Raw genomic sequence first — 67,795 nt, 5'->3', positions numbered from 1 at the left:
TCTAAAATATAACCGTTGCCATGTTGTATTTTGGTTTTGAGTAAATCGGTCTAATTTTTAAAAAAGGGTTTTCGGACATGCTATAGTTTTGAGCTAGTTCGCATAATATGCCGACTCATATTTGTGATACCGATGTTGCCAATACTCTTTTCTATCGGGCGAATCTTGTGAATTTGTTATTCAGATCCATTCTCAATTAACATACTGAGTATTTCTGACGTAATAATAATAAAAAATGTTCCCTTACGACCTCTCATTTCTGAGTTATAGACATCTAAAGTTGCGAAATTAGAACCTATGTTTAAGTGTATCTTCTAAATTATACATTCTAACATTTCTAATTGAACTGAATACTGCTGTACATCGTATTACTTACACGAGGAAAGAATCTAAATGTGAAAAAAGTTGTTGGTCAATGTGCGGGCAAGAATAGTGGGTAATAATTTAATAGGTCTTAATTTTTTTGATAATAACCTGGTCAGCGATACTTGGCATTTCTCCAGAACGATTTCCCACCCATGTTATGTGATATTCCCCTAAATATTCGCAGAGACATGCTGTTAATGCACGATGGAGTCCCTCTCAACTTCCTAAGTGATATGAAAGAAACATCAGGGTCGATAAGGTGCGCTCCATTTTAGAAAAAATTGGCTGAAAAGCCTAATAACGTGCGAGCGCGAAACTTTTTGTTACGTGGGGTTTAAACCTCAAATAAGAGCGACGTTATAGCGCAAGAAGTTTTCAAGGCCGGAAAACCCTCGTAAGAAGTGATCGAAAGTGCCGGAAAACTCATCTGAAAAACCTTCGCGCGCGCGAAATTAGGTTTTAGAGGTCTCAACTAAGAGCAGTGTGATAGCGCGATAAAAATGATTATATTTCAGCGAGTTTTCATCGTATCCTGATGATTTTTTTTTATTTCGGGTAGTTAAAACAGATATTTTGATTGGAGACATCAAAAATAATTTTTCATTAATCCGAATAAGAAACATTTTCGTTTCAAATATACGCCGATTTTCTTCAATTTTTACATTACCACCACGTTCGCCTGAATTAAACCCAATGGATTAATTTTTTTGGATGATATCCTAAAAGCTTGGAAGTGCGTAGATGTACAAGGTGTCCACTTGATGAGCTGTAAAACTAAAATTTTTCTACATTTTAACTTTTTCCTTATGTAAGTAACACGATGTTCGACATTATTCAGTTCAATTAGAAATTTTTGATTGTGTTTTAATACCTCCTGTAAGTATTTTCGATAAATAATTACAATTTATGATAATTTTCTTCAGAATGTCTCTTTATGGCGGATATATACAACGATCTAAAAATCTATATATCTCCTAAACCATAAATTTAATCGAGTTAAACAAAGAGTACCTTTTTGTTGAAAAATCGATTGAAAAATCTATTTTTGCTATCTTTAGATTGTACAGGTTGTCCTTGGAAGAGTTACGGATGTATTTAAATTTAAGCTTTTATTCCGGGACTTTGAGGGCCTATAACTCAGAAAAGAGGGGCTGTATTATGAAATTTCACGTAATCTATTCACCGAATTTTTCGCGTCAATTTCCGGAACACCCGTATATTTAAAAATCAGACGTAAAATAATTTTGCGTTGCATTTCGTAACGATGATAGTATAATTCATTGAAAATTACAATGTATCAAAAATTATGTCTGTTTATGGGTCACAGACTGGTGACAAATAAAGAAACGCAACTGCAGACGAATGTTTTGCATTACTTTGTGCAACGTTAATGGGTGGGTTGGTCAGCAATCGCAATATTTTTCTGTTTGTGACCGGAAGTGCATCAGATAAGGAATTCTCTGAACTCGAGCCGCACTTCGCTTTATTTAGATACGCAGATCGCACTTTTTCAGTGCTCGATTTAACTTTTAATTATCAAGTAATTGGAGACGAGCCCCGGACGGACGGACGGTTTTTATTTTCTTATTAGGACAAATTGAAATCCTCTTATATAAGTAACGTTTCTATTCTATTCAACGATTAATACTTATATTACAACGCACCACCATTTATTTCAAAACCTAAAACGTTATAATCTTTTGGGTTTCTTGTTATTTTCTATCACGAAAAGTTAAAATTTCTTATCGGCAAACAAAAAATATAGTTAAACAAAAAATGAAAAAAGTTAGGTTAGTTGAAATCCCGCCAAATAACAATAACAATGAACCCAAAATAACGATGGAGGAAGTTTTGGAAACAACAAAAAAACTGAAGAACCGGAAGACGCATGACACTGATAATATAAACAATGAACTTATTAAGTACGGAAAAACAAAGTTACAAAAACAACTCACGCGACTATTCCGGAAAAACTTTGCTCTGTTCGGTTCTTAAACTTTTTACCAAGATATTGGCAAATAGAATGAGGAATAAGGTACCAAAAACAACCCCTAGGATTCAGATCTAATAGATCAACAGTGGACGCAACTTTCATAGTTCGTCAGTTGGTGGAAAAGTCGATAGAATGTTTTTGTGTTGTGTTGACCTGGGAGTGGATATATCTAGTGAAAGAGGAGGCACGAACACAAGCGATGAAAGCATCAAAATCAGCGGCTGTTTGAGAGCTGCACAGAGCAAGACCAGAATCTATAAAACGTGTGTGAGACCAGAGCCAAGACATCAACAATAAAAAGAATATTGAGAACCACAGAGATGAAAATACTGCTAACCATCAAGGGACCGAATAAGGAGTGATAACATAAGAGAAGAATTGGGCGTACAGGATGTGGTGAGATGGGTCAGGGCACGAAAAACATTCTGGAAGGATCACGTAGAAAGAATGCCAGAAGACAGACCGAACACACGCAGACCTGTAGGCAGACCACCAAAGAGGTGGTACTAGAGCTGGAGCTCAGCTTCTCAGGAAGATCCAAGAAGAGAGTCAAACGTACAGGATTGAACAGGACCTGATCCTATTGAAAGACGCGACAACTACAGTGGACAGTGGACGCCATGTTTAAACTAAACTAAAAGACACTTAATAAATTATTTTTTTAGTTGAAAATACTATAGAGACCTTGAAAAGTTCTTGATTGAGTATTTGAGAATATAAATTACGATTTTATGAGCGTTATTATGAAAAGAAATTATTTCTAAATCAGCCGAGCTTAAGTTAAATATGGCGACCAATTTCACGTGGCCTCACTGTCTATATGAAGACGCCGTACCGTTTTCTGACTGTCAGTATCTCTGGTGGTTAATTCAACGAGTTAATCCAGTACCTAGGTACTGAAAAGAGGTTTCACTGTCGATATCTCCTGACCAATCGGCATTAATGTTCCATTTATTGCTGATTTCGAAAAAAATCAAATCAAACTTTAGCCCAAAAAACGAAAATTTTGTCGTGAAGTCATTTTTAATGGTGTGTAACCCTCACCAAAACCTTGAATTTTACTTTTTAATTGTATAAGATTTAAATACTAAAAGCTTTGAAAAAATATTTATAAGAGTCTCACGTCAAAATATGAATTTATTATTAAACGTTTGCTCAATATGGCCAACGAATATGACTTCATGGGAGGTATAAAAAGTGTACAAGTGCTCTATTAAAAAAACACTCGACTACCGTTTAACTTATTTTAATGTGCTTTATCGAAAGTAGTATAAACACAGTTAAGGTAATCATTCATCAAATTTTATTGACAATAAAAGCGAAACTTTAATCTGTCTTGAAAAAAAAAAAAAAAAATAATTTTCAAACGGCCTAATAAAGTTGAGTACCTAGGATTGTAGAACATTATAGTAGAAAGCTACAAAAAAATTGTGGGTGAAAAAGCACATGTTAAGACCACATGTGTATGTTAATGTTACCAAATAATCGTAAATTATTTTATAGGTTCGCAATCATAGGTATATTAATATCATGTTTACGAGGGTTTTCAGATAGATAAACTTGAACAAATATTTATAATTTAATTGTTTTTCGAAAAAAATTCTTCATTGAGATCGAAAAACTTGTGCATGCATCGTCGGAACATTCCAAAACTTGACATTTTGTTGTTTACCACGCAATTTATTTTTGATCTGTCCGAATAAAAGGAACCAAACAAGGCACGAGTACGATTTGACTATGCCATTTTGTAAATAGATCCAAAATAAGTCGAAAATGAAGAAAAAAATTTTTCGATATCTCACTTCGTTTTCGAGATATCTTTACTTGAAGTTGGGAAAATCTATTTTTATTCAATATTTGTATATATCAAACTAACCTATCCTAGCCTAACCTAACCTAACCTAACCTAACCTAACCTAACGTTCTCGTGGTGAACTTTGAGTGTAAAAAGTGATTTTTTTACAGCCAAAATTATCTAAAAAAAATTTTCTTCGCGTAAGGGTTATTTTAGTTTAATTATTTTTTTTTCTTATGGGGGGCTTCGCCCCTGGACCCCGGACTCTGGTCTGCCCAAAAGCCAAAGGCTGCGAAGAATGGGTGAGTTTGTAGAGTGGAGATTGGGGGCAGATAAATTCGGAGAGAGGGAATTTACAACGTTTTTTCACAGTCATTTTTCTTATTCGGTTGATTTTGTCGTTAAAAATAGGATAATTGATGCAAAAATAATTTCTAGAGAACTTTTCCAGGAGAATTTTTAAATACTTCAGTAGTCTGGCTTCTCAATTATAAAAAAAAACGAAAATAAACTTTTGAAAGCATTCAGAACGTACTTTTTGCTCGAAACAGAATATTTTTACATTAAATTACTAATTAAATCTTCAAACTATCATTAAATATTTGTTTTTATTTTATAAATAATGGAAAACGCTCGACAATTCTTTATGAAAAACATCAAATTATTCATGTATTTATCGCACGTTAAGTTATATCAAAAATGGCTCAAAATCTGATTTTTTCGATATAATTTCCTAGTATCAGGGTAAATAATATAAAAATGAAATAAAAAATCTTTTGTTTATTGAATTACAACATTCATATTGAATTTGTAGTGTTGAAATATTCATTTGAAACGAAGTATCTGTTCAATACCGCGAATTTTGAACTAACGTTTGATTATCGAACTGTAAGTATCGATATCTCGAAAACGAAGCGAGATATCGAAAAATTTCATTCTTCATTTTCGATTTATTTTGGCCAAATCCGCGCAAAGGTAATCGTACTCTTCCCCCAAACAAGGACTATACGGTGGTGAGACCTCGCATTTTCATGGTGGAGAATGAATTGGTCTTTTCATTTTTTCCAACTCTTCTGGTAAATAAATCCTGGAGTACCATTCACAATTTACCGTTCTACGTTGCTCTAATGGTCTAATTATTCCGACCATGATTTAAGTTATATAAAATCATTGTACGAAAAATGTTGACATTCAATTCCATTTTATGTCCAAGACGAATGTTTCGAGTATCTGTAATCAATTCAAATATCACTCGTACATCAACACGTTCTGAGTATTTTATGATGTCAACGTCAGATTTGACATATTCACATCAGTGTTGCCATATTTCAAAACTCGTACAAGGTAATACAGAATTACAGCTGATAATACGTCGAGAAATAAGAATAGACACTTTTTTGAATTAATCAATAATAAGTAGATACAGCCTTTTAAAAGTGTGGATTAAAATATACTAGTCGAGATTTGACGCTAAAGTGATGGAGAGGGCTGTCAACCAAGCGATATTCTGCAGATAGGTCAGTTGAAGTGGAAAAAATTGATTGAATTTTCACGTCAACTAAATAATCTGCAAAATATTTATGTAATCTGCAGACTAACGGCTATGTATACGGTAAATTAAGAAAAAAATCGATGGAATCCGAAGTCAGATTTCTCCAGATTCGTCCTTTTGTGATTACCGTGAGCCTTAAGCAGAGCGCTCCTGTGAAAAGGATCTGGCTCCAATGAGAAGTGATTACTAAGTGTATTTTGAAAGCAAAAAGAAGTTAGAGGATCGTTGGGGTATACTCTTGATGGATAAAATAGTTTTTACTAACTAGAAACGTGTAATCGTATTTATTTTCTGCGAGGAAATATTTACAAGTAAGAAAGAGTGAATGTTTCCACTTTCGTAACCGTTTGAAAATTTATTTCTATATGAAGAAGGTGCAAGATGTAACACAGACGTATTACGGATATCGATACATTTTGCGTTAAGCTTAAAATTTTAGCTATATGACAGTTTGATGTAAATGATTGACACTTTAAAACTACCCTCTTCTGTTTATTGAAACTATCCAGGATCATTAAGAATTTGATACGAACAAGACGAAAGAAGCTATTAAACATGTGTTCAGAATTAAAAACACGTTATGTCTACTTATAAGGGTAGTTAACGCCGGAACACGATTAGTCCAAAATTATATACAGCGCGGTCCTAAATTAAAATCATGCTCTTATTAGATTCCCTAATTTCATTTTTCGCACACTTTACAACATGCGATTAATTTGAAATTTTGTTTGACATTACGAGGGTTGTCTCACAACTCTTTTTTCCTTTTAAACTTATTCATTATTATGAATTTTTAAGGTTAGAAAACAGGAAAAAGGTTTGCTTGACTTTATCGGTTACCAAAATTGGTTTTTCTTAATTTTTTTCTGAAAAAGAATGAAATTTTCTATCAAATACACTTAGGAAAACCATTTCATACCGTGGGAGAGAAAAACGAACGCATTTATTTGATAATAAACTTTCTTAAATATTTTTTCGGTTTTGCAAATCCACACAAACTTCACGTTTTATATTCCGATCATTTTGAACTATCAACTGTCCATTGACGTCGTGGAATCTGTAAAATTCTCAGAGCTCGTTGTGGACAACTCCCTGAAATGCCGCCTTATCTAAAAAAGTTTTTTCCTGTTTTGCTATGATATCAGTTTCCAAAGAACTGAACTTATCGACCTATCAACTCACAAAAGGTTTGCTTGACTTTATCGGTTACCAAAATTGGTTTTTCTTAATTTTTTTCTGAAAAAGAATGAAATTTTCTATCAAATACACTTAGGAAAACCATTTTATACCGTGGGAGAGAAAAACGAACGCATTTATTTGATAATAAACTTTCTTAAATATTTTTTCGGTTTTGCAAATCCACACAAACTTCACGTTTTATATTCCGATCATTTTGAACTATCAACTGTCCATTGACGTCGAAGAATCTGTAAAATTTTCAGGACTCGTTATGGACAACTCCCTGAAATGCCGCCTTATCTAAAAAAGTTTTTTCCTGTTTTGCTATGATATCAGTTTCCAAAGAACTGAACTTATCGACCTATCAACTCACAAAAGGTTTGCTTGACTTTATCGGTTACCAAAATTGGTTTTTCTTAATTTTTTTCTGAAAAAGAATGAAATTTTCTATCAAATACACTTAGGAAAACCATTTCATACCGTGGGAGAGAAAAACGAACGCATTTATTTGATAATAAACTTTCTTAAATATTTTTTCGGTTTTGCAAATCCACACAAACTTCACGTTTTATATTCCGATCATTTTGAACTATCAACTGTCCATTGACGTCGTGGAATCTGTAAAATTCTCAGAGCTCGTTGTGGATAACTCCCTGAAATGCCGCCTTATCTAAAAAATTTCCTCCTGTTTTGCTATGAGATCAGTTTCCAAAGACTATTAACTCACAAAAGGTTTGCCTGACTCTATCGGTAACTAAAATTGGTTCGCGTAATTTTTTTCTCAAATAGAATGATTTTTTTTTAATAATAAACTTCTTCAGGCATTTTTTTGGTTTTGAAAATCCACGCAAACCACACGTTTTCATTTCCTACCTTGACTCAGATCTTACTGATTTTTCCTTCATCATACCTAGTTAAACAAGGTTTCAAGATAGTAACAAAATTTTGACAAAATAAAAGAAATATTTGAAAATTAAACGAACGCACAGTTACGCAACTTATAAACAGCTTTGTAGAAACTTACCTGATTTCTCCATCATATAAAATAACTTTTATTTCCTGGTTTTGTAATTATCATGTTTTTTCTTTAAATAATAATTATCTAAGTACTCAAGTATTTTGTTTTAACATAATTTGTAATCAATGAATTTTATGTCAACTTTTGATGCAACTTTACCCACTTAATCAAAGTTTATTTGTAACTCAAAATCTGCTTCCGGGAAAGTCCATTAAATTTCAACATTGATATAATGTGGTCGTAGATAAAATATTGTACGATACTCGTGAGTGAATTGTATTTGCGCTTTTTATCGTTGCGCAAACTAGGCTCGTTTCTTTATTTTCGTAAAAGTATTTGTACTATAAATAACTATTATTGATTATTGGAAATATATCGAAAAAATTTTTTCGAGTGAAAAATATTCCTCGTTTATATCGCGTATGGTGTATTTCACACCATGCTAACGAATAGCTTAACAGGCATTTAAACGATTTCCTTAAAAAAGCCCATAACTATCGCATATCGCCAAAAGGAAATTGACTAATAAATCTTTCAAATAAAAAGTGTCGAGAAAGACATAAATCAGCGACAGTAGTTTGTATATAACTTACGCAGTGGTGGCAAAAGCAGTTTACAAATCAACGCATGGCAATTAGCTTTTAGTAAAGTTATCTTCAAAGAAGTGCAATTTGTACAGAACATTGGTCTAAAACAAGTGGGCTTTGTCGAAAGCGGACGGACGCTGATGCGGACGCTTGCCAATGGTTTATGCCAGTTTCTACTTTTTTTTTTGTTGGTTGCATTTTCTTTTTTAACTATTTGGCTCGATTCGAGGAATGCGTGTGTTCGAAGAGACGTCAATTATATTTCGAATTAGCTTCAAATCAATAATTACATTGTACTTTACACAGATACATAGATTTTTATACTTTTAACCAAAACATCGATAATTTAGACGATTCAAATTCAGCCAGAAAAACGTTTTTTTTTTCTTCAAATTACCAGCAAATACCAAATTAACAAATTCGGTAGTATTGCTAAGAGAATTGCAGTTTTTTTTTGAAATTAGAAAACCCCACGCAGGTCACTGCTTCAGAGGTTCTTCGGCAACAATTTTACTAAATGCAGGAGGGGACAAGCGCCATGGAGGATGGCAATCCAGTATCGTGGCTGAAGGATACGTCGAAGAGTCTATTGGAAATAAAATTGACACAGAAAATACTGACACATAACAGAAAATTTAATAAGAAGAAATGACGTTTCGGGTTTAAATATACAAAAATCGTAAAAATTTCACAATCGACTACAATTTTAAATAATAGAGGTCTAAGTCCTAAGCCGGACCAATTCTCCTAAAGTGGATACATGTTTCAAGAACTTGTTACTTTTTGAGTTACAGGCGTTTCACGAACACAAAGTTACAAGTCTTGTAGTACGCAGATTCACCAGTCGATTTTCACAATAGTGAAAATTGTAGTTTTCAAAAGTTACATATTTACACTTGTAACATTGTTATTTATTCTTAAACTATGCCAAGACGTGGGTAACTTTGATAAGTCTCATTATTATTTCAATTTCTCTCCCTTTTTTGCATTACTGATTCTTTTATTCAAAATTTCGGAATCTTCTGATGAGGAATTTGGTGAATTTTATGGAAGACGTCAAATATCCCGAGGAAGAAGACGTAGAACAATCAGAGTAAGAACAAATGTGGATTTAGTTAGTAATTAAATCAAAATTAAATTAAAAAAAAAACATACTTTCAAAAATAAATAAAAAATAATTCTTTCAAAATGATGTTTAAAAAAATCTTATATATTAAAAAAATTGATGATTTCCATTCCGAGTCCGTTCAGGCGTTCTATCCAACCGATTTGCTTAATTTTTTTTTTTTTCAATGAAAGGTATTGATGCACAGATCAGCCATCAACCATCGAATTTCCTCTAATTTTCACCATTTTCAAGTTATACTCAAATGCGATTTCCCCCTCTACATTACTTATGGGAGTTTTTCACATACACATGTTCTATCCTCAATATCTCAGGTTCTATTCAAGATAGAGACTTCGTTTTGGTTTAAGAACACTCGCTGAAACACCTTCTTTCTTTTGAGTATTTGAACACTTAAATCGGTTGGGTTGGAGAGAAGCTAGGCGCGGACATTCAATGTGGAGTTATGGATTTTTTTAGGTTTTTGGCAATTTTTCTACATTCAAAGATCTATATCTCAGGTTTTAATATAGCTACAGAGTTAGTTTTGATTTAAAAACACTCGTTAAAACACCTTCTTTCTTTTGAGTATTTGAACACTTAAATCGGTTAAGTTGGAGAGGAACTAGGCGCGGACATTCAATGTGGAGTTATGGATTTTTTTTAGGTTTTTGGCAATTTTTCTACATTCAAAGATCTATATCTCAGGTTCTAATATAGCTACAGAGTTCGTTTTGATTTAAGAACACTCGCTGAAACACCCTCTTTCTTTTGAGTATTTGAACACTTAAATCGGTTGGGTTGGAGAGAAGCTAGGCGCGGACATTCAATGTGGAGTTATGGATTTTTTTAGGTTTTTGGCAATTTTTCTACATTCAAAGATCTATATCTCAGGTTTTAATATAGCTACAGAGTTAGTTTTGATTTAAAAACACTCGTTAAAACACCTTCTTTCTTTTGAGTATTTGAACACTTAAATCGGTTAAGTTGGAGAGGAACTAGGCGCGGACATTCAATGTGGAGTTATGGATTTTTTTTAGGTTTTTGGCAATTTTTCTACATTCAAAGATCTATATCTCAGGTTCTAATATAGCTACAGAGTTCGTTTTGATTTGAGAACACTCGCCGAAACAACTTCTTTCTTTTGAGTTTTTGAACACTTAAATCGGTTGGGTTGGAGAGAAGCTAGGCGCGGACATTCAATGTGGAGTTATGGATTTTTTTTAGGTTTTTGGCAATTTTTCTACATTCAAAGATCTATATCTCAGGTTCTAATATAGCTACAGAGTTCGTTTTGATTTGAGAACACTCGCCGAAACAACTTCTTTCTTTTGAGTTTTTGAACACTTAAATCGGTTGAGTTGGAGAGGAGCTAGGCGCGGACATTCAATGTGGAGTTATGGATTTTTGGCAATTTTTCTACATTCAAAGATCTATATCTCAGGTTCTAATATAGCTACAGAGTTCGTTTTGATTTAAGAACACTCGCTGAAACACCCTCTTTCTTTTGAGTATTTGAACACTTAAATCGGTTGGGTTGGAGAGAAGCTAGGCGCGGACATTCAATGTGGAGTTATGGATTTTTTTAGGTTTTTGGCAATTTTTCTACATTCAAAGATCTATATCTCAGGTTTTAATATAGCTACAGAGTTAGTTTTGATTTAAAAACACTCGTTAAAACACCTTCTTTCTTTTGAGTATTTGAACACTTAAATCGGTTAAGTTGGAGAGGAACTAGGCGCGGACATTCAATGTGGAGTTATGGATTTTTTTTAGGTTTTTGGCAATTTTTCTACATTCAAAGATCTATATCTCAGGTTCTAATATAGCTACAGAGTTCGTTTTGATTTGAGAACACTCGCCGAAACAACTTCTTTCTTTTGAGTTTTTGAACACTTAAATCGGTTGAGTTGGAGAGGAGCTAGGTGCGGACATTCAATGTGGAGTTATGGATTTTTGTAGGTTTTTGGCAATTTTTCTAAATTCAAAGATCTATATCTCAGGTTCTAATATAGCTAAAAAATTCGTTTTGGTTTGAGAACACTCGCCGAAACACCTTCTTTCTTTTGAGTTTTTGAACACTTAAATCGGTTAAGTTGGAGAGGAACTAGGCGCGGACATTCAATGTGGAGTTATGGATTTTTTTTAGGTTTTTGGCAATTTTTCTACATTCAAAGATCTATATCTCAGGTTCTAATATAGCTACAGAGTTCGTTTTGATTTAAGAACACTCGCTGAAACACCCTCTTTCTTTTGAGTATTTGAACACTTAAATCGGTTGGGTTGGAGAGAAGCTAGGCGCGGACATTCAATGTGGAGTTATGGATTTTTGGCAATTTTTCTACATTCAAAGATCTATATCTCAGGTTCTAATATAGCTAAAAAATTCGTTTTGGTTTGAGAACACTCGCCGAAACACCTTCTTTCTTTTGAGTTTTTGAACACTTAAATCGGTTGAGTTGGAGAGGAGCTAGGTGCGGACATTCAATGTGGAGTTATGGATTTTTGTAGGTTTTTGGCAATTTTTCTAAATTCAAAGATCTATATCTCAGGTTCTAATATAGCTACAGAGCTCGTTCTTTTCTATTATAATGATTTCTGATACTTATTTAATGGATTCGATGCGAGCGAAGCCGCGGGTAAAAGCTAGTAATACTTAGAATTAAATTTAAAAAAAAAACTTTCAAATTTAACTTTAAAAATAAGGCACATTCTTCCAGAATTATCACTTCCGTTGGGAAGTGTTTTGTGTACTCCGAGGGTTGTAAAATTTCTAAACTTTTCTTGTAGGACTCTTTTTCCATAATTTCAATCGATAGCTTTAATTTTTTGTCTAATAGGTCGTCGGTTGCTTTTTTTCTCTTCGATTGCTGATCTCCATCCACGTCTCTGAACAAGTTAGCCCAGTAATGGCGGGGTTGTTCCGCCCAATAATGTCAATCCCAAGATTGTCACAGTCTCGGTAAACTTACAGTCCGACCCACCCGCACTCCTTGTCATTAATTGCATTAATTGAAATAAAATAAAGTACAAAACGTTTCGCTTGAGTGAATTTGTGAATTTTTTTCGGTCTAATCCCACCGTTTTTTACAGTTTTTTAAACCGTTTTCGACCTTATTTTCATTGTGTTGTAGAATAAAAAAATAATAATTTTGCATAGTAAAAAAATTGTACCTGCCGTGGTGTACTTCCTCAGGTTTTGCCAGTAAGTGTCCCGAGTGTAGGTTAAATCTTTATCGGCTGGTACCAAACCTAAGGCCAAAGCCTTTTCATGGATTTCTTTCCATTCCCGCACTTTATCTTCTTTCGTCAATTTATCTGAGAAAGCCTCAAATAAAATGTGTTTGGAATCGTAAATTTTCTTTAAAACTTTCCTTATTTTCTAAACGACATTTTAAATATTTTTCAACATTTGTACCTGTTTATGATGGCTTTATTCACAAAACCTGAGGAGTGGAAACCTTTGTATCTTGAGAGTCATCAATTAATTTACACTTTTACGCAACTTTTTTTCACACTTGTAACTTTAGAAGTGACTTACTTGAAAACTTACTAACTACTCACTTTCAAAAACTGCATTTAAGCCGAGTTTACACGTGTGAATCAAGTTACTAAATCAAGTAGCTAAATTTAGTTACTTGTATGGTGGAAACAACTTGATTTAGTACTTGCTCAAGTACCTAATTTAATAAACTGTTGAGTCAATTGCATAAAAACAATTTCTTTTCATTTGAGCAAGTATTTTCTCTCACCATTAAATTCCGGTGATCGTAGAGATGTATCGGCAAATATTAGTTGTGAAGAATCAATTTGCTAGCATTTAATATGCTTCGATAACTTTTTCGAAATAAAATTTTTCGAAAAATACTTACCTTTATATATTCTTCAAGATTTTCATAAATGACATCACACACTTCGTGTCCGAAATTGGAGATTGCAGCTTTCGACACACGAAATAACCTCTCTGTGACCATAGAAGAATTTGAGGAGCAATTTGAAGTATTTCAAACCGTCCTTTACTCATCCTCAACCAATTTCTATATTCTGGTGCATCTTCAGCTGCTAATTCTCTTAACAAAGTAGAAGAATTTTGATTATTGACTTTAGTAACTTGCTTTAGCTACTTGACGCGTGTAAACTCGGCTTCAGTAAAGTCTAAAAAGTTCTAAAAAATACGCAAGTGACTTGTCTTTTCATGCTTATTGTTCCAGTAAATTAACAAAAACATCATAATATACTTATAGTCCATACGGTCCTGTGGATATCAGCTTCTTGTTAGAAAATGTAATCCGATATCTATCATAGCCGTTGTGATCAGCTGGTATTCCTAATTATGACGAACCAATAAAAAACTTTTCTAAAATATCAAATTTCTCACTATTACTTAGAACTCGTGCTCGTAAAAATTTGGTTTTCATTATCATTGACACACTTTTGTTAATTTGAAGGACAATGAAGAGACTTTTAACTTAATGGAGTGATACGGTTGATGATTTTTTTCAATTCTGGTAGTTTGGAGAATTGATTAATATTATAAATTTGGTAGAATTCTGCTTAATCTATTATTAGAATTTCATTTTCGAAGAAAAAACAAATTTTTTGTTTGTTGAAGTTTTGAAATAAAACGAAGCACTACTAAATAGCCACGGTCAATAATAAACTGGAGATGCCGTGATGAATGATGATCAAAAATTTGATGAAAACCGATGGAACAAACATCCTATAATAACTGTAGACCGGTGACCATCAAACTGTGAGTCTACGAACCACCATTGAGTATATGAATCTTCTAATGAGCTACTGAGGAATAGTAAAAATATATAAAAACTGTATTATCAAAAAGTTGTATACCACAAATAACTAAATGCATTATATTATATGTATAGATTGTTAAAACAAAACAAATTCAATAATATGAATATGTCGTCTGACTAAGTAAGAGAAACACAAACTCCTCCATCGCTTCTCTAACTTATCGATACCGTACTTGTAAAAAGATTCATCTTTTGCCTTAATATAGTCTGTAGTTTCAGCAGTTGCTTCTTCATTTTTCGGAATTTCTTACCGGCGAGCATTTTTTTGAGATCAGAAAATAGTCAGTAGTCACTGAGGGCCAGATCTGGACTATGTAATGGATGAGGGAGTAATAGTATAGTCCAGACCACGATTTTTTCTTTCACGTTTCTTGAGGAGAATAGTGATGAGTGTCAAACGCTCGATTCGTTACCTGATGATTCCCGACTACACGTGAAAACTGTTAAGAGGAGGCTGGAAGAAAAAAGAAAAGTATGACGTATTTTGAAATGTCTGTATCTTCGGAATTATACGGTCAAAAAAGTAATGTTACTAGTGAAATTTGAAGGGAATTTAATGCTCATTCCGGCAACAGAATAAATCAAACCCTTACGACTTAGTTTTTGAGATATAGGCCAAAAACCGAAATATACCCCGATCGAGCACAGGCTTTTTCGTAAAATAAACTCGGATTGAGGATCCCTTGGCATCCCCGAATAATATTCCAACATTTAGTTCTAATCGATAACTTCGCAATTTTGTATAGGATAAGTGCTATACCGTTGAGAGTTCCATTTCTTGAGAAATCGGATTTTGTTAATGTTTCGATTTTTCCTTATAACTTACAAACTATTCGTTCTACAGCGTTGCGGTTATGCTTAAATTGAAGCTAAATAACTGTTCTACAACTTCATTAGTCATGACTTTCTCGTGGAATCAATAGCTTAGCCAATATTTCGTGCAAAAGATGGCCAAAACATAAATTTTCAAATTTTTGGAAAAAGAGCTGTATCTTGGGACCCATTAGACCTACAAAACTATGGTTGATCTTAAACGATAGCGATTCTCATTTACTTTAAAATGGTGTACAGTATTGTTTTCGTGGTTTTTTCGACCACCCCCAATCGAGCACAGTATCTCTTCAACACCCAATGAAAGTTTATGAATTCGTTAATTTTCTCCTTAAGTTTGATCAAATTTTGAGATAAATCATTTATTTTTGAAGCAACAGTGTTTCTTGAGAGAGAAATATTTTGAATTATTGATTTTTGAGATGGAACTTTCAACTTGGAGTCTTTAATAAAATCACCATCAGTGAGAGGTTTCGATTTTTTCGCGATTTCTAATGCAACAATAAATCTTGATTTCAGGACATCTTCGTTCTCTGCATTAGCTTTAGTAAACATCGATTGTTGACCTTGAAGTTTCGATTTTAAAGATGACAATGTGTCGATTATTATTTTTTCAGTGTAAAAATCGAATTTTCATTCCTATCATAGCATATCTTCAAATTAAACTCCTCACAAACAGCAACTGTTCGATTACGAATCGACATTTTTTTATGACATTACGCCACAATCGTAACAATTATGGAACTCGACACAACAATTATGGATATCTCAAGCGCACTACACAAACAAATTCACAATCACTACTTCGCAGTACAATTAAAATCCTTCTCCAACCGTATAGCTTCGATTAATCGACTCAACTGACTCACGTCGCGCCGACGCATCCGTTTTGTATGGTTAAGGAAGGTTCTAGTCTAGACTCGAGGCGCGTGGAAGATTCTATCGTTCGCGACTAAAATAATAGGATATTTGCGCTTGTCTAGACACGCGCTGCCCTTGAAATTACTTATATACTTGAGTGTAAGATTATTTAAAACATCCGTAGAGGAATTTAATGAAGTATAAAAGGTCTAAAAAACATGATTCTTCTTTCTGTGACACATTGCGATCGCGGGCCTTATTCATACGGCCCACGGGCCGGAAGAGGCCCTCGGGACGTATCTTTGACATGACTAAACTACAGATTCAATATAGAACTTCCACATATAGAAATTAACGTGTTTCTGGATCTTTTCTATTTATGAAGAAGTCCAGTTTTGTATTTTAACAATTCCAATAATCTAGAGTGTTAATTATTTGTTGGCTGAGTATATTTATAAATATATTTCGATTTAATGGAATTACATAATTTCTAAAGCTTTAGGTGCGGTCTTTCAACTATTTTAGAACGTTAAGTTGGCCACCCCAATCAGTGCAGTCGATGATTGAGTATTCAGCATTTTTAAGCTAAAGAATGATTTGAGATTTGATGAAGTGACATGAATATGGAGGGTCAAGTGTGTGGGTTAAAATTCTACACCTTCAACTTTTCTGGATTGTTTACACGGCGGTATTTTGAATGAAGCAACGCCATAAGTTCGTCGCAATGACTTTCATATTTTTAATTTTAGTTCTACTTGAGAGCTCTTTTCGATTGACAGACATTATATAGCCTCTAATCAGTGGCGTAGGATGCATCTTTAGAAAATAATTTTTGTAAATCAACTTGACGTACGCAAATAAATAATTAAAAATTCGATTCTCATATATAGGGTGTATAAAATTAAGACAATACGTGGAGACGATATACGCCATTCAATACAAGTTCGATTCTCTTGTAAATTGAGGTTATGTAATTGTGAAAAGTGGATTTACCACTTAAACATTCAATAAAAACCTACAGTATGTGAAATTAGTAAGAAACCACCAAGTTGCTATAATTAAATAACTCTAAATTCAAAAACTTTCTAATTAAAAACAATTTATTTAGCAAACTGAGGATTTAATAATTACAATTAGTTACACTAATCTGACTGGCGTACTAAACGAATATCAAATTGAATAAACGAAGTATTGAAGACGACACCTTAAAGGAGTTGAAGTGGAATCTATAAAACTGATAGAAAGACCAAACACACACAATTTATAGTAACGATAATATTAAGTAAGTAATTGAGGTTGATGCCCGATTTGATTTGGATTACTTAAACTCTATCAAAGCATCGAGCTTCTTAGTTATTGATTTGAAACTAATTGGGAGAGGTTATGGGTAACTAGGCGATAAGACAATTTTGGTTTCGGTCCTAGTTCTAGCTAGAATCAGTAGAAACAAGGTCAATATATATCAACGTAGAGAAAAGGGGTACAAAATACTTTACTGACATGGGAAGAACTTGCATTTGGTAGAGAAAGAAAAGATAACGTAATTGTCTGTTGCTATGACTTACACAAGTTTTTCCTCAAGGTGAGGCATCTGTATTCTGCTACAACAGTAATTTTTTTTTATTTCAGTTTAACGTGCCTCGACAGCGCTGGTCATTGGCACACAAAAACAATCATCGGATACATAAGTTAAATAAAGGACTGTACATCTATTACAATACATAAATTAATTGTATTTTCTTATACAGCTTGGTGGCTTTAAGAAACTCCCCATTTCCGTCGGGCAGTTAAGTTTCTCCTTGAGGTTGGTTTTCAAACCAAACTGTTGACTGCGATATTCTCTGCAGTCGGTGAGGATGGGCTAAACAGTCACAGGAACTTGACACCTTTGGTAGACAGGACTACTTTCTGACGACATTAAATAACCGTAAGTTTCGTGTGGTTGCTCCATATATTCGAGCCAAAACTTTTTAAAGAAGTTTTTGAAGTTAGTCTTCAGATCATTCGCCGGCTGAATTGGGATTTCAGGATGATCCTTTGCGGCTTTTTTGACATGGCGATCTGCACATTCGTTTCCAAAAGGAAATTGTTACCGTACAATTTATCCATTTACAATATAAAAAATGGAGAAGCAGATAAAATTCATCTTCTTTTCTGATAACTGCAGCGGTCAATAGAAGAACAATTGAGTTTTTGTGATGTACATGTTGTGTTTAAGAAAATTCAAAAACATCGACTCCATTTGTCATAAGTTCCTTGTCACTGGTCATACGCAAAATGAAGGAGATTGCGTACATACAGTAATAGAAAAAGCAATCAAACGGACAAGAAAGTCTGGAACGAATTATGTACCTAGTCAATTTGTACAAATAATTAGAACAGCAAAAGTTTCAGAGCTTCGATGGTATTCTTGATTTTAAAAACCTGACCAGCTTTTTGGGGAACAGCTTTTATGTGGATAAATGAAAATTTTCTTTTGATGCCGATCTTGGGATGGAGGACATTTTTTCGGACTCATCTTCTAAAATCCTCCATCAAGCTACGACTCAACCAGCTCAAGGAAAACCACAAGAAAAGACCACAGTAGAAGACGAAGACCCCAAAGAAAAACGACTGAAGATCCTTGATAAATGGGATTGTAAGAAAGCTTACGGATCACCTACTGGTTCTTGGATTAAAATTTTGGTTGTCATTTTTAGAGTAGTGTTTAAAAGATCGATTCCTCTATAGTTTTCCGGTTATTTTCTGTCACCTTTTTTAATCAGTGGAATTAGTATACTTGTTTTCCATTCATCAGATACTTTTTTGTGAACAGTGCCAACTGCTCGGTCATTGCTTTCCCACAATCTTCATCACTGCCAGTTGCCTTTCGGTTTTTTAGTTTTCTCTGAGCTTCCTCCATTTCCTTTGTACTTATTCTGGTTTCTTCATCAGTTGTGATGTCTGGTTGTGAGTTGGTTTTGTGAGTACAATATTTTTAGGTAGTCTATCCAGGTTTTTATTCCTATATGTTTTACTTTTACTATTTCTTTCATTTCTTGCCTGTGTCCTCTTATAAATCTTCACAATCCTTTCAGAAGCGTACCCAGTGGTTATTTTTGTGCATTTCTGTTAGAAGATTCATTCAAAAATACCAATGGACGTGTCCAAGAGTTAGTCCCAACACGCCTTCATATATTTATTAACGAATTTCTTCCATTTGGCTGGTCCACTTCGTATTAGATTCCCTTTACGATAATTGAACAATCCTGCGATGTCGTTGCTACAATTTAAGTTGTTATAGCTTATTTTAGAAAGGTATAGAGTAATAAAATCTCATTAGGTATGCAAAAACATAGTGATCCAACGAATATTTACGCCACTTTAATAGTTTGGCATTGATTTCGTTGTAAATTTTTTTTTTTTGTCAAGTGCAGGTAGTACTACCCGAGTTTTGGGGTCGATATATGGGTTTATCCTATTGTTATCCATTCACAAACACTGAAAATAGTGTACCAAAGGCGTGCCCGAAGAATTTTATTTCAACAGAATAAAAATTACATAGTATTAGGTACACTTATGTTTTATTGAACATTATACAGAAATTAAATTATAAAAAATCGTGATATTTTTCGTCATCTCCTCTAGACGTTATAATCGAAGGGTCGACGGTCCGATCGATCGATATTTTTCAATTTGCCTTAAATAATAAATTCATAGGTAGGTGATAAGAGAAAAAACATAGTAGCTTCAATAAAATTTATTCAACTGAATTTATAAAAAATATTTTCTAAAAATATAACCTTACAAAAAATAAAGCACGTGAAATGAAACGCAAAATAGTAAATTTTCGAAACGAACGCTTAACAAAAATTATAAGTAATGTATAGATAGCTTAAGTCGTATAAATGATATCAAATAAGAAGTGGATTTATTTTTAATTTTTCAAAATATCACTTCCCGATAGCAAAATTATTAGAATACTAACCTATCAGGGATCAGCAATAACCTATAACAAATGTCATGACATAATTGATATAATATACAGTTTCGCTATATTATTTTTGATATATGATACGAGGGCCGTTTTTATTTCAACCTTCGATACGCTATAAGTAAAAGACAAGTTCAAATGAAACAATAATTTTATTACCAAAAGATTGGTACACGCAGTAATGGTGAATCGACGGTTTTCTTTAACCATTCTATCAAGTCAAGACACACGACTCATTCTCTCTTCAGCATCAATAATTGACGGACATGTTCACGGGGTTGTAGCACAACGCCGACTGACGCCTGAATGACAACAATGACGGAGTGTGTAGTGCGAGAGCGTAGCGTCTGCGCGGACCCCCCACACTTGTCCCAAAAATAAAATTGCGTCCTCTAAACAATGCAAACCTCATTGGCTAACAAAATCAACACGTCGAGCGAACTAAAAATGATATAGAACCAGACCAGAAATTTGCTAAATTAACTGAGTTCTTTGATCGAAAGTTGCAGCTTTTCTTTGAAGAAAAATGATTGAATTCGGTCGTTTTTTATATAAAAATATAACCTCTATGTAAAAAGACATTTAGATAACCTTGCTCAATTGCTCAATTCTTTCAAGTATCTGATTCTATTTGATGAAGTGGAATGAAGCGAATATATTGAACCAAAATACTCCTAAAATAGCCCCTTGAATAAGCTGACACAACCCTTAGCATTTGCAGCATCAATATCTTTATTATTAACATGTACAGTGTGTGACAATAGAATGATATTTCGGATCACTGATTACATTTAAAGTTATTTTAACTAGAAATTTTGGTCCTAGATACCAAAAAACTCTAGTCAGAAATTAGTACCCATACAAAAACAGTCCCCTCGATATCACAATCGCCAGATTGTGATGAAACATCTCCGAGAAGTTTTTTTTGTCACTGCGCAATTTAAAACGAGAGATTCTATATTTAACTATTTATATCACTTTAAATTAACAAACGTATTACACACTATAATGTCCCCAAGTTTCGTTGTTTCCATCGATACTAGAATAATTCCCAACCGCCGACGAGCCGCCGAACATGGGCCTCTGAGGTAAATATTGATACGAAGGTAAATACTGGGTATTGTTTGAGTAATAGCTGGACGACGCGGGCGGATATGTATATACACCATTTGGATTAGATTGCAAGTACCTTTCAGTTTTTACTACCGAACTCGGTTGCAATTCGTGGTACCTGTTGAAAGAATTGTCGCTAGAAGCCATCGACGAATCTGTACATAACCTCTTGTTTTTGTAATTGTTATTTGTGTCGTCTTTATGGAATTGTTGGTAAGTTTCGTTGGGGAGATATTGATCAAAGTCGCTGCTATCCAAGCATTCATCGGTCATGTAGCTGCTGTCTATTTCCTGTATCCTTTGATAAGTGTCGAGATCGAAGTTGTGTTGTTCGCAAGATTTGAGTAATTGTGTTGAAATCAAAGGGCTGTTTGGTTGCGAGGAACACGTCGAGGGAGATGTTGAACTGTGGCTTCTTGGACTGCACGGCGAGTCTTCTTGTTTCATAGTACGTGTATATGTTGTTGTTTGAGTGTGAGACAGTTGGTGAATCGATTCCGTCGGGCCTTTATTTTGTTTTCTTCGGCGTGGTTGGTACTTGTAATCGGGGTGTTCCCGTTTGTGTATTACGCGAAGTCTTTCTGCTTCTTCGACGAACGGTTTCTTGTCGTTGTCGCTTAATACCCTGAAACAAAGGAAATATTATTATAGAAGAATTTCCGGGCAAAATATTGCGTTACCATAGCAAACAACAATAACTTAGTAGAAGTGTAAGTGTAAAGTTTGACGTCAAAAATGTCAACCAGAGCTACGCGATAAGTTAAAAGAGTCCATCATCAAGTACTACCTGTATTTAAAAGGGTTAAGAGGTAAGCAGATTTAGGAAGAGATGCTTAATACCCTTGGTGATCAATGTCCTTCGTGAAAAATTGGAGACGTGATTTTATCAGACCGTCGAACAGGGTTAAAACGGATCTGATCTGAAGCGTTCATCATATAGTTGCAAAATTGCTGCAAAATGGATCCTTCCAAAGGTTTGAATGTTGACCAAACGCGTGCAAGGGTAGAAGCATCGCGTTCGATCTGTACTGAAATGAAAATTCAATTTTAATCTCCAGCTTTTAAGGGTGATATCTCCGAAAGGGGCGAGTGGATAGGAATAGTGTGTAATAACTTCTCAACTTTCCTAATAGGTGGATTGGTCGTAGAGGCCCATTTCTAGGAAGCTTCTCGAAAACTTAATAACTATTTTTTCGGAAATTTACAACATTATGAAGTTTTGGAAGTGTTATACTGATGCCGACCCTGTTTAATAATAAGCTAGATTTAAATATTTGCAACTTTGAGCTCGTCTCTTATCAAGTTGTGAAAAATAATTAGCCGGATGTATATACATATTGAACCAACAGGAAATTGTTCAATAATAATAATTATCTCCGATATATTTCAATCAGAAATAATTAATCTCAATTTAATAAATTAGTAATACTGTCATTTAATCCATTCATTCGATAAGCAATTAATTCTCGGATTTATTTCCCAGAAGTAGTAGTATCTTAGGCTCCGAAAAATTTTACGATAACCTTTAACTTCAAATGCAAGTTCAATGCAGGAATAATTTCAAAAAAAAAAAAAAATACACCAATGGAATAATACAACGTTATATTATGATATATATTAAAAATTTAACGCGCAACATTAAACGGGATATCATAGCAGTACCCACAAGCGTTCAAGATAGAGAACCAAGTGGGTTCTCGACGGGCGGTCAGGTCAAAGTCGCCGCCAATGCTACGTAACGTAGCTCTGATATTAATTTAGCTCTCTAGATTGGCTCACGATAGAACCGAGAGTCGCATGCCCATATCAGCGGCGTCTAATGGTTCTATGGGTCATTAGAAACCATGACTGGGGCGGTACCTTTCGCAATAATGCGCCTCGGGTATGGTGAGACACATTTTTATATGCTTAAATAACACGATTGTTGAAATTAAATTTGGAACACGGGTCAGGACAGTTTTACAAAATTTCAACACGGCCGGCGCAAACAAAATATTATACTAGCAACTGGTGTAATTGTGTCTGAGACAAACGCTTTATTGTCGAAAAACTGTTGCAATTTTTAGACAAAAGTTAGTAAAAACTAAAAAACGAACATAGAAATAACCAAACTATAAGGTACTTTCCAGTAAATATGCCCTCAAATTATTGCGAACTGCGGGAAAATATGACATCGATTAGATTTCAATTGGCAAGTGATTGTGCATTTTTTAATGCATTGTAAAATATTGAGCCCTTGACTAATTCTAAACCTGGAGTAGGTAGATAAAAGTCGTGCTTCGCGTTCCTAAGTGCAATGACCTGTAATGATTCAAAGATGAATAAGGAAGAGTGTGTCAGAATTTTTCAATTTTTTAAACAAGTCCCTGCAGTCAACACTGCTGAGTCGCACCACATGTACCCCAGAAGAGAAGGGCATATCGGAGATGCGACTCAATAAGACCTTTGAGGCCTTAATTTTTGCATTCAAACCACCCAACAAGCCTCTCACTTTTAGAGATAGTTTAAGAACAATATTCCATGCGCATCCCCAAATACTTAACCTATAACCTTTCCAGTTCACTGTCGTACATTTGGACGCTTCGGATGTCGTTCACCGGCTGCAGTCCACTTAGAAGTGATGGATCCAAGTTTCATCTATTGTCACATATGTGTAAACATAGCCAAACACTGTTCTGAATCATCAACATGTTTTCGTTTTTGATCCACTTTCAAAAAAACTTTCTCATGGTCAAATGTAAACACGTGCCTAAGCTGTCTCACGCAATTTCAATTTACGATTAGATGTAACCAATTTGTGGACCTTTTTGTTGTTTTCTGGAATAACCACCTCAATTGGACAACGAGAACGTTTACCACCATCGGTGTCTGTACGACCCCGTTTTTAAATTCAGCAAAACACTAACAAATAATTGTTTTCGAAGGAACAGAGTCTGGATAACTCTTTTGAAGCCATTGCTGAGCTTGTACAATATTTTTTTTCCATCAAGAAGCAATGATAAATTAACACACGAAATATTTTTGAATCCATTGTTTTAAAAATTGTAAAAAATTTTACACATAGTCTTATGAAAGTTACTAGTTCATAAACGTGATATGGATGTGACAATGGCAGCGCCATCTGTGTTTCAGTCACACAACTTATTGAGTAATATTATTCATATTAAGAGTTAAATCGCAGTGAAAATGACATCCTAAGGCAATCTAATGTTGAAACAATATCGTTCCTTGTTCAATGCTTTGAAATTTTGTTCTGGCATTCTTAACTTGATATGTTTTTCTATATAGAAGGATATTTTAAAGTGATTTTCAACTTTTTTAAACACTAATTTCTCATAAAAATATTACAGTTTTATTACGGCATAACTGCATTACACATAGATTATGACACTAAAAGTTTTCAGGTAATTCCTACGGAATATGTAGTCTCCCTGGGTTCAATTAATGCTTTGGGATTATTTCCAATGCGATGATGTCGCATCATCAAGTACTACCTGTATTTAAAAGGGTTAAGAGGTAAGCAAATTTACGAAGAGATGCTTAATACCCTTGGTGATCAATGTCCTTCGTGAAAAATTGGACTGCAAGCTTCAAAAGAGGTAAATTTTCCATTGAAGATGATGACCGATCGGGAAGGTCAGTTTCTATGTCAGTTCCCGAAAATATCGATGCAGTTCATGACTTGATTTTATCAGAACATCGAATTGGGTTAAAACGGATCTGATCTGAAGCACTAAATATTTTATAAGAACGCGTTTGAATGTTGACCAAAAGCGTGCAAGGGTAGAAGCATCGCGTTCGATCCGTGCTCGATTTGAAAACGACGTAGACTTCTTAAGCCGAATTGTTACTATGATTGAGACTTGGGTACATTTCTACGATCCAGAAACAAAGTAACAATCGACGGAATGGCGACACTCTGGTTCTCCAAGATCTAAGAAGTTTCGTGTCCAAAAAACTGCTGGAAAAGTTCTCGCTTCAGTGTTTTGGGATTACCAAGGAGTAATCATGATCGATTTTTTGGTTAGAGGGTAGATCAATAGCTGGAGATCACTATTCGACATTACTGACCACTCTACGGGAAAAAAATAAAGAGAAAAGACGTGGAAAGCTATCCAAATGTGTTGCCATGCAAGAAATTCGTGATTTAGGGTTTGAATTACTAAATTTATTCACCAGATTTGGCTCCGTTCGAGTATCATCTCTTTCTTTAACTGAAAAAAAGGTTTAAAAGGTCGTAAATTTTCTTCGAACTAGGAGGTAATAAAAGCTGTGGAGGTCTGGTTTGCAGCATTTCTTTTGAAAAGGTCTAGAGACGTTGCAGGTTCGCTGTGTAATAAATGGATTCAATTAAGACGAGAATATGTTGGCTAAGGCTTAGAATTTTTCAATATATTCTCGTAGTAACAGTTTTTTGTTGATTGTCAGTAAGAATCTTCGACCTATTAACTAGTACAGTTCGCTGAGTTTTAAGCCAATTACAGAAAAGTCTCGTTCAATACAACAGTTGGACTGGTCTTTCTCCATTGGGTGTAGATAACATGCAAGAGATTTATTTTTATTCACGACCAAGTTTTTCTGAAATATTTGAGAAGCAGCATCAGGATCCTGATGATTTGTTAGGTTATCAACTGAATATACAAGATATAGGATTGGATCAAGTAGACTTGCACGTGGAAAGCTTCACATTATTAAAAAAAAATGTTTTTAGGAAGATTTTTCCTAATTTTGTATAGTAAATTAGCTACTAATGTAAATATATGGGCGACAATATGAAAAAAGACTTCGTTTAGAGATATTCGAGAGGTATAAATAGATAGTTTAAGTTTAAGTGTGTTGATATTGAAAATGTAAACTCTTGTAAGCCAGGTGTCAGTTTATTCTATGTAGAATGTGAGACGTTGGCAAATAAAGGGTTGTACCTTCGCATTAGTCTTATCAAATAATATATTTTCGAAAAGGGGAGATAATTATGTATGAAAAGTAGATCATTCCCACAATCACATTAGATGTAAACAATAAAAAGTGCGATTTAAAGTTCGATACACTCGAAGGAAATCAAGGTCTTCTCGTGAATTATCTATAGAATATTATTTTTTTTTTAGTACAGTTGCTTCCTGAGAGATTATAAAATATAAACCGTTACTATACAAGTACAAATCAATATTATTCTATTACTAAATGTATCACAAAAGTTTTCTTTATGAATCAAACATCAAATTTTTTCACTTTTTTGAATAGATGTTACGAAAATCACTATAAAACTCTTAGCCCTGTCGGATTGGCTTTAAAGAAGGGCTGAGATTCAGAAGTAGAGGTACCAGACTTGTTGCCGCATCCGCCGTCTTGATTTAAAGGATTATTTTTTGTCTGCTGAATAACTCGTTTATTTTCAATTTTACACGAAAAATTGTTATCACAAAAGTTGTTTAAAATTAAATTTCCTACAATTTTGGTTCCCATCAATTTTTTCCTAGGATCGATTTTTTTCGATTTATACCCGAAAATATTTTTCCTGTTTGTCTTTTTGTTGTTGATTGTCGTTCCGATTTTTTCTAAAGTTCATATTTTTGGGACGCACGTTCCGGGTAAAGGAAAATAGGGGTGTAAATAATCAGTTCATCGAACAGTATAATTTTTATAATTGAAAACACGTAGGCGAGTATCAAGGAGGCTTTAAAAGTGGAAGTTATCTAGTGATCAAATTTTCATACTAAACGCAATCCAGAACAATATCTCTTACCAAGGATAAACCTGAAGCTCCTATTTGTGAATTTTTGGAGAAAAGATTTGTTCCAGACGCTAGCAGCACTCGAAATATCACTATCACCATTGCTGTTTAACCTTGTATTAGAAATGATCCTGAGCAGTAGCACCATCCGAACCAAGTGGATGATTTCCAATAACAAAACATAAATCCTTGCCTACGCAGATGAATAAATGAACAAAAGACCGAATATATGGAGATGGAAAGGGATCTGAATGGCCTCAACCAAGTGGCGACGGAGCAAAACAAGTAGTATGGATTTGAGAAAGTCCAGGAGTTCGGATACCTGGGAGTGACAGTGATAAACGAAGGAGGTGAAACCAGGGAAATCTACAAAAGTGTGGAGAAATGAAACAAAACGTTCGGAGTCCTAGGAAGACTATTAAGATATTTTAGAGCCTCCAAGTTACGCATTTACAAGTTATACAACCAAGGGCGTTGTATGGCAGTGAGTATTGGATTATGAACAAAAAAGAACCACCACACTTGATACCGAGGACAATCAAAATAGGCACATACAAAATGCTAGGTGTCTACTTCGTATTTTACGAATCGACTTCAACACCTGATTGTTGCTTTTTACTCGAACGTCATCTAGCGGCATTATGTCCGCCCCATTCTGAGCGCGCAATATTTTTGATGGATCTAAATTTATAAAAAAATCAAAAGCGTATTCAATTAGATATCATAATAATCAAAAAGGTAAACTTCAAACCACAACATGTATTGCCGACAAATCATAAAATAAACTTTTGGATGAGGAACGAAAATTTTTATATAGAGTCCTCAGAGATTTATTAAAATCACATTAAAATTCTAAATTAGATTGGAATTAATCAAATCATTCTTATCATTGATATAATCTTTTTCTGGTATTGATGACTTTTTAATCTATTAACCAAATAATGAGATGGTTGTCCTATGTAAACAATATTATAAGGAAAAACGACCCGAATTATGGGCTTGGTATGTTAATAGGAGCAAGCCAAATTCGATATCCTGATATTAAATCATCCTCATGTCTTCTTTAATGCGATTTCTATACGTTTCCCAAGGCAACATCTATATTGAAAGGAATGAGAGTCCCCTGAAGGGTGAATAAGACTTCTAATACTGGAACGTTGGTATTTGAAAAGTGTCTTTGCTTTTTTAGGGGCCGGCACGTCCTTTGCAATCCACTGTCTAGACGTTTTTTCATTCCAGGAGTGTAATGGTGGAATTAGTTTTCATTTAAGCCTCTTCATATCTTTCTAACCTTAATCTGAGATCGTCCGTTACCTTATAGTGAGTTTATTCGATGATATCGTTGGTTGTTGCAGTTTTTGGCCGTCCCTTCGTTAGTCGAGCTGATTGGCTGCGTTTGAATTCAGCTGTCCAAAATTTTACGGTCGTAAATGATAGTGTCTAACGCCTCCGTCAGTCCTGTAGACACATTGCTATTGAAAAACAAATATTCAATGATAGCTCGACATTTTCAATAAAATATTTCCGACGATTGTCAAACAGAAATTAAGCGTTCGAAACGGCTGAAATTTTGTTGAGAATATCTCAAAGTGTGTGCAAATATATTTCCCATACTTATAAGTGCTGACATCTTCAGGATGAGTGAGTGATTTGGGTCAAATTTGTAGAATAATTACTACAATATTCAATATGTACGCAGGTTTTTAGTTATTTTTCAATTATTTCAGTTGGAAATTTTCATATGAGAAGTTTTTCAGATATAACAGTTTATAAAAACCAATCCTGTAAAAATTTGTGCACGTGAGAACATCGTTTTATATACGTAAAAATGCGGAAATTAGTATATGTCACCTTTTTCCCCAAATATGATTTAACCGGAACCAGACGGTAATCGGCAATCTCCTTTTATTTAATTAGAAGTGAGATAAGATAAACTTTGTTTTACTGCGATAGATAAAAATAACTGTCAAGAAAATTTAAAATAACTACATATATATATATTCAGCTTGTCGTAACTCGATTTTTGACGATTTTGAGATTTAAACGGAAAAGTTATAAATTGAAAAAACTGTGTCATGTCACAAGTTATCCTTTGATAATAAATGGGATGATCTTCCACAACGTTTTAAGGATTTATATTCCGAAGAAATCCCGTTATATAAGCAAAAATACATGGACTTATTATCTATCCCTCAAACCATTAATACCTAAGGACTAACACTCTTTTTATGAAAACAAAACTTTTTCATGTACTTATATTTGTATTGAATAACGCTTTTAACTGTGGTTTAATAGAACCAACACTTTACGTACGTCAGATTATAAATTGAGCGCGAAAAAAGCTATTTACTCCGCACCTAACCACTGTGTTATGTATTGAGCTGGACTGGTTGCAACGAACTTCTCCAGTGAAATCGCCCCACTATTTTAGACTGCTGGGACTACAAAGTGAGTCGTCGTAAGCCATGGAAAGAGTGTGCAGAACACTAATATTACAACAGCTTGAATATTAAAACGCCAGCAGTTCGTTTGCTGGTTAGTGTTTATGCTTGTGGTAAGAGTTGTTGTAGGACTTTATTTTATTTAATTATTCTACTTTAAATGCCCGCGGTCTCTATTTAAACAATTCGTGATACGGGCACTAGTTATTTTAACGAATCTAAATCAGTTGAAGAAACTGCTCTCATCATTTTTGATCACGATTTTTATCTGACATCTCGAGGAAACTTTTCGTCGTTTCGAATGAAATAATTACATTTAAAATAATTTGATTAACTATTGGGCATTAAGAATGAATGTAGGCAAACATTCCATCGGACAGTCTGCACGACTTGTTACAGTTATCTGCGCCTCAGAATCTACTTAATTAATATCGGATGTGTTTATTACTTTATTTCGTCGTGGGTTTTAATTCTTGGAATTCCATAAGATTTTAATGCAAATCATAAACGGCTCACTCGCAAGTTTTTCTCAATACAATGTGCGTAATTTAAATTACTGATTATACAAGGTAAATGTCGTTGAAAAAAGTGGTAGATCTTTGTAATATCCGGTAATTATTGACCGTTTTGCATAATATCGTTACAAATATAATTATAATAGAACCCAATATAGAATTTTTTACACTTTTTTGAAGCTTCTGATATGTAGAGTCTGGACATTTTTATGATTTTTATATGATAAGAAGCCAATCAACTGTATGTTAACGAAAAAAATATTTAATGTAACAGATTTTCGTAAAATATCTGCTTATTTGAATCAATATTTAAGCTTTTTACATCATTTTGTAGGGAATTTCATAAGCTACAAAACCATGACAGTTGCAACCCTTTTCTTCAGAAAATTTTGACGGTAAAGGGTAAAAAAGACTGTCCCTTAGTATTGAAATCAATACTCCAAATGCTTATATCTCGTTTAATTTTCAAGCTACTGAGTTTAAAAAAAAAGCGAAATGTTCAGTAAAATAAAAGCTAAATTTTAGTTACAACAACATTTTTTCGTTGATCCAATAGTTTATGAGATATTTTGAAAAAGTAAAAAAAATCGAAAAAAAAAATTTCACATTTAACAACTTTTTTCAAAATATACGTGTTCTAAACCATTCAAACTTTTACAACGTGTTGTTAGGGCTTAAACAAAAATAATTTTACATGGGCTACGATTAATTTTAATTTTGCCGCACGTGGTGTCAACTTTATTTTTTCCCAAATTCGAGTTACTTCACTTATTTTCACCATAACTCGCTTAATTTTCGGGCTAGACGGTTTTATAAAAGGTCATTTTAAAGGTCTGAAAAAGTACTTTAAAAATGTTTATTACAATGTTTTATGAAAAATTGATCGTTTTTCCGTTATTTGAGCTCAAATCTCTGCATAAATTTTTGAAAATGCAAAAGTTGGTTTTAAGTGTCTCATAAGTTGCTGAATATTATTCAAAAAATTTAATTTAAACTGACTAATTTCTTTGTTTTTTTATAAGCTTCAATTTTGATAAGAATAAGTTTTTCCAGAAAACGCGTAATTTTCGAGTTTTTCGTGAAAAAATGTCGAAAAACGTGGTTTAGTTTTTCGAATTCGAGTTACTTAACTTATTTTCATCATAACTCGCTTAATTTTCGGGCTAGACGGTTTTATAAAAGGTCATTTTAAAGGTTTGAAAAAGTACTTTAAAAATGTTTATTACAATGTTTTATGAAAAATTGATCGTTTTTCCGTTATTTGAGCTCAAACCTCTGCATAAATTTACGAAAAAGAAAAAATTGATTTTAAGTGACTCATAAATTGCTGAATATTATTAAAAAAAATCTAAATCAAACTGACTAATTTCTTTGTTTTTTTATAAGCTTCAATTTTGATAAGAATAAGTTTTTCCAGAAAACGCGTAATTTTCGAGTTTTTCGTGAAAAAATGTCGAAAAACGTGGTTTAGTTTTTCGAATTCGAGTTACTTAACTTATTTTCATCATAACTCGCTTAATTTTCGGGCTAGACGGTTTTATAAAAAGTCATTTTAAAGGTCTGAAAAAGTACTTTAAAAATGTTTATTACAATGTTTTATGAAAAATTGATCGTTTTTCCGTTATTTGAGCTCAAACCTCTGCATAAATTTACGAAAAAGAAAAAATTGATTTTAAGTGACTCATAAATTGCTGAATATTATTAAAAAAATCCAAATCAAACTGACTAATTTCTTTGTTATTTTATAAGCTTCAATTTTGATAAGAATAAGTTTTTCCAGAAAACGCGTAATTTTCGAGTTTTTCGTGAAAAAATGTCGAAAAACGTGGTTTAGTTTTTCGAATTCGAGTTACTTAACTTATTTTCATCATAACTCGTTTAATTTTCGGGCTAGACGGTTTTATAAAAGCTCATTTTAAAGGTCTGAAAAAGTACTTTAAAAATGTTTATTACAATGTTTTATGAAAAATTGATCGTTTTTCCGTTATTTGAGCTCAAACCTCTGCATAAATTTACGAAAAAGAAAAAATTGATTTTAAGTGACTCATAAATTGCTGAATATTATTAAAAAAATCTAAATCAAACTGACTAATTTCTTTGTTTTTTTATAAGCTTCAATTTTGATAAGAATAAGTTTTTCCACAAAACGCGTAATTTTCGAGTTTTTCGTGAAAAAATGTCGAAAAACGTGGTTTAGTTTTTCGAATTCGAGTTACTTAACTTATTTTCATCATAACTCGCTTAATTTTCGGGCTAGACGGTTTTATAAAAAGTCATTTTAAAGGTCTGAAAAAGTACTTTAAAAATGTTTATTACAATGTTTTATGAAAAATTGATCGTTTTTCCGTTATTTGAGCTCAAACCTCTGCATAAATTTACGAAAAAGAAAAAATTGATTTTAAGTGACTCATAAATTGCTGAATATTATTAAAAAAATCTAAATCAAACTGACTAATTTCTTTGTTTTTTTATAAGCTTCAATTTTGATAAGAATAAGTTTTTCCAGAAAACGCGTAATTTTCGAGTTTTTCGTGAAAAAATGTCGAAAAACGTGGTTTAGTTTTTCGAATTCGAGTTACTTAACTTATTTTCATCATAACTCGCTTAATTTTCGGGCTAGACGGTTTTATAAAAGGTCATTTTAAAGGTCTGAAAAAGTACTTTAAAAATGTTTATTACAATGTTTTATGAAAAATTGATCGTTTTTCCGTTATTTGAGCTCAAACCTCTGCATAAATTTACGAAAAAGAAAAAATTGATTTTAAGTGACTCATAAATTGCTGAATATTATTAAAAAAATCCAAATCAAACTGACTAATTTCTTTGTTATTTTATAAGCTTCAATTTTGATAAGAATAAGTTTTTCCAGAAAACGCGTAATTTTCGAGTTTTTCGTGAAAAAATGTCGAAAAACGTGGTTTAGTTTTTCGAATTCGAGTTACTTAACTTATTTTCATCATAACTCGTTTAATTTTCGGGCTAGACGGTTTTATAAAAGCTCATTTTAAAGGTCTGAAAAAGTACTTTAAAAATGTTTATTACAATGTTTTATGAAAAATTGATCGTTTTTCCGTTATTTGAGCTCAAACCTCTACATAAATTTACGAAAAAAAAAAAAATTCAAGTTAAACTGATTTCTTTGTTTTTTTATAAGCTTCAATTTTGATAAGAATAATTTTTTCCAGAAAATGCGTAAATTTCAAGTTTTTCGTGAAAAAATGTCGAAAAACGTGTTTTTTTTTAATTTTCAATCGCGAATAACTCGGAAATTATTCACATAAACAAAAAACTTCAATCTACATTTTCTTTATAAAATTTAAATCTCTATCGACCCCCCGTAAGGGTGGCATTCACCCCTGGTATATCATTTTTGAGCTTCTGTCAAAATTTCAAACTAATCCATGAAGATCTTTAAAATTACGAGTTAATTTGCTTGGTTCACTGTACTAAATTCAAATTTCGAAAAAAATCTACTTCGATAATTGTTAGAAGTGATCTTTACATTCTAATAGTGAAATATTCTATTTTGTTTGTTTGACCACAATCCAATCATCATCATAATCGAAAACCGTTTCTTAAAAGCGAATTAGAAGGAAAAACTGTTGGTATGTAAACTATGGATTTGTACACCAGAAATGTATCTCATTTCCTCCTTTTATAATTATTCTATTACGATTCATTCATGTCGTGATGAAATCAAGAATAAATTTTATCTATAATTGTGGTAAAGCTGACAAAAAGTCATTATTAGGTACACATATCGATCATTGACCGTGAATGGAACGACGCGCATCTGTTGGAAGTAACCCTTTCTTGACCCCGTACGATACATATTTCTTAATAATAATTATTATTACTAAAAATAATATAGATTACCGATTCGTGATAAGCTTGTTATTTTATTGATCTCACCGAAACGGCGACTTTAATCAAAGTAGCGCTCCCTATTTGGAAAGAAATTATTATTAATAATTGAGGACGATAAGGGGATCAAAAACTGTTACAAATGAAAAGGTGACAAATTTGATAAATTTTTACATAACAGTGAAACAACATGTACCACAAAAATTGAAGAATTTTTCTTGTTTTTATGTGTTTCAACTGATAAGACTTACTATTAGCAATATTTAACTTTACGTAATTTCCAGTACACCGACAGACACGAAAACAAATTAGATAATACAGAAACTGATGCTGAAAGTGATTATTCTGAAATTACGATACGGATTCTGAGCAATCGGAAGATGATCTTAGTCATTTTAAAATGATATATCATCTTCAAACTGTTTTTCGGGAAGAGAAAAAACAACAACTACTAAGAAAAACATTGTCTTTCGTCCATCTGGTGCTAGAGTTTCCGCTCGCAGATTGATTTGGTAGAAATTCAGAAAATCCAACGCCTGAATCTGGAATAATTATGGGCTACTGACGGCACTGCTGCAGAATGCTATCATCTAATCTGTTTTCCTGTCTGTCGGGGTACCGGACATGCCTCGATAGTTGGACTAGAAAAATAATTAACTAAAAAAAAAAAAATCAGGATAAAACATGATAGTTTTATACTTAGCTTTCCCAAATGCTGCAAGAATTCTTAATGAAATATGATTGAAGAATTCTAATTCACAAAACTCGCTCTTAAAAAATATCTCAAAGCTGAAACAAAATTTGTGACACGGGAACTCGTTTTGAGATAAACGCTCGCACTCGGAGGTACGCAACTAAACAGACATTTGGCGCCAAAAAAAATCTGCAGGTGAGAGAAAATTTCACCTAGCGATTCCTCCCGGATTAAATTAATCTATTAATTGTATGATTTGTGTATTCCTTTGGTAGTAAATTATTTTTGAATATGGAAAATTTCCCTTTTTGGAAAAAAATTCTAAAGTAAATAAGAGCATTTGTGTTAACAGTTTTTCATTTTACATGATGATGTGCGTTAGTTGAAAATACCCAACCGATACAGACCAGACTATATCCGTTGCAATATTTACGAACTGAGACTCATTCATTTTTTTGATGTACGAGATATGAGAGATAACGAACGTCGGATCATCATCTTGTCGCTAATACAATTAATTTAAATTTTTCTTTGGTCGCTGTTTTGATTGTAACTTTGTAACTAAAATTGCTGATACATCCTATGATAATTCACATTTGGATAATAATTTTTATTTTAATTGAAAAAAAAAGGTTTCTATAACAATTCAGGTCATCTGCACAAGTCGATTAGAAGTATACAGGGTGAAGAGTTAATCCAAAATAACGTATCAACTTGTTTTCCTTGGTCTATATCTTTGAGATGCTATAGCTCCCTCCCTATTGGTCGTAGAAGAAAAAGTTGAATATGAAATTTATAGGGAATTAAATGTTCTACAATTTTGTATAGAAACTGTTTTTCGCTAGAATCACTCCATTTCGAGATATTGCGAAAAATCTGAAAAATGTCCGAAAATTTCGAGGTTTTTCGACTACCAAAAGTTGTGCCGAGCTCAGATTTACTCACATTTTTGATATTTTACTTTTTGAACCCATTAAAACGAAATGAAAAAATAAAATGTTATAATAGTCCACGCCTATTACCACGTTTGTATCATAATTTTCAATTATGATATTGTTGAAGAATTCCGACTCTGCAGTTATTTTTGTAGCGGCTGTTTGCGGATTTTCGTTCTGAGCGGTTGGCGGCCCTGCTTGTGACATTAAGCGCTGTCATCTTAACTTTATGTATTCGCTTGTATTTTGAATTGATTTTGTCAAGTAATTGAAAACTATGTAAAACCATAAATCGTGTCCGTCTGAGTTTGTTTAGATTAGAACATTTTTTCTAATTCGAATATCACGCGTGTTGTCGGCTGAAATTGTTGGCACATCTCAATCTCAAGGATAATTACGGAGAACTAGGACATTTATCTCGTAAACATTAATATTTTTGAAGATATTAATAATTTTGGCAAATTTTAATCTAATCTTTCAATCGAAATAAATATAAATAGTCCATAAGGTAATACGAAATTTTTAACTGAGGCCAGGGCAGGATTAAGCTAGTGGCTTGCGGGGGCTATAGCCCCGGGCCCCAGGTCCAAGAAGACCCCATCATTTGGAAATCATTCTGTATTTTTTGATATGTTGATACCACAAATCTAACGGGTTTTCGAATTCCTTAAGGGGGCCCCGTCATTATTTTAGCCCCGGGTCTTATAAATCTTAATCCGGCCCTGACTGAGGCGATAAATAGCTTGTGAGAAATTAATAATTTGTATTTTTCAGCTATACGTAAAGCGAAACGTAACTTATTTGAAACGCCATTTTGTATTGTGTCATACATGACCAATGTTGCCATTTATCATTAAGGGGTCAGATTATGTCTTAATTAACGAAATTTTTTCAAAAATACTATTACTGTTACGATTTTTACAATACTGTTCAGCCCAAAATTTCCACACAGAGTTGGTAACACTACGACGTGACATTTTCGGTCATCATTTATACGCCTAACTGTTAAGAAAGTTAGGTTAGATTAGGTTATGTTGGGTTGAGTTAGGTTATGTTCGGTCAAGTAAAGAAAGGCTCTCTTTACGGGGAGGGGTGTCGCAACCGCTTTCAGGGGCGCGAAGAACTCCTTAATACTGATTGAAAATCGACATAACTTCAAATTTTATCTTCCAATTAAAAAAAATGGTCTCCCACCGGTATCCCTGTCCCGCCCCCGCCTGCTAATCACTATAAATTAGTTTTAAACACAAAATATGGCCACGTAACCATAAAAAATCAACATCAACTATCACGAGTATCAAAAAGATATATTTGAAATAATAACACAGTCTAAATAATTTTGAGAAATCTATTTTATGCACGAGGTGCCGAAAGAGAGTTTATAGGACTTTTTTTCAACGTTGAACTTTGTCTAGATCAACTTATTCCGGATCTTAATCCAGAACGACCCCTAAAATTAAATTGCCAGCTTTTTGATTGCTACCATTTTGACATTTGATATAATTTAATTGTTCATTTGGACGCGGTTGATCGTGCGGATAATCGCGAATCCGCGAATCCGTCTAACCGATGACGAAATAATTCAGCTTCTACTAATAATACATTACAAATAGAAATCTTTTGGTCGTTCCTCCATGTTATGGTGTAGAGTTTTTGATTTTATGGCGTTATGTTTATCATCATTAATTCATCCATGTCTCAATGGTAACCATTTAGTGATACCGAGCTTTCAAATAGTGGAACTTCTAATTAAAATCTTATTGATAGTTTTTTTTTTAAAAATAATCACAAATAAAACCATTGATCATTGAGAAAATTTTGAGAAACAATCAATATTTCATGAATACGCACGGCTCTCATACCAAATTAATGAAAAATAATGTTTACTCCTCGTATAAATTCTAACAAACCGTCAGTCCACGTGGACTCATTATCTCCACTGTACAACCAATGAAAACAGCGAATCGTAAATATAAAAGTATTTCTATTGGCCGAAGCCGTACGTAAACAATTTCTTCGAAATCTTCCTGCCAGAAAGTCTGCGAGATAAAAAGTTATTTTAAATATATTCGAAGGTTTAAAAAAAGAAAATATTCATCTGAACATGCACTCAGAATAAGAATTAGATATAAATCAAATAACTGACCTCCACAATTTTCCTAAAGTCTTGGATAATTCTGCGTTATGTAACTGTGGATATTGGTCGGCTAATTTTCTTCTGGCTGCTTGGGCCCATACCATGAAAGCGTTCATTGGTCTTTTAACATGAAGTTTACGTTTATCGGATGCTGCTCTGTAAAAAAAAAAAAAAATTATAATACTGTAATATTTACGGGAAATGGGAGCGATTACGTTGAATTTAGAGTAGTTAATCAATTTTTTTGGTGGATCATGAAAAGTGCAGTCAAATTTTATCTTTGTTCGATCTAGAATTGTCTCCAATTTTTTAAAAAGTATTATGAAAAGTAACAAAACATTATTACTCTTTTTTTTTATCGTGATATGGTCTGTCAAAAACTAAATTTATCAAATTTAAACGTAAAATAATAATAATTCGTACAAAAAATAGTTTCTATACGTATATGATTGGCATAACAAAATGTCACGATAGACGTGGTTGTATTATTTTTGAAAATATTGTTAATTAATACACAAAATAAGCGTTTCGAACGTAAAAATTGTTTTTTTTTTATGCTGAATGTACGGGAATAAATAAGAGTCGTTGTGGGCGAAATTACCTCAATGCTCAGACTTAATTTGAGCAACGGTGTGAGTATTTACATGATTAGCTTCTTCTTTGACTCTCTCATATTCGTTTTTTTCGTAAACAGTTTCAACTATGAATCGCCTAAAAGCTCTATAGATGTGGTTGCATGAAATAATACTTCAAATCCGTCGAAGAATGTTGTAATCACAAAAATGAAGCATATTTTGTCCAAATACTGCTACCACCGATTTTAGAAAGCAAACTCGAAGATCAATGGGGAGCTGATAGTCAACAATAACCATAGCAACGTAACACGAGGTATATCCTCAAAGTAAGTTGAATCTGGTTATACAAAAAAAATTGTAGGTTTATATGTAAGGCACCAAAATCTGCAACCTTTGAGCAAATATCTTGCAAGTTGTCTTGCATTATATCAAGCGCCCTTTATGATCTTGCAGTTTACATTTGCATTGATTGCTTGTCCTCTTAGTGAGAAATCAAAAACGCCTCACCCAAGTTGGTTCAACTAAACGGTTCACTGGGGACGACGTGTGCGTTCATTCCTGAGGTTTCGTGATACACCCAAGTTTCATACACCGTAACGAGCCAAAAAAGATAATCAAAACGTCCATCTATTCAAGACCTTTGGATACCAAAAGTGAGCAAAGTTTTAAAAATTAAAGTAAAGCTTCTCCCCTGGTTAGTTAGAAGTCTCCAGCATCGTCACAAAAAGTACTTATTTTTCCATCAAATAAACAGATATTCTATTGCCAGAATTTGGTATTATGTTTTGCTTAAAAACACTTGGAATTTCATGACATAATTTCAATACAATTCATTAATCACACTTTTCTATCTATCCACTAGTTTTCCTGAATACCTCTGTCTTTCATGGTCTGTTCAATCTTCTCCATCCAGGCTTTTTTTTCTTCTATTCCACGGTTGATACATTAGAGCTTTCTTCGGCCACTTATTCTGCTCCATCCTCATCACATGTCCGTACCAGAGTCGTGTATATTCGACCCGGATATCTCCATTTTGAATATGCTCTATTCTGGATGGCCCGGACAATCTTCTCAAGTAGTCCTTTTCCACAGGCTTTATTGTTTTCTCCTTCAGTTACCGGCACTCGCATCCTTACGTTAAAATGGGATCAACTATGAGTTTGTTTATTGTTATTTTTGTGTTTAGGCTTAGTTTTGTTATTTCTACTTCCTAGGTATTAGAATTGTCTACATCGTCGTTTCTACCGACATATTCATATTCAAACCCCATTTTTCACATTCCAATTTTCTCACCATACAATTTGCGTCATACTCGTCGCAAGCTATAACAAATTTCTCAATCTCGCAATTTTAGTTATCCAATTACTCGTAGCCTCCAGAATGAAATGGAATTGAAATGTTTTTAATTCTTTGGTTCCATTTACAAGAAATTTATTTTCCTTCATGGTTTGTGCTTTTTAAATTTCGTTTTCCAGAAAAAAAAACGAATTGGGTACAAAAAGGGCTCAGTTCAGGTTTGGTAACCCGTTTAAACCAAACGCCCTTAGAGGCAGGTACATTTTACTCGTCTTTTTAAGTTTTATAATTTAATATTCAGTTGTGGCAAGTTAACGATGTATAATAATGATTTTCTTCGAAAGTTCAAAGCTGGACTACAATTAAGTACATCGGCGTATAATGCCGTCCAATTTATAGGCTTTTTATAATCTGCAATTGATATTGGAAGATCCATACTTCCTAGCTTGACTTTCTTTATTTGTCATGAGTATCTCAAACGGTAACCAATGCTGAGGTCAGATTTCATCAATATATCAAACAGCGTTTTCAACTGCACCGGATCGTAGGCCTTTTCGAGATCGACAAGTACGAGGTGAATGGCTAAATTTTTGGTTTCGCGTTTCTCTAGTATTTCAATATTTGATTATATATTCTAACACCTTCTTAATCTCAACAAATCTAATTAATATTTTGTGCACTTACATTTTCGAAAGAAAATCTAATTTCGATGTAATTATGGCAACTTTCGTTTACATCTCGTCGTGCTATGGGGAAATTGAAACAATTTTCCTGTTGTTATATAACTCACTTCTAATTAACACGTAAAAATCACCAAATTCGAAACTGTTCTTGTGAAATTTCGTTTAACACCTTTTCTTTCCTTAGTTTGTAACATATTTGTCTACCCAATTTTCTATATTTAAAATCTTTTGAGATTTACCGCTAACAAAAAAAGCCTCAAGTGTGTTAATAACCTATGTTAATTTGAATGCATTCTGAAACTGTTAATTAGTACACTTTTTTTTTATTTTTATCCTATATGTGTAACATCTACGAGTTACTTAAATAAATATCTGTGTAGTAATAAATATTTTTAATGGCAAAACTGTATTATATTACTTATACAGTGTGTTCGGGGAAGTTGTTAAGTTATTTATACCGAAATATTGAAGAATGAAAAACATTATTTTATCTTTTAAAGAGAAGTCCCTTCAGTGAGCCATGCGGTTTAGTTTCTAGTGAATATCTAACAGCTCTCTTTTGTAGTTTGAAGAATCGCTCAAATTGAGCTCCCAGAAGGGGCAATAAGGGCATAAGCTATAACTGTTAAGGAGGTGGATGCCGCTTCAAGGAATTGTCCACAACAAACTTTAAGAATTTTATAGATTCAACGATGTCATTGGTGGTGTTATTCAATAAAAAAAGCGGCAATGATGAAACTTTGGTTTTAGAAACGTTGAAACAGAAAAGATAAGAATCGCACCTTGATTTAAAGGTGATTAGGTCACTAGATATGATCCTATGAAGTGTCTTGAGATCAGAGATTGTTTTTGTATGTCTAAATCTCATACCTCTCTTTATTTTCAATACACCGTGCAATTTTATTATCTTCATTGGACCTATGGTCTAAAGAACGCCATATTTCTATTTATTTAAAGAAATTTATGAATTAAACGAATCTCACCCATCCACGCCACTGCTTATCGCAGACTATCGTAGGAATATATCATAGTTTTCATTGGTAAACAGTGGAGATGATGAGAATTATTTGTTCTTCAATCGAATACATCTTTTAGTTGTTTGAAAAATGACACTAGTTTTTTATCATCTTCAATAATTTATTTATCTACTTTTCGAAAATAACTGATACCTCCAACTATCTATAATTTTATTCTTATTATTATTATTAAAAAGCTTCATTTCAACATTTTCGAGATTGTTCGACTTTCGTTTTAAGTATTTAACGTATCATGACTCAACCAAAACACGAGTATCCGTAGATATATTTGGATATATTATCACGTTCGATATTTTCGGTTTCGTTTTAAGAATAATTTGATGACACCAATGATATGGATAGTAATAGAAAATATTCGGAAAACTATCAGCAACATTAATTCGAATATGAGAGCAAGCTCGTGTTTCATGTGGACATTGTGGACAAACACAACAGTTTTAGAAACCCAAAAACTTTGATAAATAATAAAATAAATATATATTTATGTACATAAATTAGAAAAATTGAAAATTTCCCGCAAGAATTTCTGAATACACCATCTCTACACCAACACTCAAAATTATACTGTTTGGCGCGCGTTTCGACGAGACTGAACACTAACACTACACCAACACTAACGATTACACTGTCTGACGCGCGTTTCGATAACCAAGTTATCGTCTTCAGAGACCAAAGGTAAACTATAAACAGAATGGAGCTGTGTCGACGACGACAATCATTAGATAGTCGTCGTTCAAGAGATCTTGTGACTATAGCAGAAAACATTCTATGGGTTAATTTGCTCGCGAGTGTTAGATAATCTAATATCTATAATGTCTTGGTGATGCAACCTCTTACACCTCATATTAGGTCTATTGGTCAAAATGTTTTCAGTCCTCTTTCAGTTAACAACTCCTCTAGTAGTGGATTTGGGTGGGTTACTATAGTTTTGTGGTATTTGGTTATCCTGTCTTGGATATAGATCTGAAAGCGCAACCCCACAGCTCTATTCCATTTATCCATATAGACTTGGTGACAAATTTCTAGATAAGGACTTTGTTTCGCTTGCTTTTATATCAAGTTGTTGTTTTTGCTTTCGATCTTATTGACTTTAATCCTCTATTTTTGTAACCACTCTTGTAATTGGTCAAGATGAGCCTGGACATTTTTTGTTTCTGTTTGTGGTTCTGGATCAGTAGAATGTTGTGAGCGATTTTAGAGCTTTGCTGCGAGGACCAAGAAGGTGTAACTGGATCAATTTTGATGTCTAACGGTCTCTGACATCCAAAAGAGATTTCAAGTAGCGGAGGGCCCATGCCAAGAAAGCATAGGCCACGGAAAGTGATGAAAACAATATTTTGGTACTGGGTATCCTCTTGATTGACTTTAGCTTACTAAAGCAGTAAAATTATCCAAATAAGAAGCGACAAAATCAACTTTATGACAATGCTCGAGTCCACACTTCCCCGTTTTCCAAGGATCTGACCTTGCTCAACTTTTGGCAAATTTGAGACCGAGTTAAGAGGCAGAAGATTTAATAGCGTCAATGAAATTTGAACAGGCGGTGTACAAACATTTTGGACAATGGACAATGTAGCTTACAACCCGTGGGCATGAATACCATTGGAAAATTAATGTTATAGGATACACAGGACGCGGGTGGACATTCTGAAAATAAAGCAACAAGGAGGAGGACGGAAATCCACCAACAGTGTAGCCGAAGACTACGCTCAGAGTCATTAGAAAATAAAGAAAGAATTTGAGAAAACATTTTGGGTCAATCCCCTGGTAGATATCAAAGCTTCAAATGAAATTAAGAAGACAAGAAGTTCAATGTATCAATTGGTAGCTTAATTTATGTGGGGTTATGGGAAGGTAATGAAAATGTGACGTTTCCTCATGTTGAGGAGTGACTGAGTCAAAGGGATTTTTCTTATTTTGTAATTGTATTATCCGTTTGGACAATCCCTTCCAGACTTACCTTATTTCGAGTATATAAACTGAAATATCTGAAAATCCTGACGTGATTAGCAAAATTTAACTGAGGGTGCGGATTCCACACAAAAAACAACTTCAATAACAAAACTATGTTCACTTAGATGGTACGTCGGAAAAACCGAAATGATTCATTGTGGTGAAATCACTTTTTCTTTATTTATGTAGTAGATATATTTTGCATTTGTAGGTAACTGTTTGGAATTAAAACCACTTCAAAGAGACGCCGGACTTTGGTAAATATCGGAAGCCGTTCGAACAATAAACATGAATAATTACTACTAATTGTTTCAGTAAACGCAAGACACTCAGGATCAATTAACTAGAACTACTGGATAATTAGAACCTAGTAACATTTAAAACCCATTTGGAAGTGTACGTTTTATATTATGTTAAGTAGCTGAAAAAATGTCGAGGATGGATGCTGGTTTTGTTTTATTATTTATTATTTTTAATGATATTGAATAAGGAATAAGATATTGAGTAGAGGTATATCCAAACGTCGAAGGATCAAGATGATTTACTATATATTTTCCAGATAGGGTCGAAAGTAGATACAGATTGCATTACAGGCAGCCAATTTAAACTAAGAGGATGGTCCCAGAAGTACTGACCTAGATATGGCGATAGTTGCTAGAAAGTACACGGATCTATACAGCATAAGTTTCGAATTTGGAGACGCCACGTTGTTTAGTATTTGTTTGGCAGCCATTAATAGTTAACGTTTCTTGGAAAAACATGGAAAAAATTGGCATTACTTTAACCAATATAAAAACTGAACTAGATTCTACTCCGGGTAAGACTATTCCTTCGTATCAACAGTATCAACCAGTGGTTGATCAAATGAGGTGATGAAAAGTTGAAGAAAATCCATAAAGCGTTACTGGATCGTCGACTGGAAGTGTGCGAGCTAGCGGATATAGTAGGTATCTCAAAAAAATGCAGTACGTCGCATATCAATTGAAAATTTGAACATGAGAAAGCTGCGCATCAGATGGGTGTCGTGTGTGCTGACAATGAAACAAAATCAGCGTCATTAAGATGTTTCCATCGAGTGTTTGGCTATGTTTCACATAAATGAAGCCGAATTATTGCGCTGTTTCATAACCATGGACGAAATATGGGTCCACCACTTCACACCAGAATCAAAACAAATATCAAAACAATGAATTTGAAAGGGAAAAGCGGCTCCAAAGAAGGGAAAGGCCATTCTGTAATCTGTATCGGTTTGTTGGGATGTGTGTGGGATGATTTTAATTGATTATCTTGAAAAAGAAAAAAATGTCAACGACGAGTATTATGCGAACTTATTGCAACGTTTGAGCGAAGAAATCAAGTAAAAAGGTCGCATTTAGCCGAGAGAAAAGTGTTGTTTCATAAAGACAATGCACTAGCTCACACATCCGTTCTTGCAATGATCAAAATTGATGAATTTAAGTTTGAATTGTTACCTCATGTTCCTTATTCGTCAGATTTAGCTCCTTTGGATTATTTTTTCCAACAATAAAGAGGTGATGACAGCAGTGGCTATTTTGGGGAGCTTGACGATTCTTGTTTTAAAAAGGGTATCGAACTTATATTGAATACAGCTGGGAGAAATGAATGATTTTTAAACGGAGATTACGTTGAAGATTAAATACCAAAATTTTTGTGTTTTCTTTGTTGGGTCAGGTACTTGGAGCCATCCTCGTAGATACCTATATAACAGATGTATAGAGCATTTTGCAAGTCAATCTTTTTACACATTTTTGACCGGTTATTAAGTTACGTATCTCGATATCTAAAAATTAACTAATTTGGAAATATACGAGTTATAGTTACAAATGTAAATAATAAGAAGGGAAAATTAATCTTCACTTCAAATCGATGGGGAAGACACTACCAAAAACAATTTTACTGAGGCAATCAGCGTTGTTAAACTTGTTAAAAAAATACACAATAAATAATGTTTATTATGACACAAAGTAAAATAAATGGCTTATTAACTCGAAATTTTGTCACTATTTCGAATTTTATTTGAAAACTTACCTCCAATGAAAATGTATCAACAATGTGGAAGATTTACAAGAGTCCTTGTGCAAGACTAAGAGCGATATTAAACCCTGCAAACCCCACGTCAAAAGTAAACCTTGCAAGACCAAGTCCAAGGTTTGGCCCTACAGGACTAAAACCTATCGTGAAGCTTGCAATACCAAGACCAAATGTGAGGTTGCGAGTCCAAGACCATTTTTTAAATTACAATGTTACGTGTAAAATATGTGTGTAGTGATAATGCAGTAACTATGAATACTGTTGTAGAGGTATGAATGATTCAAAAATGTATCTCAGACATAAATTCAGAGTTCGGTGACTCACCTCGCCCCAATAAGGTCTGTTAATAACATCAAGGTAATGTTTTTTCGAATGTGACGGTAAAGTGCGAACAGATTTCATTATTAAAGTTCCAATTTTACAAAAAAACTATGTGCAGGGAGACCTGAAAATTAAAAAAAAAATATTCTTCTCCATTAAACTCTGCTCCAAGTGATTTGTGATTCTTATCTTATTGGTGTTCATACCCGTACTAGTTTCATCCCCATACGACTTTTGTTTTTTTTTCCGATAAAAAAGTATTAAAAGATAAAAGTTTCATACACTTTGGGAAAAGTACATTGCCGGCCAAGAGTAGTTCAGAACGAATAACATGTATACGTCTTGTTAATAGTTATTCTAATCAAATTTGTTTCGAGTTCTAGCGTTGATTCCATTCGAATTAAGTCACTAAAAAAAAGTAATTTCATAGATAAACGCGAACTCATTCAAAAACGAAAACTAGTATATATATATATTGTATAATAAAAATTATCAGATTCCACCTGCAACAACAAATATTTTCATTTCTCACTATTATAAACTAGACAAATAATAACATCGGAATATCCTTTTTGAACCCACGTTTAATAAGATGATAATGCAGGTACTATGAGGAAGTTTAATGTTTGAATTTCGCACATTAGACATTAATTTTGTAAATATGACTTATTATGAGAAAATAGTAATAGGAAGTGATACGATTCTAAAGTATTCTGACTCTATATACTATTTTAAATTTCTTAATTCATTGATTGATTGAAGTTTTTTTAGCGAATCTTCAAACTACCTACTCCACGTTCACAGAATTACTTAGGAGCTCAATATTTTACAATGCTAAAAATATGCACAATCACTTGCACAACATCTTTTCCCGTATTATGCAATAATTTGAGGTCGTATTTACTGGAAAGTGCCTTCTACTATGTAAAAGATTTCTATTATAATAATAATAATAATGCTGCATACTGGATTAATTTTTGTTATGGACTTATATACTGATTATAACCTATAATTTTGTTATTCATTATGGTTTTCTCCTGTATATTTGAATTTTACTTTATTTTTATCTTTATTTAGTTATTTCTATGTTTGTTTTTTAGTTTTTTTTCAATAGAAAAATAATTTTTTCGTTGTAATACCATACTAAAGTATTCTACATACGAAAATGCTCAATTCAAGTTGTAACGTTTGAAAAAATATTTAATTATGAAAATTGACAACATATAACTAATGTAACAAATCAAAAATAATTGTTTATTCCTTTTTTGTAGATCATATTTTTTTCTCTTAATGATCTTCCGATTTTTGATTGTTCTGATCCGCATCTGCACATCGCCGACAGCCCTCAAAATCTCTGGAAAAATGATAAATGGGAATAGAAAATATTAATTTTTAATGTTATTCGGCAGACGAACGATTTATTGGAATCTACTAGTTCATTAATTGGGGTGTTTTCACCCTTATCGTTGCACAAAAATCCCCTCGCGATATTTACTATAAAAAACTATAAGTTTCCCGGTTAATTTCTAATTTGGGGCCCAATAAAAATATCTTTATATAATTCGTCACTTAAAACTGGTGAAAGGATTGTCTTTATTCATAGTAAGCCAAGTTTAATGTGAACTGAAGGCATTTTTCAAATCTACAAGATTACGCACTTAAAATTTTGAGATTCTGTTTGAAATTTTAAACTTTCCGGTCACATTTACCTTAAATAGTGTTCAATAATATCAATATCAATAGCAAAAGACAGTTACGCACTCCCCGTATAATATATCGGCAAATATCTATCAAACCGTCAGTCCACGTGGACTGATCATCTCCACTGTTTACCAATGAAAACATCGAATCGTAAACATGAATGCATTTCTATTGGCCGAAGCTGTATGTACAAATTTTTTTTGAAATATTCCTCCCAGACAGTCTGCGATAAGCAGTGGGGTCGCTCGGTGAGATTCATTTAATTCATAAATTTCATTAAATAAATAGAATGGCGTTCATTAGACCATGGGCGAACGAAGACAAATAAATTGTATAGTGTAGTGAGAATAAAGACAGATAGATATGAATTTAATGATAAAGATTTAGTTACACAAACACAGCAAGTTATTTTAAATGGATTCGAAAGTTTAAAATAGGAAAATATTCAGTAATCATAATAAAAATTGCTGATTTAACTAGAATAAATAAGTTTTCTATTTACCGAGTAGTCACGAGTCCGCTAAAAAAACTGGACACCTGATTATCATGAAGATATGACAGCAGAATTATTTGAAAAGTGGTTTAATGAACAGGTTTTACCTAACATTCCACCACAGTCAGTAATCGTTATGGACAACGCATCCTACCACTCGTGGCAACTCCTTAAGATACCACTCTACAACCCTTCATAATTCAATCAAATGATGACTGTAGTTCTGACTACCATTATTATTTAGTTACTTTGAAATTGGGATGTTCCTTTTTCTTTTGTATTATTTGCAAAGAATTCATTTTCCTTTATGATTTTTGCTTTGAAATTTCGTTTTCCAGGTAAAAAAACGAATGGAGTACAAAAAGGGCTCAGTTCACAGTTATTTATTTCCACCATCCCACGGCCCAAGGGTTTAACGGGCGAAAATTCATTGTCACAGAGACTTTTAAAATTTAATTTTTGCTCCATTTGTTAATTTTCAGAATGTTTCAGTGCCGATTTTCTCGATTTTTGACTTGCATTCGTTTCTTTTAGAATGTTGCTTAAATATTTTATTTTATTTTAGTTATTCCATTAGTCATTTGGATCTATAACTTAATTCGTGGGTTTTGATAAGAGATGGCGTTCCAACCTGCGTTGGAAATCTACTGTCTTTTCAGTATATGTCATTCATTTGAAGCGTCGACAACAATAATTTTTTTTTCACTCAAATATGTCGAACTTTGTTCCTGAAAAAGTGTTTTTGCGGAGACTTCTTCTTCATTACTTTAATATGAAGAAAAATCCAAGTCCCAAGTCATCGTATTTTGGTGAAACTTTATGGTGAAAATGCTCTAGCTAGCCAAAAGTGGTTTGCACGATTTAAAAGTGGCGATTTTGAGTTGGAAGACGATGAACGTCCTGGGCAGCCAAAAAAGTTTGAAGATGAAGAACTGGAAGTATTACTCGATGAAGATTATTGCCAAACACAAGAACACCTCGCAGAATCTTTAAGTGTCACTCACAAAAGCAAGGAAATTGGGTTCCACATGAACTCAAGCCGAGAGACGGTTTTGCATGTACGAAATGCTGCTGGTACTCCACGAAAGGAAGTCATTTTTGCATCGGATAATTACTGGTGATGAAAAATGGATTCATTACGAATCCGAATATCCATGGCGCGAAGGTAATGGACCAGAAGGATGTGCTGTACTATGAGCTGCTAACTCCTGGTAAAACCATCAATGGAGAACGCTACCGAACATAATTAATCCGTTTGAAGAGAGCAATAGCCCGGAATATGCGACCAGACACGATGCAATAATTTTCCATCATGACAACGCTCGTCCCCACGTTGCTATTCCGGTTAAAAACTATTTGGAAAACAGTGGATGGGAAGTTTTACCTCACTCGCCTTATAGCCCAGACCTTGCCCCTTCTGACTACCATTGAAAACGGTTTACAACAGAGCAAGATATCAAAAATTGGCTTGATTCATTCTTGGTTGCCAACCCCGCGCAGTTCTTTTGAAACGGGATCCACAAATTGCCAGAAATTTGGGAAAAGGTCATAGCTTCAGATAGACAATACTTTGAATAATACTGTCGTACATTTTTTTCTTAAATAAACGTTCAAATTTTGAAAAAAAAACCGCACGAATTAAGTTATAGACACATCGCGAAAATTCTTTTCTTATCCCAAAATACAAAATTTACCTCAGGATGCTTTTTCTCTATGCATTAACCTAGATCAAACACACTCTTTTTCATATATTTCGGCGGTTATAGAATTTACAGAATGTATGCTGAGGAACAACCACGAGATGATACCACCAACCACACCAACATTTCTGAGTTGAACTTTTTGTGTCTTTTGAAATTTCGATGATATCAAGTAATCGAATACTTTTCCGAAAAATTTGAAACTGAAACTGTTGAAACAAAACAACTACAGGCCAAAATATAAAAGGAAAAAAGAAAATCGAAAGTTGTATGAAACGAATTATAAAAATTAATTATTAAACGATGCCGATGGGTAGGAATCTATCTAGAATTATTCTTGAAGGGCTCTCAACATTATTAGAATGAATATTCACTGGCGAATAGAGAGAAAGAGAGAGAAAAATGAATGAATGAATGAAACATTAAGAAACAAACATAGAAATAACTGAATAAAAACACAAATAAAATAAAAGCTAAATAAGAAGTATACACAAGAAAACTATAACGAATAACGAAATTACCTTTTAAAATGTACATGTGGAAATTTTTATATCTTAGTCGTAGAGTAGAAGGCACTTTCCAGTAAATACGCCTCCAAATTATTGCGAAAAGTGGGAAAAGTTGTTATAGATTTGATTCCAATTGGCAAATGATTATGCATTTTTTTGCGTTGTAAAGTATTGAGCTCTCAATTAATTATGAACGTGGAGTAGTGCTCCGCGTTCTTAAGTGAATAGATATGGAATGATGTTTCTAAAATTGGAAAAGCGTGCTTACGAATTAGGCAAACCGATTCAAAGAAGAAAGAGTCAATATATTGAATCGGGAAGGGCATATCGGAGATGCAACTCAATAAACTGTTAAGTAAGTGGATAAGTTTAGTTCTTTGGAAACTGATCTTGTCACAAAACAGAGAGATCTTAATTTTTTAGATAAAGCTGTAATATTTAATCTCTCATTTTAAAAGAATTGTCTACAACAGGTCCCAAGAATTTTATTGATTAAAGACGTCATTGCTGATGTTTTGAGACACAGAAGATTAGAATCGCACCTTGATTAAGAGGTGAAACACAATTAAACATTTCTGGAAGATCTAAGCTACTACTTGAATGGTCAGCGATATTTAGACTTTCTCCAAAATGATTTCCCACCCATGTTATGTAATATTTATCTAAACATTCGCAGAGCCTAAAGTTTTCTTTACTAAAAATTATTTGTGACTTTGAAATCGGCATTTAGCAAGGCGCAAGCAGTATATAGCCCGAAATGTGAATAATTGGTTTTAGTTGAGTCAGTTATTGTGTGGAAACATCGAGTTTCTAGTGTTAATAGGGCAGAAAAGTTTAGAATTGGCCGTTGGTTACATTGGACAATAATATTTTCACCTTCTTCTTGTTTAGTTGAGGATTTTTTTACTTTAATACCCAATAATCAACGATGGGCTTGTTGTACAACATATTGAATAACTAGTGCTTGTGAATCATTTTATAAAAGCTTCATTCACAATTTTGTCCACACCCAGATATCTTCAAGATGTTAAATATTTAGAAAGATGTCAATTCGATATCTCATCAAAAAATTGTAACTAAATTAAGACTTGTATTTAGCATTTCTGACCTCCACACCGATCTGACCCAAATCATTTGCTCTGAAGTGCTCCCCGTCCCAAAAAGATCCATGTCCAATCATCTTATTTACTCCAAATATCAAAATTCAAACATCAAAAGAGACTTTTGATGATTGGATAATTATTTACACTTTTTCATAAAAACAAATTGATTCTGTGGAAAATTCAACTTTTTGTTAGTGTAAAAAAACTTACTTTGAAGCGATAGGTACCAAAGTCCAATCGTAGCCTTGTAGAACTTTGGTAACGGCATCGTTTATCTCACTTTTGTCCAATTCTTTAGCGTCCGCGGAAGATATTACACTTTGCAAAACGTGCGTCGCCGGTGACGTCGCCAGCGAAGGCGTCGTAAGGCTAACCGCCGTCGTAGACGAAATATTCACTGACGTAGACCGAGAGATCGAACTAGACATCATTTATTAATAAAAAAAATATTTCATTCAAGTAACAATTAAAAACGGTGTCGCTGTCTTACGACCAACAACCGGCATGAAAGAATGCTTTGAGAAACGCTAAAACAGTTTGATATACTTAGTAGGTTGAGATCGTAAATACTTTCGATACCGACTTAAGACATTTTCCGTCTCCGTCGCTGGGGTTTGGAAATACGAGAGTGGGAGAGAGAGTGGCGCAGCCAATGAAGGTTGACGATAGTGGGTTAAGTCCGCCTTGCGCGTCGCATTGGCTGAGATTTTTAATTAAAACAATTTTGAACTTCGAATTAGAATCAACAGATCGCAAGAAGTGTATTTAAATTTTGTTGTCGCTTTTTGTTTATTAAATTTGAATCGAAATAAATGCGACTATTAACGTGGTAGATGTGCTGTTATTAAAATTATTATTGCCGCCTTATGGTGGGTCCACACGATACGGCCTACCATAAAATTCTATGGAATTTTGTTTATCGGTGCAATCCAATTGTATTTTCAGAACGAAAATCCGCAACTCTTTGATTCGAATTTTTGCGTCAAATGAAGATCCATAACTCTAGGATTTAATTAAATATACGAGGATATATTGAAAAATTCTCAACCTACTATAGAACCAAACAAAATTTCAATGTTTCTTCTTGTTCTGAAAACCGGACCTCCACAGCTTTTATTACCTCCTCGCTGGAAGAAAATTTCAAACTTTTTTTTCAATCGATGAAAGAGATGATAGTCGAACGGAGCCAAAACATAAAATATTCAGTGGAAAAGTGTGGGTTTTCCGCAAAATGAGTGAAGAGTTTTGGAGCCAGGAGAATTTGATGAGGTTAATTAACGTTCACGAAGGTAAACCTCTATTATGGGACTCTAATAATGATGATTATAAAAACGAAATCAAAAGAAATGAAGCATTAGATGACATTGCAAAAGATTTAGGTGTAAATAATGTCGACGAGATTAAAAGAAAGATTGAAACTCTTCTAGTTGCAATATAGACCAGAGAAAAAGTTACTAGCGACAAATTATGAGCCCCCCGAGATAGGGGCCACGGAAAAAAAGAAGAAGCTTTGGTGGGGATTAACTGACTAACTCAACACCCCGGGAAACGATTTCCAGCGTTGTATCAGTCCAATTGGGAAATAGCGACAGTCAACTGGGATCACCATCCGCACAATATTGTGATGCGCTGGTGATTGCTCCTAGACATTGATCGAACTGCCGTAAGTTTTTGTAGCCCGCAGCAACTAACTCCCATTCTTTGACATATTCAATACTTGACTGCTTTCTTCAATTTGGTTTATAGATATAAAATGAAATTTACCACTTGGTGAGATATGGCGCACTAGGTTACAGCCTATTCAGCCTACTGATTAGTCCACCACTAGTTAACTTAATTCATGGATTGACTTCGGTAGTTACTTGCTTTCCAAACCAATCCTAAATTACCCCAAGAAAATCCGAAGGAACAAGTATCGATAATTGCTCTCAGTGAAGAAACGTTTTTGCACGTTTGGTAAGTTTGTTAGAAAAGCAGAATTTTCAATGTATACAAAACTGAGAGTTTAACAGTTGGGAAGTCATCTGAAATCTACCCACTGAATCCAGATTTGTAAAAGAGGATTTTGTAGCTGCTAGCCAATATTTTTTTAAAATATCTGATGATTTGGATTCTACAAAGCAGTCTGTCCTTAACTTTATTGAATACAATAATGGAAAGGAAAAATCGTGATAACTAAATTGTGGATATTTCTTTTTGTTGCTCAGCTAACCCATCACTCAATAAGTCATGTCGCTAATTAAGCAAAACACATTTTTTGCCAAAAATCGATTTTATTCATCAATGTAATCTCCTTCAAGAGCAACGAAATCATTCCAACGCTTCTCTAACTTCTCGATACCGTGCTTTCAGAAGGATTTTCAGTTTCAGCAATTGCTTTTTCATTTAAAATGAATATCCAGTAGTCACTGGAGGCCAGGTATGGATAATACGGTGGATGAGGAAGCAATTCGAAGTGTAATTAAATCAGTGGTTTTTTCTTCGACATATGAGGCCGTTTTTCCTTGATTTTTGCATTCAAACGAACCAACAACTCTATGTATTATTACTTATTGATTGTCTCTCGCTTTTGGACATAGTCGTTGAGCAATATTCCATACGCATTCCGAAATACTGAAGCCATTCAGTCCTCTCAGTCATTGGCCACTAACTTAAGCAGTTGCAGCCGAAATTCTTCAACATTTCAACACATTTTCCACAAAGATAACAATGTTTTATTATGCAGCCTCAAAAAAATGTAAGATATCAATTTAGGGTATGCCGCATTGAAGTCAAAAGACATGTCGATCTTTCGCAAGGATTGTAGAAACTGTTTTATGTATAAGGTATCCAAACTTTTGACAAAATGCCTCTTGGTATCCAAATTAACGTTTTTTGTCGAATACGATTGGCAATGATCCAGTATAATCCTTGCAACTGATATACCTGAAGCATTTGATATTTTGTTGACTGCAAACATTGGAAGAGGCAGACTTTTAGAGATATTATTCTGACGACTCAGATCATTCTAAATAAGATGAAATACTATTCCAGAATACCATATCATATGTCATCTTTGTATGGTAATTTGAAGAAAAAAAATTAAAAGACTATTTAAAACTATAAATCCCAGTGCCCCCTAAACCGGTGTGGTATCATGGGTCTACTTGAGGTCTAAATGACAGTAAATCATGAATCTTGCTAGTTTAAGGGTTAAGAAAAGTATACAGTAATAAATACTTTAGCAAAAGACAAAGTAGACATTGCAGAACCTTCACGAGTGCCGACATATTCTTGAAAAGGAAAAACTAGGAGAGATATCAATGAAAATCAGAAACATTAACAGCTACATCAGTGAAATTAATTTCCTAGTACAAGAAACGAAGAAAGCATTAAATAAATTTCATTCGGTAAAGATATGGTAAAAATGCTAAAGAGAAAATGCCATCGCGCCAAAAAATCAAAGATATATGGAACTAGAAACTTGATTATTCTGAAAAAACGCAATTGATAAGAAAATTCTTGTTGATGATGACGAACTTGATGATATGGATGTGGATTCAAACAAAAATATTGATGTTGTGTTGTATCAATACGACTTTTGCCCTAAAAAATCCTTTGCCAAAAAAAACTTCGTTGGCAAAATTTATATTTTATATTTTTGTTATACAGTGCAGACTCGATAATCCGAACCTGTACTTTTAGGCCTATTTCCTATAGAAAATTATGACTAGATGTTCAGGGATTCCCCCAATTACCCTTTTGTTTATATCTGGGACTCGAATACTTACATAGTTTGCTGGGATGTTTGTAATGCCATTTTAGGTGATATAAGTGGTTTTATTTGTGTGAAAATGGGCCGAAAAAAATGATATTCCATTAAACGATATACTTGTACTTAAAAGATTAAAAAGAAATGGCTTTTATGAATAATCAAAGATGTGTAAAACAAGCGAAAATTACAAATTACTCTAAACATTAATACTTACTTTTTAATATATTTTTAGAGGTACTTATTCGTAATTACTGTTTTTTTTTTGCGTTTCATAATAAAGATATTGATAAAAACAACTACGTCTTATCGATTTACTAGCCTGAATTAACAGAGAAACTCTTATTGATTATTTTTTTGAGGAAAACGGAGAAATTCGGAGTCGGTGGCCGCTACTTTAAGAGCGTTAACTCCGATTTTCGATCGTAATTCTCGACCTAGTAGACATGTAATAACAAGTTTAGTAAAAAAGTTTGAATCTACCTATTCGTTGTGTGATATTTCCGTGCCAGTGAGACTACGAAGTGTCGAAAATATCGCTGCCGTAGCAAATGATCCAAATCAGTCAATTCCACGACGTTCTCAAGAGTTCGGCATCCCCAAAACCACTTTAAGGGTGAATTTTGCATAAATATCTTACTCTACATCCATACAAGATCAAACTCACTCAAGATTTAAAAAAAAAGAGCGTCAAGACGATCAATTTCATCGCAAAATCATCTTCAGTGACGAAACTCATTTCTGGCTCAATGGATTTGTCAATAAACGAAATATTTGGTATTGGGCGGATTATTTTTGACCCGAATTGGAATTATATGGACTTGGACAGCATGTGGTTTCAACAGGACGCCGCCACAAGCCACACAGCACACGTTACAATCGATTTATTGGAGAACAAGCTTGAGCGTGTTATCTCAAGAAATGGGCCAGTCGATTGGCCGCCTCGTTCGTGCGATTTAACGCCTCTAGATTTTTTTCTTTGGGGCTACGTCAAGTCATTGGTCTAAGCTAATAAGCCGACGACGTTGGAAGAGCTCAAAGCAAACATTGAACGCGAAATAGTCGCCGTTTCGACCGAAATGTGTGGCCGAGTCATGGAAAATTGGATCCAACGAATCAACCGCTGCCATATGAGCAAAATCGAGTTTGAATGTACTTCAACCCTATAATAAACTTTGTGAAATATCTCAAATGGTTTTCATTTTATTTTGAAAGAAAGTTGTCAAGTCCCCTTATTGGAAAACACCTTATAATAGTACAGAATTTTCCACCTGGTAAGCGATTTTTTTAAAACAAATTTATTGAGATAATTAGTCGTTTACATTGGCTCTGAAATTCCCCAACGTTAAATTTCAAATCAAACAACAATCAAAGTGGTACGCAGATACCTACACGACGGAATTCTATTTTGATCTTGGTGTAATGAAAAATACGGTTTCTCACATTTAATGAGTCTCGAACGATAAATAGGTAGCAAATTATTTCGACGAGTTAATAATAATTAAGTCAGTGCCAGTGAAGTGAACCCCTACTCACTACATACTACGTCACATTAATCAACAAACTCACAAAATATAGGTTCTCAATCTTAATAAACCAGCGGCGTATCGTACGTTTTCTCAAATATCTGAGAAAGTATTCGAATTTTCAATCGTCTACCGCAAAACTTATGACCTCCATATTATTTGTTTGTTGTATTATTACAGAACACCTGACGCTGATTACTGATTACTTTCTGTTACAAATTACTGAAATTACTGGAGTCTTTACCTCTAAAAAGCAAACTAATAGGCTTGTTTCCACTAAGAATAAATCGGATGACTTTGAGTTCCTAATTATTAACCTTGATAATTAGTAAATAATAAAACAACTTTTTTTACAAAAATAATGAAAGATTAATGATATTTTTGGAAAATAAAATCGACATTTTCATATAAAGTGACCAGGTTTTTTCGAGCAATTATTGTAGTTTGTGGAATCATGATTTAACATAACAATTTATCCGAAATTGACGCCGTTTTGCTTGACAAATTTTTTGCAATGAATAGCTAGTTTTGTTCATCGGAAGTAGTCCGCAGTATTAAATCTTGTATGAAAGTATAGTAGATGAAATAGACCCTTTGGGTCGTAGTGTATACGAGACCCCAAAATCCATAAATAGTACAAAACATTCATGCTCAAAATCGACCGAAACCTCGCAATTTTAAAGACCTTTATCGATCTTTTTGAAAATTTGGAATCAAGTTCATCTTACCTTCAAACCTGACTTGGTCGCTAAATATGCTTTTCATTTTTAAGGGGTGGAAATCACCCCTTACTCCAATAAATTGGAAACTAATGAATTAAAGCAGTAATGGACTATAGTTATGTTCAAATATAATAAATGTTGATTGTTTTGTATCATAATTTTAATATTTTGATATTTTACAGCTCAGATACCCTTAAAAACAACCCCTCATACAAAGATTTATTCAAAAAATGTGGTAGAAAACATGAAATTTGTTTTATTTTGGATCGTAATAGGAAAATTTTTTTCTTCAAGTGTAAGAAATCTGATCCTCGATATTTTTAATAATGCAACCACCAAAAACCATCCCTCAGAATGAAAAAAATTACAAATTACTAAATGGAAGCGGTTATGGGGGCTCATTATGTTCAAACATGTGAATTTATGAATTTATTGTTGTTTTTTTACAATGTAAGTAATATTTCTTTTTTTATATGTAACTACCCTTAAAAACTACCCAGCATTTTGCATTTATCCATACACCATTTTGTAGGGAATTTCATAAACTACAAAACCATGAGAGTTGCAACCCTCCTAGGCCCTTTTCTTTAGATGTTAAAGGGTGAAAAAGACTGTCCCTTAGCATTGAAATCAATACTTTAAACGCTTATATCTCGTTTAATTTTCAAGCTACTTAAAAAAAAGCAAAATGTTCAGTAAAATAAAAGCTAAATTTTAATTACAACAAAATTTTTTCGTTGATCCAATAGTTTTTGAGATATTTTGAAAAAGTAAAAAAAATCGAAAAAAAAAATTTCACATTTAACAACTTTTTTCAAAATATACGTGTTCTAAACCATTCAAACTTTTACAACGTGTTGTTAGGGCTTAAACAAAAATAATTTTACATGGGCTACGATTAATTTTAATTTTGCCGCACGTGGTGTCAACTTTATTTTTTCCCAAATTCGAGTTACTTCACTTATTTTCGTCATAACTCGCTTAATTTTCATGCTAGACGGTTTTGTAATAGCTCATTTTAAAGATCTAAAAAAGTACTTTAAAAATGTCTATTACAGTTTTTTATGAAAAATTGATCGTTTTTCCGTTATTTGACCTCAAACCTCTGCATAAATTTACGAAAAACAAAAATTTGGTTTTAAGTGACTCGTAAGTTGCTGAATATTATTTAGAAAATTCAATTTAAACCGACTAATTTCTTTGTTTTTTTATAAGCTTCAATTTTGATAAGAATAAGTTTTTCCAGAAAACGCGTAATTATCGAGTTTTTCGTGAAAAAATGTCGAAAAACGTGGTTTAGTTTTTCGAATTCGAGTTACTTAACTTATTTTCACCATAACTCGCTTAATTTTCGGGCTAGACGTTTTTATAAAGGCTCATTTTAAAGGTCTGAAAAAGTACTTTAAAAATGTTTATTACAAATTTTTACGAAAAATTAATCGTTTTTCTGTTATTGGAGCTCAAACCTCTGCATAAATTTACGAAAAAGAAAAAATTCGTTTTAAGTGACTCATAAATTTCTGAATATTATTAAAAAAATTCAATTTAAACCGACTAATTTCTTTGTTTTTTTATAAGCTTCAATTTTGATAAGAATAAGTTTTTCCAGAAAACGCGTAATTTTCGAGTTTTTCGTGAAAAAATGTTGAAAAACGTGTTTTTTTTTTCTATAATTTTCAATCGCGAATAACTCAGAAATTATTCACATAAACAAAAAACTTCATTCTACATTTTCTTCATAAAATTTAATTATCTATCGAATCCCGGTTATTTTGAAATTTTAAATAAGCATACAATAGCACCAAAAGAAGTTTGTTATTTGCGTCGTTTTTGAGCTTCTGTCAAAATTTCAAACTAAAATCATACATTCATTGCGATTTTCGTTTTCGGTCTTTTCATCAAAGTATTTTTATCATTTTCCAATTTGCCAGAAATATTTTCAATTATACGTTCTCGTTTTTTTTTTGTAAACGCATCAATATTTAATTAAATTAATAATTTTTGTTTTTTCACATTGTACACACAATTTTTGTCATCTCGATTTTTTACATTGCGCCTACACCAATGTACAAAACAATGCGCTCCCTTCCGCATATCCAGAAAGAGGAAAACAAATGGTTGCAGGAATTAATGATGGAGATCTGTGGAACCGCCGCTGTCAGGCCGATGATGCCTGTGCCGACATCGCCGGTGCATATGTGACATTTATGGGGCGTATCGCACGCCGTGACGCATGTCGTCAGTCGGTCCTTGCTATCCTTACCTGCATCTCTCTACCACTAATGACTGTTTAAATAGAACTCTGCATTATCTACGATATCATCGACGGCATTAATCTTAATATTTTTGAGGTTTCTTTGCCAAACTGGCAATTTCGATAAAATTTTACTTTATGTTAATTGGCGAATGTGTGCGACATTTCGAAAAATATATTATGCGGTGCAAGCTAATAAAATAAATATAGGAATCGAATATTTGAATAAATTTCGGTCTTTATATTACCTCACTTTGACGATTTGAATAAAGTACACGGAGGTGATAAGATCTGCCTTAGTAGGATTTGAAATAAGGGTGCTTAATGCTTAAATTTAATTATTCACACTTAATTCTATAAAACAGTGGTTATTACACTTTAATTACAAACATTTTATACTGAATCTTGTGTTTCCCGGAGTTTGCTCAAAATTATCAAATTATCTTCCGTCCGCGACTGGAAAAAAATAATAATTATTCACTAACTTTTCTATTTCTCATTATTTCCCATATATTTTCTGTTTATACAACCGAAGGCTTTCTCTGAGTCAATATTCCTGTAACAAACCACTGGTTGTATCTCTTATTTTTAGTCTATCCCTGTAAAGGCCACGGATTAAACATTGGGTATGAACCGCCCCTGGCCTTCAGTATGGAAATGTCCTACGAGGACATACGTAATCAACTGGAAGTAAAATCACAATAGTCACTGGTTGGACGGAGATGACAGAATATGGCGGTTTAGTGAAGTCCCAGATATCCATCAACTCTCCTGGTGGAATTCGTTACTTGGATTCAGAATCTTCTTGAAAAATGGAAGGTTCTAAGACGACATAATAACAAAATATTGCGTTACCATAGCAATAAATTATTAGAAGTGTAAGTGTAAAGTTTGACGTTAAAAGGGTTAAAAGGTATGTAGATATGAGTGATAATTCGTTCGAATGAACCGAAAAATGAAATCACCCTTATGGACTGTTTAAAATACGACAATGAACGAAAATTGAATCAATTACCACATTTACTGGAAAAGCTACTTCAAGAACACCCAAAGAACTACCCGAAAGACTGCAAACTAAGTAGTAAAAAATCTAGATTTATCGATAGAATGTAATAAACCACTAATAACCCTGCGTCGTTGATCCGTAAAAAAAATTATTAGTTCCAGGACGAAAAAGGAATAAATGAGATACCGTAATATTAAAGGACATCAAGGCCCGAAACACCTTGTATATTATTATAAAATAAACTTTATTATTATGGGTTTTAATTGGAATAGGATGTTTGTAGGGTAGGATGATAATTAGGTGAAAAAATTTTACGTCACGATTTACTTATAGCAATTTCTAGTCCCTATCAGCAGATTAATGAATTTCTTGTTGTATTCCGACAAACTCGTTTGGTGGGCCCTTTTAGAAACGTGCAAATATTCACAGATGGCCAACATTTGCTGTCTACACTCTATTTTCACACATATTAGACACAATAGTTGACTTCAACATATTGCTTGAAGTATTTTTTAAATTCAAAATATAAATAACGTGAAATTCAAAAAACCTATAGAGTAACATTTTATTGAACCGAAATCATTAAGACCTAAAAGGAAACTTTGTTTTTTTTTATATGTAACAGCCTTCCCGAACACTAAGCGACAAGAAATCTACGGAAATCTGTCATTTTGTTTTTTCAAATTCAGAAACCAGTTACATAAAAATATGATATTAAATACCTTTTCCCAAGCTGGTTTAATCCTTCCATTGTCATTACATGGCCGAATCATCTTAAGAGGATGGACTCAGAAGTATCTAAACTGACTTAGAGATGGCGGAAGTTGCTTTAAAAAACCCACATCATATGTTTCAAGTTTAGTATTTGTTTGGCAGCCATTAATAGTTTCGGATTTTTGGAGCTGCCTCGTTTTAGTGGAAAAAGTGCCGGGGAGGGGTTCGTGGCGTCCACCATTTTGTGGAGTTTTAGTCAAGATGGAATAGTATCGCTTTTTGCGTACGATCGTATTATCGTAACGGTGATTCAACGTCTGTATCGTGCGGAATATCGTACACGCCACGCCACGCCAAGTGGTGACGATAGCATTAGGAAATGGATCGGGATGTTCGAGAATACGGGTGCGACAGTTAAAATTCAAAACTCTGGTCGCCCTCGTTTAGATGAAGAAACAATTGAAGAAGTTGAGGCGTCGGTTCATCGAAATCCATCTTTATCCATCCGAAAGCGAAGCCAAGCGTTAAACATTAAAAAATCGTCCTTACATTTGATTTTAAAGAAAGATTTGCATTTAAAATCCTATAAAATTCAATTGGTTAAAGAATTGAAGGATACGGAATATGCCAATCGACTGAATTTTGCGAACGAAATGATGCAGCGATTAAACAACTTTGAAAACGAAGCTGTTCAGCGACGAAGCAAATTTCCATTTGAATGTTTAGTTTAATAAGCAGAATTGTCGGTACTGGGCAGTCGAGAATCCGAGACGAATGCATAAACGACCCTTACACAGCCCAAAGGTCGTTGTTTTGGCTGTAGGGAATTATTGGTCCTTATTTTCATGAAGATCAACGAGGCCGAGTAATCAATGTGAATAATGACAGTTATAGCGATATGTTGCGAAATTTTTTGGTCCCAGAGTGGCAGGAGTTTGTAGGTTTCAACTCAAGAACGTGGTTCCAGCAGATGGGGCCACTTGCCATACCTCGAAGGAAGTTTTGAATGAATTATTCCATAATAAAGTCGTTTCGCGATGGGGTAACATCAACTGGCCTCCCAGAAGCCCAAAATAATCCAATTGAAGGAAAACATCAGGTCAGAAATGGCAACAATATCAAGAGCTTTGTGTTTATCGAAGACACGCTGTATATATGATTCGTTTTCTTTAAATTTGTTTCAAGCTAAACAATAGTTCAATCAATGATTTTTACGTAATTTCGAAGGCGACTCCAAGGATTAAGAAATGACTAAACGTTATTGAAAATCGTCGTCATTAATGAAGAAGAGAAACAGGAAATTAAGGCGAAGAATTTACTTTTATCTTTCGACGATGACCCGTACTTTAACGTTGACACCTGGAGAAAACGCCGACAAATGAAATACGGAGGGTTGATAGTGTTCGACGTGTGAGTTCCGATATTCGTGGGTGTCGGGAATTGCGCTAAATTGTGGAATTTGTGTTGGACGATTAGTATTCCATCACATTTCCTTAGTTTATACAGGATACAATCTTTTAGTATTTTAATTGATTTGATTTATTATTATTATTATCATTTTGGATGGAAACTTACCAACTTACTAAATTTATTGAAAATAAGAGGCTCTAGTGCTTTAGACTCAACAGTAAACAGTCAGTCCACGCGGACTTATCATCTCCAATGGTTACCAATATCTTTGAAATATTTTCGCTAGATATTCTGCGATAAGCAGTGGCGTGGATGGGTGAGATTAATTTAATTCATAAATTTCTTTAAATAAATATTAAATAATCACTCAAATTGTATTATAATTTGAATTCACCCACATTGATTAGTCATTTTATCTATCATATGTTTCGCAAAATAATGGTAATTTTACAAAAAAAATTTTACAGTGTAGAATATGGTCGTTCCTTCACATGTATTCATTTGACTTTTCAAGTCATGGTAATAATTAGTTATTTTAGGGATTAACCTTAAGCACAATACGCTGATTTCTCTATTCTCTATTCTCTATTATTCTACATTCAAATGCTTCCTTTTTTCCATTGATCAAAACAGTGCTGGAAGTCTTCTTTAGTGAGAGCCTTTAGGAATTCCGCCGTTTTTTCCTTTACTGCTTCCATCGACTCAAATCGAGTCCCTTTCGAAGCAGATTTTCTTCTAACCTATCAAATAAACCTGAGCAGACCCGTTGACACAAGAGATTTTGGTCAGGAGTCAGATTTTTTGGCGCCAACTTCGCACAGACTTTTGTCATGTGTAATTCCTCGTCTAAATTTTTTATAACCGTTTCTTTATCGAAGTTTACAGCCTCGGCAATCATCCGGAGGTTCATTCGACGATCTGCACGCACAATTTGGTTGATTTTGGTCACTGTTTCCGGAGTTGAAACAGTCATAGGGCGACCTGGGTACTGGTCATTTTCAATGCACTCTCGGCCATCACCGAAGCGCTTACACTACTCAAAAACACGCGCACGATATAGATAATTGTCCCAATAGACCTTTTGCAACAATTTATAGCACTCAGTCGGATTTTTTTTTTTTTTTACAATTTAACGAGAAATTTGAGATTGATACGTTAAGAAAAACACGTTCGTTTCAAACATCTACTGCACAAATACTATAATAGTGACGGAAACGTGTTTTGGGACGTGCATAGACAAGATATTTAGATACCCCACTCGTTTAGGGCGCCCTCTAGGCGCGGAGTCTCGTTACTTAATAGCCAGACCTCGTACACTTGGCGTTCTTAAGGTTGTGTCTTGATATGTGTCATTTAAAACCCGCAGTAAATCTACAGATAAAAAAATATTTGAGAAAATTCTCAAATAAACTTAAATATAGTCACTATTTTATATAAAGCAAATAATCATTAACCTTTGTAGGTAACGAACTTATTATTTGATAATTCCATCTCCAACGAATTTTGAATCTCAAATAAACTTTCAAGCTTCGTGCAAGTTTGTGTGTGTATGCCAAAAGAGATAAATGCATTATTTCGAAGAATCGATATTTTTCAACGTGGAAATAAGATCCCCATTTTCAAGCCGCTACAAATAACAGATACAACCTCCAACAGTAAAAATAAATTTGTTCAAAAACATAATTTTTTGGTAACAGTACCTATACACTTTTAGTCGCTTTACGCAGATGATTTGAAAAACTTGATTTTTGAGAAAAAAATTTGTATTTTATTGAACGAAACAGTCTAATTTTATAATTATTTTTCCGAATCTAAAAATCACGTGGTTCTTTTAGGACTATCGGAAGCTTTTTAAAAAATATCGAAAAGGTTGAAGTATCTAAAGAAATGTTATTTTTACTCCCATATGACGTTTAAAACATCGTCCAATTATAAACGTTTATTCGAAGTTTCGAAATATGGCAACACCGATGTGGATATGTCAAATCTGACATTGACATCATGGAAGTTTGACATTTTTAATGGCAAAAGTGCTCAGAACCAGTTAAACAACAATCGACTATATGAGTCTTTCAAGAAAAGCCAAATGGTATTGAAGTTCGAATAAATTTCAGAATAAGATTCATATGAATGATTGAATCGATATTGAAGTTGTTATAGGACATTTTCAAGTAGCTTAACTTCTTTTGTTTTAACGCGTTACTTGATTACTCGATGCGTTGTTTTTGTTACATATCGTGTTTCATGTAATTGCTTTTAGAAGTAACCGAATATTTTTTTAAGTATACACATAAAAGCCTACCCACGTCGGCTTCTTCTGCTGTCGACTGAAATTTTAAGGAGATAGATCGGGATGTTTGATACGCGACGTATATACACGAAAATACGGTTGCTGTCTGTCATCTTGATTAGATCCACGAATTAACGTTCGGTATAACACAAACCAACTAAAAATTTTACAATATCTGGATAAAACAAAATCCGTTTAATTAACTGTAATTTAAATTAAAAAAATCCGCTAAATATTGCGTCGTTGATGAATTACAGGGCTGCCTTTTGAGTTTTTACATTCAAACAATAGGTGGCGTGATTGAGTTGTGGCAACTTTTAATTCCCTTAGATTCGAAGGTGTCTATAAAGAAAATATGATCATCGACATTTTTGTTTATGAATAAATAAATCTTCTAGAATGTTTTTATATAAATATTTTCCTTTTCTTGAGCTCGTGTCTTATACTACAGTCACTCCTTCATCTACACCTACAATTCGACGAGGCAGGTGGAGAGTCGATTCATTAGTGGTATTGTTACCCAAATATCAAATCATTCCGTTATTTTATACATCACGTTACACTATATTATAATTATATACGATATCTGACAAATTACTTCGTTTTAGAGTGTACGTTTCGAGATGAATAATGTGAGTTGATGAGATCATTCGAGGTATCGATTGAAATTTATAATTTTTTAGTACCATCGGTTAATACGACGTATAAATAATCAGTTTTTTAACAAAAAATACATGCTAACCACCCGAGATTAGTGTTTTCATAGGTAATATTGATGAAATCTGTCAAAAAGACCGAAGCTTTTTTCTTAATAATTTTAGATGGTCAGTCTCGATGGAATCATCCCACAAACAAACACTTTTTTTGGTGGATAATTAAAAAAAAACGTCGGACAATGTGAATACATTGAAAAATTGATTATATTTTACGCAAAAACCAGCGTTTCGTTAACCCTTTAGTATCCAGCGTTCTTGTTTCAGGACACTAAGACATTGAGATTTGCCATTTTGTCTTTTACTTTACTTTACGCCACCATTTAACAAATAACATAGTGCACTTCCATTTCTTTGTCATATGTTATGATTAAATTACTTATTCAAAAATGTCGAAGAAGAAATTGAGGCAAAAACTATAACTTTGTCCTCTAAAGTAGATGAATCGTTGGAGGAAGAGAATTTCGACAAACAAGAATCATCTTTACCGATTGTGTCATATATTGCTGGGTCCATTCAACTTGATCTTGACAAAATAGAAAGACGGACGAGAACCCAAAGAGAAACGACAAAAATGAGACATAAATTGGTCAAACATAAATCCTCCAAGAAAAACGCAAATACAGCGAATTATTATTTGGAGCGACTAAGACTATCTTGAAAGATTCAAGTCCGATGGACATATTTGAGCAGATATTTATCGATGACATACTCAAAAGTAGTGCACCTGATCTAGAAGGGCAGTTGGTGGCAGTATCTTGAACTATAATCCCTTATTCTTATAAATTTCAAGAATATGGCATTCAAACAAATCTATTAATATACAAAAACATTCGAAAATTCTACATAAAACCTACAGGACTTGATGCAAAAATTCGGCGAGTGAGTTGATGACATGAAAATAATGTTGAAATGAAACAGAAGCAATTTTCTCATATAACCCGTCGTTTCTGAGTTATAGACCGTTAAATATTCAAAATTTAATGTACGACCTTCTGCAAAATTGAGTTTGAGTCAATGTAATATCTAGTTTCGAAAAAAATATTTCACAGATGAAAGTAATTCTGCAATTTATTCATTTCAATGCGTGTTTTTTAATAACAAATGTCTTGTTCTCGATTATTGAAGCCGGAACTGGCAAATAAGGAGAAAATATTATGTCAGCAATATTAAATAAAAATACGCAATTTTATTTTCTCAAATAAAAGCTGAGCAAAGCTTAACTGAGATAATCTTATTTGTTTGTTTAATCACACGTGCTTCCAAGTTCACTCCAGGTATTTCTTACACCACCTGCCTATACATATTACTAAAAACACAGGCGCTTCCGAGAGGGGATATTCGGGTTAATTCCTCCCCGACTTTCTGAATATCCGATTTTTAAGCGTCGGGGGATGCTCGTGGAATAATTATTGACGCAGAGTATAATGCTTATTTGTTGTTTGATCAGTATAATCCACCAACTTACATATCTGTTATTGCAATGGCCAGATTTAGACCCCTCGGATTTCTATTCCCAAAATTGAATAAATGGTTCCGTGGTCAAGGATTTTCCAACAATGGAGAGGTAATTTCGGTAGTTGATGGCTATTTTGAGGAGCTTGAAATGTTTGTGTTTTCTTTGTTGGATCAGGTACTTCGGGGCCTATCCTCGTATTAATATTTTACAAAATTAATTAAATATTTTTGTTCATTACCATATATAATAAATACCTTTAGTAATATTTGTCATCTAGATCTATAAATCAAAAGCGAGTTTTATTTTGTATGGTTTATATTTTATGGTACCACAAAAAGTGCTAGGCTATACACCCCATACTTCGTTCGATGGAAAATGGTTCGAATTTCGTCGTAAAAGACCAAAATGAGAGACATATCCGAACAAATTAGTTTAGGGCCATTAACGTCAAATAAATGCATTTTGAAACCTGATTTTAAATAATGTAAAGAGGTTAATATAAACATTACATAGGTCAGGATGGTTATAAATAGAATCATTGATGATTTTCAATTCTTAGTTCAAAGTTTGTATAACGAAAGTTTGGTGGAATAAATTACCTATAATGGTCTTAATGTGTCGCAATGTTTACAATGAGCTGTCGATTAAAAACCTCTCAATATATGTACATAACTTTTTTACAAATTTATTATTAGAAAAATTGATAAAAATCATCATATTTTTAGAACTACTATTAGAAGTTGAATGATTTTTACAAATAATCCATTGAAATGTTACAAAGGACGTTGCGTTTTTTTGAGAACCCCAAGTTTACGGGGTTCTTCCCCTTGTCCCCCGTTCCCCATCTATTTTTCACGATATCTCGAGAACTATTATCCCCTACAAAAAATTCGTGGAGACGTAAATTGTGGCAAATTGCTTTGCCTACATTTTTGTTTATGACACTTTTGGCCATTAAACGCGAATTTAAAAAGTTATGAGCAAAAAAGTAACCATTTTCTAAACACCCTATATAAATTTTCG

General features: G+C 33.5%; 1 protein-coding gene across 1 annotated transcript; it reads right to left on the bottom strand.

Moving 5' to 3' along the window:
* Window positions 1-19,825: 19,825 nt before the first annotated feature.
* Window positions 19,826-51,494, bottom strand: LOC130443431 (transcription factor SOX-8). Its single transcript, XM_056778047.1, has 3 exons — window positions 51,138-51,494; window positions 37,514-37,660; window positions 19,826-21,812 (listed from the first exon to the last, which is right to left on the bottom strand). The coding sequence occupies exons 1-3, from the start codon at window positions 51,356-51,358 to the stop codon at window positions 21,071-21,073; spliced, it is 1,110 nt and encodes a 369-aa protein (XP_056634025.1). The 5' UTR covers window positions 51,359-51,494; the 3' UTR covers window positions 19,826-21,070.
* Between the last annotated feature and the right edge of the window lie 16,301 nt (window positions 51,495-67,795).

This window comes from Diorhabda sublineata, chromosome 4, assembly GCF_026230105.1.
Source record: "Diorhabda sublineata isolate icDioSubl1.1 chromosome 4, icDioSubl1.1, whole genome shotgun sequence".
NCBI lineage: Eukaryota > Metazoa > Arthropoda > Insecta > Coleoptera > Chrysomelidae > Diorhabda > Diorhabda sublineata.
The sequence above is the reverse complement of the archived record's forward strand: the minus strand, read 5'-3'. Positions and strand labels throughout refer to the sequence as shown.

Excerpts from the sequence above, each read along its gene's own strand:
- LOC130443431 (XM_056778047.1), bottom strand. The coding sequence starts at position 51,358 with ATGATGTCTAGTTCGATCTCTCGGTCTACGTCAGTGAATATTTCGTCT. Across the intron at positions 37,661-51,137 it reads TTGGTACCTATCGCTTCAAA|AGCAGCATCCGATAAACGTA; the intron begins GTAAGTTTTTTT and ends TTTTTTTTACAG. Across the intron at positions 21,813-37,513 it reads ACTTTAGGAAAATTGTGGAG|GGTATTAAGCGACAACGACA; the intron begins GTCAGTTATTTG and ends CCTTTGTTTCAG.